The sequence below is a fragment of the Lactuca serriola genome, chromosome 8 (genome assembly GCF_051521515.1).
Source record: "Lactuca serriola cultivar US96UC23 chromosome 8, Lser_US96UC23_V15, whole genome shotgun sequence".
In the NCBI taxonomy this organism is placed as follows: Eukaryota; Viridiplantae; Streptophyta; class Magnoliopsida; order Asterales; family Asteraceae; genus Lactuca; species Lactuca serriola.
Genome location: NC_136415.1, coordinates 156,321,418 through 156,382,365, shown reverse-complemented (window position 1 = coordinate 156,382,365; position 60,948 = coordinate 156,321,418). Strand labels below are relative to the sequence as shown.

The 60,948-nt window shown below is 37.2% G+C and overlaps 1 protein-coding gene and 1 long non-coding RNA gene across 4 annotated transcripts; one reads left to right on the top strand and one right to left on the bottom strand.

The window, feature by feature from the left end:
• Positions 1-17,642: 17,642 nt before the first annotated feature.
• On the bottom strand, positions 17,643-19,771 carry LOC145070038 (uncharacterized). Its single transcript, XR_013689797.1, has 7 exons — positions 19,441-19,771; positions 19,081-19,361; positions 18,614-18,944; positions 18,475-18,538; positions 18,248-18,340; positions 18,043-18,153; positions 17,643-17,790 (listed from the first exon to the last, which is right to left on the bottom strand). It is a non-coding gene; the product is annotated as an uncharacterized LOC145070038 (long non-coding RNA).
• A 5,717-nt stretch (positions 19,772-25,488) lies between these two features.
• Positions 25,489-30,070, top strand: LOC145070618 (UPF0481 protein At3g47200-like). 3 transcript variants are annotated; one of them, XM_079017573.1, is made up of 6 exons: positions 25,489-25,696; positions 25,757-26,022; positions 26,147-26,323; positions 28,094-28,161; positions 28,279-29,678; positions 29,755-30,070. In XM_079017573.1, the coding sequence occupies exons 3-5, from the start codon at positions 26,278-26,280 to the stop codon at positions 29,644-29,646; spliced, it is 1,482 nt and encodes a 493-aa protein (XP_078873699.1). In that variant the 5' UTR covers positions 25,489-25,696; positions 25,757-26,022; positions 26,147-26,277; the 3' UTR covers positions 29,647-29,678; positions 29,755-30,070. The 3 variants fall into 3 exon arrangements, with proteins under 3 accessions (XP_078873699.1, XP_078873700.1, XP_078873701.1); XM_079017574.1 differs by having other exon boundaries at positions 25,792-26,323; XM_079017575.1 differs by lacking the exons at positions 25,489-25,696; positions 25,757-26,022; positions 26,147-26,323 and adding an exon at positions 27,258-27,966.
• Positions 30,071-60,948: the final 30,878 nt, after the last annotated feature.

Sequence of the window (60,948 nt, the reverse complement as noted above, 5' to 3'; positions counted from 1 at the left end):
CTTTACAGTCCTTAGCAAAATGATACTTTTTGTTGCACTTATGACAAATGACAACATCTTCTTTAACTTCGGTTGAGGCACCGGGGTGAGTTGGTTTAGCAGGTTGCGGCATCTGCTTGGCTTGATGAGATTTTATAGGTTGCGCAGATTGATGAGGGTGTTTTGAGTATCGAGGGTTATTGTTTTGAGGGTTGAAGTTTCGGTTAAAGGGAGGCTTAGTGAACTGCTGATTTTTGTGAAAGGAGGTTGGATGTAATCGATTGAACTGCTGACTGACAAAAGCAATAGCATTCTAGAATTCCTCTTCATCATCACACTCTGTGTCGGCTTCATAGGAATGCGGTGGGTTTTCATAGGAGAAAGAGTAGGCTTGAGGAGTTATGTTTTGTGGAGTCTAGGCCATGAGAGCAAGTGACCCTCCGAAGTCAGCATGGTCTTTGAGCACAATTGATTCTTACACTTTGAGTTCTTCGTATAGTTTGAAAAGAGAGAGTGAGTGAATCTTCCTGTCACCTTGGACTATCATTTTTGTTGTAGTCTGTTGTTTCCCTAAACCATTGAGAAATTGGAGAATGGTTTCATGGTTGCTGCAAACAGTGCCAACGTTTGACAACCTAGTAACAATGAGGATGAATCTTTTGAAAGAGTGCTCAAGGCTTTCACCCGCATTTGCTTTAAAATTATTGAATTCATTGAGTGTTGAAGTGAGCTTCTTATCTTGTGCCTAATTGAAACCTTTATAAAGGTTCTTTAGAACATCTCAGATATCTTTTGTAGATTTGCAATTGATGATAATGTCGAAGTTTTCAGGAGCAACTCCGCAGGATATTTCATAAAAGGCAATTGCATCCTTTTCCATTTTATCGAGATCATCCTTCGTGGGACGATTTAAGGCAGCTTGACCTCCTCCAAGTTTGGCTTGGGCACCGTCGGCTTGCACTGGAGTAAGAATCAGGAAATGAGGTCCTTCTCCTACAGATCTCCACACATCTCGTCCAAGTCTTCATAGATATCTCTCCATTATTTGGGACCAGTGGTGATACTCATTTGCCACCAATATTGGAGCTCTATTCGAACCTCCAACATTGTTGGAAACAGAGTGATAATGCTTGTGCCATATTTCCTTGTTTTGAAAAAGATTTTGTTGTTTTTTTAAAAGAAGTGAGCTTTAGTGGTATAGAAGGCCTTTTAAAATCAGAGTTCTTGCTCAAGGTACGGTGGATGCGGAAGAGAAGATATCTCGAAATTTATCATGTATCAAAAATATAACCATGAAGAACATATGATGATAATTCTTGAAAGATAAGAAAGAAAAGAGAGGTAAAAATTAAGAACATGACAAGAACATGGGAGAGAAGATTCTCCCTTGGTGGGGAGAGATCCCACCAATTCTCTCTTTAGGATTACATTGTAGAAAAGATGCATACATGAAAAATGACCACCTCTCCTTTTATATACGAGGGAGAGAAAATATACCAACAATACAAAATAAAGGGAGAAATACAATCTAACTATCACTCATTATTTGTAGAGCATTTCCATGCTCCAACATAAAGAGTTAGCAATTGTGATATTTGCATTCTCAAATTCGATTATGATTACGGAATCCCTCTTCATAGTTCGAATTGTGAGAAATGGAAAATAGTTTGAATATTCGGAACCTATTGTCGTAAGTGCTGAATAGTTTAGACACCCATATGAGCTTAGATAAAGGCTTATCGAGGCATCTCGTATCAGAAATCTAAACTTCGGTAAGAAAATCAATAAAGTATTGATTTCTAGAAGTCCAACTGATTTTGGATACATGTCAAAGCTAGTGGGAGCATAAATGTTATGCTAGTAACAAAATAATTTTTATGCTAGTGGGAGCATAATTGTTATGGTAAATGTTGCGAGTTAGCATTGTTAATTATAGAAAACAAAAGTTTCAATTCGCAAAGTTGCAGGGTTTGAAAATGTTGTTTTGCAATAATTAAGGGAGAGGAACTTATACTTCATTTTAATTCTAAAAGTTTAGATCGATATTTTAATAATATCTAGTCAAGGACATATATGAATGTTATGTTGAAAAGATTTGACATAAGGAAAGTATGCTTATGGAAATGTTATAGCAAGAGACTAGTAAAGTATCAGGTCTTTATATAAGACATTATAAGCCGTGTCCAATATGCTTCAGATATAGGATCGATTGCATGTGCTATAATATTCTCCTGTTGTAATTTTCCAAATGTCTGGGGCATTAAGAGGGAAAAGGACTAGAACCGGATATGACTAAAGTTATTAAACAACTGTCAAGGACGATCGAAGGCTCGCTAAGGATTGGTCACTTGTGGCCTGTTGGAAGTATAGTAATGAAAGGACCATATTGACATTATTATGAATAGATATGATTCTATTAAGAATGGATAGTCATATGGCAATTATGGAAAAGTTCCCATAATGGGAGTTGGATATCAAGAATCTATGGGTAAGTTGAAAACTTTTATACAAAAAGGATGTTCAAAGGAATGTGCTTTGAATATGAGACTTCATATATATGGAATTGTCTTGTAACAATGTGGAAAATTTTGTAATTGACAAAGTCTCTGTGACTTGTATACATAATCATTACAAAAGGATCACTGCATAAAATCTTAGAATCTAACAGTTTACAGTAAGTAGTAAGGACTTGGTATTCTTACACTTACGATAAGGATTTGGAATTGTGAAATTAGTGTCATTGTAAATATTTACAATTGATCTATTTCAAAAAGTAAGGACCATATGTAAACGTAGTGTGCATGGTTGGAGCATGGGATAACTATTATTTTGATTCAAGTGTAAAGTTGATAAATCGATACATTATATAATGAATAATGTGCAAACAATATGGTGATTAAATAAAATGTGTTTTATTTTTATTCAAAAGTTTTGAGACCATATTGGATTCGATTATTCATGTATTTCACTTTGCATGTTTTGACTTCCCGAATAATAAGATTGTTCAAACCATCCACAGTCGACCATAATTTGGAAGTATTTATTGAGGCAAGACTGTCATGAATCCGTATGTAGATTGTCTAAGTGTTTTAGACATAGCACAAGTTTGCTGCAGTATTCACGAGTACTCCTATAATAAGATTTGAGTATTGGATTAAACCCACACACATATGAATCACTTCATGGATTTTATCACGAGTGATTGTGAGACGATAATATCTTATATTCTTGAAATCAAGACATGTGAGTTGTAGTTTACAAATCGGTTGCACATTGACATATGTAAAAGCACCAATAACTTGGTGTTATAAAACATATTGGTGTGTGTGATTTGATGAGTGAGTACAAGCAAGCATTTAAGTCGAAGTTTATCCATTCCTTTTACCCAATGTGGGATAAAAGCGATATATGTGGGCCCCTCGATGATTTAGTGATGACAACCCTAAGCGCTTGGCCATGCCTGGACTGATTTGATTTGTTCAATTAGTCGGTCATCATAAATCAGAAATCGTGAAACAACACATGAACAGAGAGAATGATTATAATCCATGTCTCAGTTCATACGATATCTAGAATAGTGGAATATATGATCCCTTATCTAATGGACACATCATTGACTAGGTCAGAGTTCGACAACGGTGTTTGAGAGCTACGATTGCTAGTCGGGATTTTGGATTCGTACTTGTAATAATAGTTATTAGACTTATCCAAGTGGAAGACTTTTGGATTAGGTGTCTAAGCCCATAAGTATAAATGGTATGTACTTGACCTGAGAGTATCATGATCCATTTGGGTTGCCTTCACCAGAACAATCTGATAGGACGGTTATTTGAGAAAGAGGTTATTTATGATTTATTAATATATTATAAGTATAATATATTAATTTTGAAATCATATTATTTAACTAGTATTGTTCAAGAATTAATTTGGAATTAATTTAGTGATAAAAAAAAGACTAATTAAATTAATGGGGACCGATTATGTAAGAATTAGCCCACATGATATATGTATCATAACCTAAGTGTGTGGATTAGGGTTACCCATGACTCTTGGATTCTACTATATATATATATATATATATATATATATATATATATATATATATATATGTTATCCCTTAGCTAAAATCGATGCCCTAAGTGTTCTAGGAAGAGAGAAAACCTATTTTAGAATTTCTAACCTCTCTCTCGAAGTCCTCCTTTGTTCATGGTGTTTGCGAACCATTTGAGGCATCACACTTGGGGTGCTAAGCTTTTGAAAGGCCAAAACTACAAGCTACAATAAAGAGGTATTCATCTAATTTGATTTTATGATGAATGTACCAAAATTGTATGCTAGTTGTAGGCTTCAAGCTTTGGAAACTTTAGTGCATGTATAACTAGAGAAAACATAGATCCAAATCCATTAGGGTTGCATGTGCACCATAGAAGTGTTTTAGTTCTTAAAACCCAACAATTATGTGTGTTATTTGTTATGTATCAGTGTTTTGAGGGAAACTCACTAAACTTTGGGCTTATAGTTTTGGATTTTGTTGTAGGTACTTTGGATGATTGCGGGAAGGTGAAAGTTTGATCGTTCACCTCCTCACATTTTTTTATTTTGATTTCTGAGATACTCTGATATGAAACTATTTAGAAAACATTTTGTAATAAGTAATGGTTTTGGTATGCTTGAAAAAGTTTTAAATATTTATGAATCATATGGATGTTACAATCGGCGACGTTGGTGCCGAACTGTCGATGGTTGGTGTGTCGATTTAGGGAAAACTATGAGGATAGATTTGTTGACGTGAAGCGGGATGTGTTTTCACTGAGTTTGAACATTACAATGAAAAAATAAACTCTAACTTTTTCCTTAATATAACAAGAGAAGGGTATTTTATAGTAAATATATTTGATAAAAGTGTTTTGGTTAGTCGACAGTTTACTTCTCGTTGAAAGTCAAATGGATTCCAGCACCATGCATTGTGTACAAGCCCTCAATGCATGTGTCCATTAAACCAATCATGTGCACCAAACGTGCATATCCCATTAAGTTTAGACATGAAAATTCCATATTTATGAGCTTTCAAGGATATTTCCTTTAGATATCTACAGTTGCTAAATCCTACCCAAGTTATTTCTTGTTATGCAACAAGTACAACTTGGTAATGCACATTTATTTGGAACTGCATAAGATGTTTTGTTGCCTGATGCCTATTGCCATTTACCATCCCATTGTATTTTTGTGTATACATAATATACAACACCCAAAGCATATATTGTTTAATTCTTGTTTGAAAATTTTATATATATATATATATATATATATATATATATATATATATACCATCTTATAAAGCATACATAATCAATATCTTAATTACAAAATTTAAAGCCTAAGGTACAAATATTTTTGCATGTTATGTTAAAAATCAAGGGGATAAGATCTTGACCCTCCATTATCAATCCAATGGTCTAGGTTACATCCCCACACTCACACGGATCGACCTCACGTCTCTAACTAGGTGGGAAATTCAATTTTTTTTGAAATCTGAATGAACCCAAAAGGCGTCTCTCTGTCTCTCTTCATTGTTCTCAAGAAACTCATCTCAATGTTAGCCAAAAGCATCCCACCGTAACATCGCACATCACTCACTGCCTGATGCCTCCAACTCCATCGTCATCCTCCTCTATTTCTCCCAAAAAAACCCTCAACGCCACCATCATCTTCACCTTTAATCATCATGAAAACCTTTAAGGTTTGGAAGAAGACTTTGAAACTCTAGATGAAAGAACGCAAAGACACTTTAAATCATAAAACCTAGCTTCTCCATCGCCGAACCATCTTCTCTATCTGATTTTATTTTGTGATTTTTAATGGTATGCTATGTTTCTTCCATAAATTCCAGAGGTTCTTTGGCTTTTGATTGTTCATAGCTTTTATGATTTTCTAAGTATTTTAAGAAATTCCAACGTATGTTGTTTCTTCCTGGCACAGTTTTTGCGATTTTGAGGTGATGAGGAAATGCCTTCTTAGCTTCTGAAACCTCTTCGATTTTGTTGTAGGTTGTCTGACTAGCCTTTTTTTATGATTGTTATTACACTCACATTTGATTTGAAGCTTAGTTTTAACCATTTTTTTGGATTCGGTTCTTAGTAAATTAATTAGGTCATGAACTTGAAAGTTGTTATCTGTTGATAGAGAGAATTAGTAAATCGTCAAATCAAAGGTACTATTTACAAATTCATAATTTTTTTTTATCTATTTTACCATTCTAAATTATTTTTAGTCTTAGATTTGACCACTAAGAGTTGTGTTGATATTAATTGGGTGCAGGTATGTGACATCCCGATATTTCGATCCTATGTAATGACTTAAAAAGCCAAGTATTGTAACCACTTTTGAAAATAATGAAATTAACTTTGAAAATAAAAGTGTACAAAAGTCTCTATTTGGTTACCTACTATGTTAGATATCATTAAACCGTGATCATACGTAAAAAGAACGTCCAAATCTAACTTCGTATGAGGAGGTTATGATTTTTCCAAGTTTGGCATAGCGATAGACAGCTAAAAACTTGAAACAGAGATCGAGCGAATTTTAGCCGGAATGACCTAAATGAGAATCGAAGTTCTCGACAATGGTTTTTCAACGGTAAGAATTCTGGCAAAAACAGACATCGGATAAAGAAGTTATGAATTTCTAATGAACTTTTCTTACCCCAACCTTTTAATAAATAAATAATAAAAATAATTTCAAAATTTGCCGACGGAGTCTAAATGAAAGTTGTAGAGCGTAGTCTCACCTACGCGTGGATATAAAGAACATCGAAAACGGAGTTCGTATGAAGAAGATATGAATTTTTTGAAGTTTACTAAATAATAAAAATATAAATTTAAGTCAAATTTCGGTATCATCCGAAGGGGGAGTCACCGGGCCAATCCAAGTTACGCCCAGCGTACTCGAGGACTAGGCCTCGGATCATCCACGTCGGCCCCTATACAAGGCTATGCCACGTCCCATCCGAGCTCCAAGGCGGTCGAGGATGCGCTCACGCATGACGCACGCGTACGCCCAGCGTACCGAGGCGGTTCCCAACCCCTATAAAATGGATGCAAGGGTTCCGAGGAAAATGCTCATTTCCTCTCATCTTTCTTGCTTTTTCTCCTCGTTTTCCGTGCACGTGATATCCCGAAGCCCCGGTTTCCATACTCAAGCCCCGAAGGTCGTTTGTGCTCCCGAGATTCCCGAGAATCCCGAGAAAATTCGCTTTCTCGAGTCAAAGTTCTGCTCGGTTTTCATCTCGCCTTCTTGGATCTTTCAAGTGAGTTCATACCCCTATAAACTACGCTTTTAAACGTTTGATAAATGTTTTTTATACAATATTAGGGGGGGGGGGGAATGCAAGTAAAACACGCGGTTATTATCATGTATAACTTAACGATTCACTATATAAACCTTTTGGCTAAGTAATCATATGTGATTCATAAACTACTACACGAGTTTATATATATATATATATATATATATATATATATATATATATATATACATATATATACAAATCAAATGCTCCATTCATAAACTACTACACGAGTTTATTTATATATATATATATATATATATATATATATATATATATATACATATATATACAAATCAAATGCTCAATTTTTACATTAGGTATATGTGATCAATCAAGTCACAACACAAATCAAATGCTCCATTTTTACATTAGGTATATGTGAACAAGGTAAACTTTTAAATTATATATGTGATGGTTGTATTGCTTTCTTTACTATGTATTCAATTGTTTCGATACTACATGAAGTCATCCGCCCTCGAACGATTCCGCCGTTCTGGTTTGGGTGTGTGACAGATTGGTATCAGAGCATTGTTTATAGTGAACTAAGTATATCGAACCACATAAGATATACAAACTATAAATGCATAAGGGAGTAAAACTCTCTGACAAAACATTTTTTTGCACCTAAAACCTTGATTCATTTAATTTGGATTATTTTGGGTCGTAAAAATACAAATACATGCTTACAAAAATATATTTTCATGGTTAGAACTATACAAGAAGTATTAAGACAAGTTGGACACTACGATTAGGCCTCGACATATGTAATTGGATTTGGGATGAATATAGACTGATGAACTATATTTGTCCGAGATTGGACTAACGTGTGTCGAGGAATGGTCGTAGTGAGCAACAAGTCAAAACTTTCCAAAATAAACACTAGTATCAAACATACAGATTTAAAATACTATAAGAGTATTTGGTGCATGAAATAGTCTAATCAACATTTTTAGTTTTACATGTTTCATAATGTTATTCAATTCCTATAACCCTATTCACGTATAGACTCAATGGCTGGATCTCATCACCCCGACGACCCCTACTACCCCAACCAAGGTAACGGGGGATGGATCGAAGAAGATCCCGAAGAGGATGAAGAACCTATCGAGTTGGATGAAGGGGATAACTCTGGGACAGACTCGGAATCAGAGGTAATCAACCCACCAGCCGCTCAACCTCCTGGTGTTAGGAGAAACTTGCAGGGACCGACTCCCGTTTGGGGAAGTCACCTCCACCATTGGAGTTAGCAACAAGGGATACGTCCTCCCTACGGTATGTGTAGGGACTTCTACGATGTCCGTGACAGAGGTTCAGTCGATCGAGCACTCCCAGTCATGGTGGGCAAGCTAGCCAACCAGTCCTATCAATCCGGGGTTCAAGCTAACCGGATTCATGAAGTCAACGTGGAAGTACAGGTTCACACTTCTGACATCCACCGACTGGATAGGTTGCAGGATGACACCCACCTCCACGCCGACGCATTCCAAGCACAAATGATTGCAGCCCTCGCATAGATGAGGGAACAGCAATCCGCCTTCGATAGGCGTCTTATGGAAGCGAAGCAATCAGATGCGGAGTCAAGCTCCAAGCGCAACCTACATCGCAAGTAGTGCTTGCCAAATCCCAAATTTTGATATAGAATAGGACCATCGGCTAAAAGTCTTACCTTCTTTAAACTTCCTGTAATCGGAGACCTTTAGAAAGGTCAAAAATTTCCTAACTACGGATGTAACGCAACCATATGTTTAACATATATAGGGCATACCTCTTTGTGTGTTAATTCTGTGCGTTTCATACGAGTTCATGAGTTGTTTTATTTATTTATTTTTTAAAAAAAAAAAAAAACTCCATTGGTAAATCAAACTCAAAGCCCTGCGTTGGTCAAACCAAATTCTTGAACTATTAAAGATAGTTAACTCATTATCATTTAACTCTCAACCACCAAAAATTATAATCTTTTATTTTTATTTCTTGGCAGCGCGATGCCTCCTCGTCCAAACCTAAGACCCAGGCCGGGAACGATACCTCTACCACCACCGCCTCCAACAAACGGAAAATGACGCACTAATAGCTGATGTAACAGCTGCAGTAACGGCGACAATGGCCCAAATGAGTAACAATGGTTCTGGTGGGGGAGTGAATAGTTCTACGAATGGCCAACGCCCAGGTCGTTCATGGGATTGTACATACAAGGATTTCATGAATAGAAAACCCATTACTTTTAATGGGACCGGAGGGATAATGGCTCTATCATAGTGGATAGAGAAAACTGAAGCAATTTTCGAGATTTGTTCTTGTCCAGAAAGGAAAAAGTGAAGTTCGCTGCCTGTACTTTCTCTGAGAGAGCTCTGACATGGTGGAATGGCCATGTCAAGTCACTAAAACTAGTAGTGGCTAACTCTATGGGATGGGAGAACCTAAAACAAATCTTACTGCAGGAGTACTGTCCACGGGGCGTATTGCAAAAGCTCGAACAGGAACTTTGGAGCCTTACCATGGTAGGCTCAGATATCACGACCTATACCAACAGCTTCAGTGATTTGGCAATTCTTTGCCCAGGAATAGTTGCTCTAGAGAGCAAGAAGATCGAAACGTACATCTGGGGACTGTCACCCCAGATTCAAGGAAGTGTTCTAGCTTTCAAACCAATCACCTTCGATAGCGCCAAGCAGTTGGCACAAGCTCTCGTAGACCATGGGGTCTGCCAAAACTTTGCAACCACCGCACCGGAACAACCCAGAGGAAGCAACAACAACAACGACAATACCAACAACAACAACAAGAAGAGGTTATGTAACAAAAGGAAGAGTCAACCTTCACAGGAACCTTCCATGAAACAACAGATCATGGCAATCCATGCTGCCACTGCCCCCACGGCTGCACCAATTACCACTACACCAGCAAAGCCATATGCTGGAAACCTGCCAAAATGCAGCAAATGCAATTTCTATCACAACGGAAATTGTCGGGAGATGCATTGCAACAACTGCAACAAGAAGGGGCACACTGCCCATTCCTGTAGAGCACCAGCACAACCGATCACCCAAGTCCAAGGAGCTGGTGTAGGCCATGCATGTTATGGATGCGGTGAGGCTGGACACTATAAGAAGGACTGCCCTAAGGCAAGGAATGTTGGCCGCATAGGAAGCGTGCTGGAAATAGGGCAGAACGGAGCAATAGCTAATCCCACGGTGGTTACAGGTACGTTTTTCCTCAATAACGCTTATGCATGCATACTCTTTGATTGTGGTGCGGAGAGGAGTTTCGTGAGTCATAAATTCAAGCATATACTAAAACAGAACCCTAAAACACTCAATAAGATATTCACAGTAGAAATGACAAACGGTAGAACAGAATGCACGACTGATATGTACATAGGTTGCACACTAACTCTAAACGAACACTCATTTCAAATCGATTTAATGCTGATCACTATAAAGAGCTTTGATGTCATCATCGGTATGGATTGGTTAAGCCTACACCATGCCGATAGACTTTGTCATGAAAGGGTCGTTCACCTGAATTTGCCAAACGGTGAAACTCTTGTCATTTATGGTGACAAACCCGGTACCAGCTTACAAATCATCTCTTGCGTCAAAGCCCGGAAATACCTACGTAAGGAGTGCTATGCCTTCTTAGCCCAGTGGTAGATAAGGAAAAAGAAACGAAGAGCATCAAAGACATTCTAGATGTCTGCGATTTTCCCGATATCTTCCTTGAAGATCTCCGAGGAGTCCCACCCGAACGACAAGTCGAGTTTAGAATCGATTTAATTCCCGGAGCTACCCCAGTAGCTAAGTCGCTGTATCGTCTAGCGCCCGCTGAGATGCAAGAACTATCTAGCCAATTAAACGAACTGATCAACAAAGGGTTCATCAGTCTTATTCTCACCTTGGGGAGCACCAGTCTTATTCGTAAAGAAGAAGGATGGATCTTTCCATATATGCATCAACTACCGAGAACTTAACAAGCTCACTATCAAGAACCGATACCCACTACCACGTATCGACGACCTATTCGACCAACTCCAGGGAGCGAGTTATTTCTCAAAGATCGAATTAAGATCTGGGTACCACCAACTACGAGTCTTGGAAGGAGATGTTCCCAAAACAGCTTTCCTAACTCGTTATGGTCACTACGAGCTTGTAGTGATGCCCCTTGGATTAACAAACGCACCGGCGGTGTTCATGGACTTAATGAACCGAGTGTGTCGTTCATTCTTGGACAAATTTGTAATCGTGTTCATAGATGATATACTCATTTATTCAAAGAATAAAGAGGATCATAGTCAACACCTCCGACAAGTATTGGAAATGCTAAGAAAAGAGAAGCTATACGCAAAATCCTCCAAGTGCGAATTTTGGATTCGGAAGGTAGATTTCCTAGGTCATGTGGTTAGCAAAGACGGAATACATGTGGACCCTTCCAAAATCAAAGCGATCGAGAACTGGTCAGCTCCAAGAACCCCAACTGAAATTCGACAATTCTTGGGCCTTGCTGGCTACTACCGAAGGTTTATACAGAACTTCTCGAAGATTGTGAAACCACTTACCATCCTTACTCAAAAAGGTGTTACTTTCAATTGGGAAGAAGGACAAGACGCTGCATTCCAAACACTGAAGCAAGCACTGTGTAGCGCACCTATATTGTCTTTGCCAGAAGGAACAAAAGACTTCGTGGTCTACTGTGATGCATCTAATAAGGGTCTTGGATGTGTACTAATGCAACGAGGTAACGTCATCGCTTACACTTCCAAACAACTCAAGACGCATGAAGTCAACTACACTACCCACGATCTTGAGCTAGGAGCAGTTGTTTTCGCGCTAAAAATCTGGAGACACTATCTTTATGGCACGAAATACATGATCTTCACCGATGACAAGAGCCTTCAGCACATCCTTAACCAAAAAGAACTCAACATGAGGCAGAGACGATGGGTTGAACTACTGAATGACTACGAATGCGAGATTCGCTATCACCCAGGAAAAGTGAATGTAGTAGCTGATGCCCTTAGTCGGAAAGAATACTCAGGTCGCCGAGTGAAATCCTTAACCATGACGATCTATTCACATCTGTCCATACAAATCAAGGAAGCTCAGAGAAAAGCCTTGAAAACAGAGAATGTGGCAGGTGAAGCCTTAAAAGGAATGGATAAGAATCTTGTAGTTAAGGGTGACGGAGCCCATTACTTCATGGATCGGATCTGGACGCCGAAGTTTGGTGGATTCAGAGACGTAGTCATGAACGAGGCTCATAAGACTCGATGCTCCGTGCATCCAGGTTCGGACAAGATGTATCTGGACCTCAAGAAACTGTATTGGTGGCCGAACATGAAAGCAGAGACTGTTACCTATGTAAGCAAGTGTCTGACTTGCACTAAGGTCAAGGTAGAGTACCAGAAGCCATCAGGATTGCTGCAACAAACTGAAATCCCCGAGTGGAAGCGGGAACGGATAACGATGGACTTCATAACAAAATTACCCAGGACAGCAGGTGGACTAGACACCATCTGGGTAATCGTTGATAGGTTAACAAAATCCGCACACTTCCTGCCAGTAAGAGAAACCGACAAGATGGAAAATCTAGCTCGAACCTGCATCCGAGAGATTGTGCGACTACATGGTGTACCAATATCCATTATCTCCGACAGAGATAGTAGGTTCACCTCGCGATTCTGGCAATCGTTACAAAAATCTCTAGGAACGAGGCTCGACATGAGTACTACTTACCATCCACTAACCGACGGTCAAAGTGAGAGGACCATACAAACCTTGGTAGATATTCTAAGAGCTTCTGTAATCGATTTTGGTAAAGCGTGGGATACCCATTTACCACTAGTCAAATTTTCATATGGCAATAGCTATCACTCCAACATTATGGTTGCTCCATTTGAAGCCCTCTACAGACGGAAGTGCAGATCACCACTGTGCTGGACTAAAGTAGGTGACACACAACTATCCAAGGGACAAGTACCCGACATCACTCTCACTGGCCCGGAAATCATAAGAGAGACAACCGACAAGATTGTACAAATTCTAGAACGACTAAAAGCTTCAAGAGACAGACAAAAGAGTTATGCAGACAAAAGACAAAAACCCTTGGAATTTCAGGTAGGGGGTCAGGTGCTATTAAAGGTCTCACTCTGGAAGGGGTTAATACATTTCAGGTAACATGGGAAACTAAACCCGAGGTATATTGGACCATTCGAGATCCTTGCAAGAATCGGCCCGGTAGCCTACAAACTTCGTCTATCGCAAGAACTCAATAACGTACACCCTACATTTCATGTGTCAAACTTGAAGAAATGTTTGTCCGATGAGACCCTCGTCGTCCCTCTAGACGAGATCGAAATCAACGAGAGTCTCCACTTTATAGAAGAACCAATTGAAATCATGGATAGGGAAATTAAAAGAACAAAACAAAGTCGCATACCCATCGTGAAGGTCCGCTGGAATGCAAAGCGAGGACCTAAATACACCTGGAAACGCGAAGATCAGATGAAACAAAAGTACCCACATCTTTTTCTATAATCCACAAGTGTTTTGTTTACATTAAATTTCGGGACGAAATTCCCTCTAACGGGGGGATGATGTGACATTCCGATATTTCACTCCTATGTAATGACTTAAAAAGCCAAGTATTGTAACCACTTTTGAAAATAATGAAATTAACTTTGAAAATAAAAATGTACACAACTCTCTATTTGGTTACCTACTATGTTAGAAATCATTAAACCGTGATCGTACGTAAAAAGAACGTCCAAATCTGACTTCGTATGAGGAAGTTATGATTTTTCCAAGTTCGGCATAGCGATAGACAGCTAAAAACTCGAAACAGAGATCGAGCGACTTTTGGCCGGAATGACCTAAATGAGAATCGAAGGTCTCGACAATGGTTTTTCAACGGTAAAAGGTCTGGCAAAAACATACATCGGATAAAGAAGTTATGAATTTCTAACGAACTTTTCTTACCCCAACGTTTTAATAAATAAATAATAAAAATAATTTCAAAATTTGCCGACGGAGTCTAAACGAAAGTTGTAGAGCGTAGTCTCACCTATGCGTGGATATAAAGAACATCGAAAACGGAGTTTGTATGAAGAAGATATGAATTTTTGAAGTTTACTAAATAATAAAAATATAAATTTAAATCAAATTTCGGTATTATCCGAATGGAGAGTCACCGGGCCAATCCGAGTTACGCCCAGCGTACTCGAGGACTAGGCCTTGGATCATCCATGTTGCCCCCTATGCGAGGCTATGCCCCGTCCCATCCGAGCTCCGAGGCAGTCGAGGATGCGGTCACGCATTACGCACACGTACGCCCAGCGTAACCGCGTACGCCCATTGTACCGAGGCGGTTCCCAACCGCTATAAAAGGGATGCGAGGGTTTCGAGGAAAATGCTCATTTCCTCCCATATTTCTTGCGTTTTCGCCTCGTTTTCCGTGCACGTGATATCCCGAAGCCCCGGTTTCCATACTCAAGCCCCGAAGGTCGTTTGTGCTCCCGAGATTCCCGAGAATCCCAAGAAAATCCACTTTCTCGAGTCAAAGTTCTGCTCGGTTTTCATCTGGCCTTCTTGGATCTTTCAAGTGAGTTCATACCCCTATAAACCACGCTTTTAAATGTTTGATAAATGCTTTTTATACAATATTAGGGGGGAAATGCAAGTAAAACACGCGGTTATTATCATGTATAACTTAACGATTCACTATATAAACTTTTTGGCTAAGTAATCATATGTGATTCATAAACTACTACACGAGTTTATATATATATATATATATATATATATATATGTATATATATATATATATATACACACATATATATATATACATATATATATATGTATGTATATATATATATATGTGTATATATATATATATATATATATATATATATATATATATATATACAAATCAAATGCTCCATTTTTACATTAGGTATATGTGATCAATCAAGTCACTTTACGTGTTATACTTTATGAGTGAGCATCACACTAGGGTTTACTATACGAACAAAATACATTTTGAAAAACTATAATATGTACAGTTTACGAGGAAATCATGAACATTTACATACTAAGAACACTACATCAAAGAGATATTCTCATATACAAATTAAATAAATTCAAATGGTAGGAATACTCAAGAAAATATGCCAAGGGTATTTTGGTCTAAACTGTGTAACCCTTGGTTGCTGTCTAAAAGTGCATGCTATTGCTGCTGAGTTTGGTGAGGCATCTGGAAAAATCAACATTTTTTTTGTAATTTTATTAGTATTGTCCTACCTGGCATCTGGAAATCTTTCAGGCTAAATATGATTGTATTTGAAAGTACATTACTATTTCATGCCACCCATTTATAGCAATGTACATTGAAAGTACTATGGTTTAATACAAAAAAAAAAAAGATATATTTTATTTATGGTTGAAATGAAAGTAAGAAAAGGAAAGTGTATATTGGTTAAAAGAATAAGGTATATTTCTATTTTCTGTAGTTTGTAGTAAGTCCTTTTCTCTTTTCATGCATTCTTTGTCATGATTATATGATATTTTAGCCGAGGATGGCTGATGGGTGGAAGTCTTGATGTCCTTATTTTGTTAAATGTTGGACACTTGATGTGTGTTGTTTTCTGTACAGATAATCATAAGACCCATCTGGAAGAGTAATGGATCTCCCCTGTTGAAAAGCTTGGGACGCCCACAGTGGAAACTTTAAGCAAATATATTTCCATGAAGCTTAAACAATAGGGCGTAAGAAAGGCATTGAGATTCTGAACATGGGAATTCATGATTTTGCTTGCATTAATATCATTATATTTATTCTTTTAGAACTTTCATATTTTTATTCCTTTATTTTTAAGTTTTGTTATAATTTTACGTTTATCTAAGAAGACAAGATACAAGTTATAAGGCATTAAGTACAACTGTGAAATTTACAGACTTTTTAAATCCAAAAGGGTAGTAAATTGAAACCCAAATTCCCCAACCCTAGCAAATTTGATAGGCTAACGTGAATTAAGGAAACATACATGTATTAAAATTATAGTATAATATGAAATATGGAAACGTAGAAAACCAAATAAAAAATATGTGATCACATTATCTTTTTTATGTATTATGTATTTGACAACCGAAAAGAAACAAAATCTGTTAAAATTTTAAAGTTGTATAAAAGATTGAGATGTAGTATTGTAAACCAAAGAAAAGCTTCAATAAAAGAAAAATGAAAGATGACATGTAGCTTTGTTTTTGCTATCGGGAAAAAATGGTGAATTTGGATCATTTAATTGTTAGAAAAACATCAAAAACCATTATGTTGTCAAAGATGGAAATAAATTAATCTAAATGACTAGAATTTCCAAACTGAATGATAATGACAGTCGTAGATATTTTGATAGACATAAAAAATATCATTATACATATTTTATAACTAACTATAAAAACATAAACGACACTAAGACTATTCAGATTTGTTTTATGTTTGGTTCAATTTTGTTTTCTCCTAAAATTCTATAGTCTATAAACTAGAATTTCAATTTTCTAAATGTAATTTCATGGTCTTTCCAATAAAAAATTATAAAATTTGATTTATTTCATATTTCAAAATCGTCAAACCTAAAGTTCAAAAAAACTTAAAATCAGATATTTACCAAATTATTTAAACTATGGATGTATCATTCTTTTATAATTCACTTTCTAAGATGCGTAAATAAAAGAATTACGTTAATAAAAAGATTACTCGTAAAACAAATTCACTACTACAAAATCAAAAATAAAATACGGTTGAAAAAGCAATTAAAATACGGACATTGAAGCGTATTCTAATAGAACGTGTTTTATTTGAAGAAGCAATAAAACATGGTTATAAAACCGTAATCTATTTAGAAGATATAATACGGTAAACGATACATAGAATACGGTTGTAGAACCGTAATCTATAAGAATATATAATACGGTAATCTAAGTAATAGAATACGATTTTAGAACCGTAATATATAAGAAGATTTAGTACGCTAATCTTGGAAATAGAATACGGTTATAGAACCGTAATGTATATATCTATGAATTAAAAAAAATCAAATATAAAATAGTTTCGAAACCAGTTATACCGGTCTTCCGCTTGATACATGGATATGCGTGTTTATAAAGTTCAGAAATTTAGTCATGAAAAATTATAAAATTGACAACTACAATAAAAAGAATAAACATAAATACATTAGTTTTTACGAATGACAATATTTGGCCATTTCAAATAATAAAAATTAACTATAACAAAATAATAGTTAATAATAAAGTACTAAAACACAATCATGCAAGACTCAAATGACAAAGGAGAAGGACCATTGTTTTCATTACAAATATATGACACCTACAAAAAGTATAAAACAAAGAAAACTTCTTTTGTCTTTTTGTAGCTTTCGGAGTGGACTCCATCCAACCATCACCAATGAAAAGCTAATCAAGAACCAAGAGCAAAGATTAGTCAAGATTTTATATTTTTATGTGTAAAAACAAAGCATATGATACATGACTTTGTTTAAACCATAGAAGGTTAAAAATCAAACAAAATAATTGAGAACATAATGTAAAAATCGTAAACAAACTTATTCATCTACTATACATAGTTTAGACGCCAATTCAAGTTATTACAAAAATATTATTATCAAAATAAATCCAATAATAACGAGTGTAGAAAACAAAACTAACCATTAAACACAAGCTTCATTTCATATATTTACTTTGAAAACTAGCCATCCACACATTTACCACATCGTCCAACAACTTTTCTGGAATGAGGTTTATATCATTCCAAAGGTTCTACATGCAGAATAAACAAAAAGTGTTATTGAACAAAAGAGATGGTTTGGTGAAATAGACAAAATGGAAAAACAATATTACAAAAGTTACTTACATTCGGGAATGCATATTGTCGATACATGACAAATTCATGCATCCATTTCAACACGTAATAGCCACATTCCCAATTAGACGATTGTTGGTTGCACTAAAAAGAAAATAAATATCAGAGGTTTTCTTATGTTGTATATATATATATATATATATATATATATATATATATATATATATATATATATAGAGAGAGAGAGAGGGAGAGAGAGAGAGAGAGAGGTCAATTACATCAGCAATCGTCCATGTCATTGGATGTGATGTTTTGAAATCTTCATTAAACATTTCAACAGCCCTAAAACAAAAATAAGTAATGTTGTTATAATTTATAGAAAGAAATGTCATCCAGACATATATAAAAAAATCTTACTTTTCATCATGTTTTATGACTTTGTAAGAATCAGTCGGATTTCCTGACTTCTTGATGGAATCCAAAATGTAACCGGTGCGTTGATATGGACAAATCACAAGCAGCAACCAATGTTGACTAGAATGTTTAAAGTGCTTAGGATAAAAATCAATGAACAAAAAACATGCAACAATGAATATAGTAGAATATGGTACTTTTGCCAATATGGGGCAAGAAAAAAGTCTTTTTCTTGATGGAAATTCATTGTTTCAGCGATCTCAGTTGCAACACGATTGTTGCGTTGGTTTGTCTTTTCCTGCTCGTCATGGACACATTCTATTTCAGTGATCGACTGTGGGTTTATAAAAGCGCACCTGTTAACCCCATTTGTTGCAAGAATCGAATGTAGCACTCAAAAACAAAATAGTATAATATTATAAAAATAAAATATTTTAAAAGTTTAATATAATTAAAATTAATATACTTACACTTGATACCAAAGTATGCAACTGATGTCAAGCTCTTCACTATTCAACATCTCCAAAATCACATCATGCCTAATGTATGTTTCAATCCTCCCCGGCCCAAAGATATCGGGTTCTGACTCAACATGAAATTGTTCGACATATTTGTTGCTTGTAAAAGTACTATACCATGATTGGATGATCGATCTGCCTTGTAGTTTCTTTGGTGTCACAAAATTTTGTGTTGTCCTCTTTGCAATTGTTGGCAACCGCTTGGTTGCTTGCTTTTTTTGGTAGTGTTGGACCTACATTATTTACAGACCCTTTGATTGTTACATAAGCTTCAAGAATTTCAAGGTGCTAATACTAGTTTTTAGCAATTACCTGGTTATCCATAACAGAGGTAACTTGTTTGATGGGAGGACTTACATCTTTTCCCAAAATCTCAGGTTAAGGCACTTCATTCCATTGTTGAAGGATAGAAATCCTGGTTCTCACAGTGACTCCACAATATGTGGTGAATTCAAATCGGTTATTTCCGATAGTTTGACCTATCTCATCAAACTCAATTTGCAAATTTACTAATTTGTGTTTTGGCGTACTCTTTCCTTTCCTTTTTGGGTGGCTCATAGTGTGGTATTCCTATAGGAACAAATAAGATATCATGACTAAATAAACTCTCAATAGTTATAAAAAAATTACATCTTTTGGACCAAAAGCTTTATCAAGTAATGAAAACAGAATACCTAACAAAAATAAAAAGTTAGAGTGCATATTATATTAGTAATAAGATAAACATAATACATATCAACAATAAAAAAATTACTATTTTAATGAACTTGTTCCTCGGATAAATGTATGTATACTGAGGACCATTGTTTTTTTTTTACTTGTTTGTGGTCTTAAATTTGGGCTCCTAAATTACTAAAAAAACAAAACTTTTATAATTTTATCACAACACTATCTAAACAGTGGACACATTTTTAAATATTCATATCCTAGCATGATGGTAAAGTTTACCTTGAGTTATGTGCAAATATTAATATTCTATTATTACATATCCTATTTACACATCTAAACATTATACTGTAAGATAGAAATTAGATACTAGCTGAAAAAATTAAAATAAAATTTACGAGGATGACAACAATAGACTTTTATACTCTACCATTTTCAATGATCAGTAAGTATAGTTTAAGAAAAGACATATTTTCTCTTAAATCGAATCTTAGGTAATACATGAGAACAATTAAAACTAAGGAACATTCTTTCTCTTACCTCGAATCAACAATGGATGCTAACGACGTCGATATGGTAACTGAGGTCAAAACTGACTGCTGTGAAATTAGGGCTTAATTATACCTCTAAACATCGATATCGATTTTGAGAGGGAAAGCTTATAATTTTGGCGGGCCAGATAAAAAGGATGTGCAGTCATCACGATGCTACATGACGGTTATCACAATTGAAAACTGTATTTGTTATAAAAGAGAATCACAAGCCCTAATTAATCTTAGCTACTTACCGATTTGCCGATTAAATTTATTATAAAGATTATGACATGGCCAACAAATATATCTATAACTTTTCCCATTAATATTTTTATTAATATTATTAAATATAATAACTTAATTTCATTTATAATATTACTAGCATATATGCTTTTTTTTTTGCCGATTAATAATATTATCAGCAACTATGATTTTTTTGTATATCAAGGATGCATCTTATAATCATATTTATCAAGGAAAATGACTTATGAGGTTAATGAATTATTGATTTTTTTAACATTTAATTATTATTTTTTTGGTAAATCATATACAATCCAATTTGTTGAACTTGTTCATATTTTACCCTTGTGATCTGCTACTATTTGTAAAAGGGTAATATATGAACAGTTTAACAAGTTGAATAGGAAAAGAAAAAATAATAAATGTAAACAAAGAACATCCCCCACCACCTCCAACAACATCATCCATCACCACAACCATTGTCGCCGCCTTTACTACCACCACCACCTCTAGGTCCACCACCTCCGCCTTTGCCACTATTACCACCGCTACCACAACTGCCTCCACCTCCGCCGCTGCCACCCCCGTCTCCGCCTCCACCACCACCACCTCCGCCAACACCACCGCCTACAACAACCACAAACACCACCTCTACAATCAACACCACCACATTTACTACCACTACCACCTTTGTTACCGCTGCTACTACCACCACCACCTCTTCCACTTCCACCACTGTCACCACCTTCATCACTGCCTCCAGCACAAAGCAAGACTCGCCTCAACCCAACCCCCAACCAAACAACCATGTGCACATATAATAGATAATCACATAACAGTCTATAGACAGACAAACCGATCTAACAGATCATATAGCATAGCAACATCCTACAACCAGGATACCGACCTAACTAGTCACTAATATAACATCATCCTATATAGCAGGATACTGACCTAAACCATGTCACTTAACATAATATCATCCTAACTACCAGGATGTAGATCTAACAGATCAATAAACATATCAAACAAAACCAGTATACAATCCGAGAAAGGGTCAGCCTTGGTGCCTTAGACCCTGTTGATATAATGAGGATAACTCACCTCACAATGCTGATCCGAACTGAAGAAACGAACTCCCGAACTGCTATCTCACCGGAAATCCCGAACTATCACATAATAAATACCAAGTCATTACACAACATAACAATCTTGACTAAGGGGGGTCCACGTAGTCCATCATGTCCACATTGTCTTTTCTCCAATTTGGGTCGGGGCCCAATACCAAAACAAGACCCAACACTAGGTAGGCTTTCCAAGCCCACTAGTGGTCTACTAATGGCCCAATTTGCTAGATTGGGCCCACTCCCCTAATGGGCCTTACCCAAAGCCCAAACATCTTCTTGGTCCACATTAACTGACTTCTAATGGCCCACTAAGGCCCAAAGAACCAAAATCCCCTACATGGCCCAAACCGAGGCCCAAAATCCATAAGGCCCATAACTGATGAGTATGTTGGGCGTACTCCTGTGTACGCTAAGCGTATTAGCCAAATGGTGCGTACACTGGGTGTACCTACTTGTACGCTCAACATACTCCCCTGTTAAGCCATTTTCCCCATTAAGTGCTTAATACTCAGATCCAGGAGCTACAATCACAGATCAAAGTCCTTTCCAACGTCTTAATCCATAAAGTCACTGACTTGGTGACTTTGCATGTCCCAAACAAATCCAAACTCCAAAAATGATATTCTACTTCCATGAAAGTGGTCTTAACTCTAGCATGAACCCATCAAGACCACCAAGATGACAACTTTCTGACCTGGGGAGTCATTTAGCACTAAGGGTGGCAACCCTTAGCCTAGAAGCTGGATTTGGATTAAAAAGATTCAACTTTTGGACCAAAATGACTACAAAACTAAACCACACTAGATCTAAGCACCCTTAGATAAAGTTTATAGCTTTATACATTCAAGTGATATGAAATGGATTTACTACTTCCCCCTTGATCCACCACCTTATTATACTCTTCACTTGCTTGGAAATGGCTTCACATTCACAAAAATGCTCTTTAATGACCTCCAAAGCTCCAAGAACACTCAAAGGAGGGTTAGGGTTTCGTGGTGGTTGTATGAAGATGAGAGGGAGGCTGATAATTGGGGTGTTATGTTCTTTATATAGTAGCATGCTCTAAAAATTAGGGTTTTGGGTCTTTGAGAGTACGTTGGGCGTACCTCTCGTACGCTCCCCATACCCGCGATCATTTACTCCACTACGTTGGGCGTACCCAGCCAGACACGTGCATGCTCCCCTTGCATGCATGGGACTTGCTTGCCAAACATTTCCATTAGGGACCATTTATGCCAAATGCTTCAAAGTGCTATAACTTCTTCATTCTAAGTCTGTTTCCGACGAACTTTAAATCCACGAAAAGGCGGCGAGAAGCACTATGCTCCTGACCACACACCCAAGCCTTAAACCTTCCGAATAAAACCCGGGACCCTAAAAGACCCAATTGCTCATACCCTGGGCCTCCAAGACCGCCACAAAGTGCTTTTCAAAACGAGGTGTTATAGTGTGAAACCGTCGTCGTCGAGCTTAACACCTCGTCAGTTGTCGACCCACTTACACTTGAACAAGGGTACTATGGTAGAGGAATCATATTTCAGTTCCCAAATTTCTTGAATAACACCATAATACGAGTCTTTGGCTATAATTGACCTTCCTTCATGAATTGCACTAGAGTTATCAGTCGATATGGCTATTAAAGGTACTCCACTATTCTGTACTGTACTCTTTTTATCACGTTCTTCAGTGTAAAATGTATATCCATTAATGTCATAGCTTTGGTATGTTGACGCCATGTTTAGTGGACCATACCCCAATAGTTTCACTAATGGATCAACATTGGTTGTGCCTAAACTTTCTTTTGTTAGGTTTTATACAAACAATCCTATGTGTGCATGCATCCCTAATTTGGATCTATGTTTTTAGTATTAGACCTACAACAAATGAACACAAAAAGAAACCTTAACATGCATCTAATATTTCGAAAATCACAAACAAAAAGGATTAGAATACATACCTTTGTTGTTATATAGTAGTAACAACTAAATCTTGAAGTTCGTTTGCTCTTGAGAACAAGTACCACAAATGTAGTGCCTCTAATGGCTCACAAACATACAAGAGTGAAAGGATGAATAAGAGAGAGAGGAGAGAATGTAACTAGCTCTAGAAATTGTCTCTTACAGGGTTTCTCAAGGGGTGGGGAGAATTCTTAAGCCTAGGGGGTCTATTTATACTTGAGGTCAGCTAGGGTTTCAGGGTGGAAACCTTAATCCCTTAGCTTAGGGCCTAAGCAAGTCTATGGACCTCCTTGCATTAGGCCTTGGACGAAAACTCCTAGATCCTTTTAGGATTTTCGGCCTAGCCCTAACAAGGGTGATCCAATGGCCCAAAGCCTCAACTATCAAATAATTACAAAACAACCCCTATACTTTTAATCAGTTCCTTTAATATTAATTCCAAATTAATATATGAGTAAATACTAATTAATAATATGATTCCAAATTAATAATATATTATTCATATAATATATTAATAAATCATATTTATGCCCTAATTTATTATTCTTAATAATAAATCAGCCTCTCTCCTCAACAGTCATCCTGTCTAGTCACCAGTGTGAAGGCAACCCAAAAGGACCATGCTACTATCGGATCAAGTACATCTAATTTATAGTTATGAACTTAGACACCTAATCCAACATCTTTCACCTTTTTTTTGAACCATTGTGCAAATGTTCCCAAATGCTTGTTAGCTAACCATTTTTGTGTCCTTCTATTGTGGGTCATTCTTAATGTTTCCATGTGCTCATTTATGTATGGAGCAACAACTGTCATGTGTTGTAAGACTGTAAAATGTGCTAGATGGAATTCATTTCGATCAGGAATAACCACTTTCAAGCCAATTATACCAACCCCTTCAAGTCTACCTTCATGTCGTGATCGTGGTATTCCAATACTTAGGACGCCTTGTAGATAATTTGTACATAATTCAATAACCTCCTCTGAAGCATATCCTTCAACATCACTGGCTTCGGGTCGATGATGATTCCTTACATACCCCTTAAGAAAACCCATATATCTCTCGAATGGGTACATGTAACGTAGAGATACAAGGACACCAAATTTGACTTTCTCCTTTTTTTACTCGATGACCCTCAACAGCTTTAAGGAAATCTTTCAACCTAATTAGGTCTTCTTTGTCATGACGTTGTAATCCATACATCCAAGTATCACGATCCATCTATAATTCAAGAATTTTAGTTATTATCAAAACACATGCACGATAAATATACAACAAATGCGGTTGGAAGTTATCACTCCTAATCAGTTTTTAAATAACTTGTATCATATTTGAACATTTATTAAAAAATTAAGTATTTAAAGCTAAACCAACAATAATTCTTTAACCATCTCGAAGTAACTATACCTTATAGTCGGAGAAAATAACTTGAAGAATATCGTTCTAAAGTTTGTTGATGGGTAACTACCCTACAAGATTAAAACAAAACAAGAATAAATTATAACCAAATTCAAATAACAAAACTAAGAACATATATGCCATTTAATCTATAATAATAATTTTTTGGGACAATATTAGGTGTATTTTGTGTGATTTTTAACATAAAATATAGCACCCAAGATTTTTAATTATATTAATAATTATTATTATTTATATAATGAAATTATAATTTTAACAAATAAAATAAATAATGGTTTTACATATAAAAACTGATTCCATTCAAGAATGCTTAATTTACTAACTATCTTTTTTTTAATAAACAAAAAAAAAAGTGTGATAAGTATTAAGTATCAATTAATGCATGACGTGGAGAATATTAAAACAAATAAATGAGTTTTATTAGAGAAAACAACATTAAATATAAGAAAAAACTAATAATGATCCAGTTCTTATTATCTTTTGCTCGTGGTTTCTCAGCAATGAGTCATGTCCGATGTAGAGAAGAGAAAGGCAGCCTGATGGATTGAGAAAATTACAGAAAATAAAGAAGACATCCGTCTAGCAGAGAGGATGTCAAGAAGGCAGCGTCAACACTTACTTCTGGTGAGATTTCTTGTTTTGATCTTTACAAGAAACCATGAATTCAATCTTGATGTTTACCAGGTGATTGGGATTGAAGATCGAATGTTTGGATATAGAATATAGGCAACATCCAAGAGTCAACGTCCATGATCGACAATTGAGGATGTTCAATCGATTTGAGGGGAAATTGAAATCGCCGGTGAAACTTAGTAATTGTGGATGCAGGGAATGGATGGGGGCCAGATTCAATTGGGGGTGATTATGTTTATATTGCAACTAGCGAAGGCAAGAACAAGGAACAAGGAAGCTGAAACAAGAAAAGAGATGATGGAATTGTGATTTGGGGGGTTTGTTTTTTTTCAATTTAATGTCGTTCAAGAAAAAAATATAATCTGTTTTGATCAAATAGAACCAATCAAACTATTTAATGCATAAATTGCAAAATCATATGGTTGGAAATTGACTTAACAGATGGCAGAAAGCAAGAAGGAGGAACAGAGCATAGTTGTTAAAAAGATACCTGATACCAAGGTCGGAAGAAACCTGGACAGTTTGTCTTCAGATGAAGATCATCACTATGTATGCTTCAGAAATCGGAATGAATGCCACCGTCTCCAAAACCTCAAAGCAGAGATATGAAAAACAGAGGTCGATTTTTCATATGTTTTTTTTTTGAAAGAAAGATGAATATGGATGTGGACAAACTATAACGGTGCCTAAATTAGGTATTAGATTTTAAATCTAAGAGTATTTATCAGGTTATATATAAAATACAACTATAAATTATAAAGCATGTTCCAGCGTATTCTATTTCCCTTTTCATGCACTACACCACATAGAGTACATTTGTTTTTCTCATAAAACCGTATACTAAATCTTTTCTAAGCCATCTAATATTATAAAATACGAATTACTCTATAACCCGTATTATATATGTGCTGTAGTTTATTTTTGATTAAAAAAATAAAATACATAAAAGGATTTTTATATTTCAAGAATATATAAGATTATTAAACAAAATAACAATCACTCTCCTATGTTGCCGATTTAGCGAGTCATATAACTTTTTTGTTATTCTTGCATGTTGATCAGATTCTAATCATGTTTAAAAAAACATTTGAAAGAAAACTATTTGAAACACGTAAATATATTTGAAACACATCAAAATGAATCTAATTATACAGTCGGTAATTGAAAGAAAACTATTTGAAACAGGTCGAAAAGAATTTAATTGTTGTCACGAAACTATTCATGTAAATGAAAATAAACGTCAACTAAATACTTTCCTTTTAACCTAAACAAGAAACAAACTTATACCTTAAAGCCAAAACAACAATGGCTAGAGAAACGAAACGTTTTGAGGCATGCCAAAAAGAAAGCAATTGCCGCCTACAAACTACTTTTTAAAATGAAACAAATCGCCGCTGCCGCAGTGTGGGTCCACTACTATTATATATATATATATATATATATATATATATATATATATATATATATATATATATATATATATATATAGCGATGATTATTTTGTGGTCGGTAACTGTTTTTTTATTTTGTAATTTAATGATCATTAATTTTAGTCACTAATAGTTATGATATGAAAGAAATATGTTTTAATTTTATTCTCGGTTTAGTTACCGATTTAGTGACTACCACATAAAATTGGTCATTAAATTTATAGGATTACCAAAATTAAGTGACGACTTAATGTTTGGTGACTAAATGATGTTGTTAGTGACTAAATTTTAGTCGTCACTAAAAAATTTGGTCACTAATAATGATTTTTTTTTGTAATGTTTGTTGGTGCGGTGATATGACCTTTTAGTGTGGTTTAGGTAACCACATCATTAAATGATGGTATTTAATGGTGCTTAATTTGTTGTTGCGGGTGAATCTCGCACTAATTAGTTATTATAGCAGCATCAACAATTTGTTATGTACTAGTGATCATAATTGGCGATTTGACGCTGCTAAAGTCAATAACGACATTTGATATTATTAGCTGCGATAAGTATCACTCTATTGCTCTCTTTTCTTGTTGTGTCATGCTGTGACACTTGGCACCTAGAATTTGATGCGGGCCGGTGTGGTCATCATGCCGACCCTCACGACCTTCTACCACCCCAACACCATCTTCATGCCACAATGTTGAGGGTGCACGAAGGGATGACCACACCCATATGAGAGGGTTCACGGGGCACCATGACATCCCAACATCATGGTTGGGGGCGGGATGTTTCATGTCCTGAAACCCGTCCATCTCAGCATCGTGGCTGATGGCTGATCAGGTGTGCTTTAATGAAAGCCTGAAGGCGCGCAAGTCTATTTTTTCAGATTTATAACAAAGCCTTCTAATATTTGAATGTATTATGTATATGACTGAATGTGAACACTAATATGAAGTGTAACACTCAGGACTCGTACCATGTACTACGTCAATTATGGATATGGGGCCAAAATTTAATATTCAAGCTACCTTCAAGGTACATCTTCCGCTCAAAATTTTGCTAGCTAATTAAATATTTACCATGATAAGTTGATTATTCCTTCTTTCAAGCTTGTAATCTGTAACCTTTTTTTATCGTGATCAATTCGTGTAGCTACATCCTACAAGTCTGCAGTCATCAACAACATTCGTTATGGGAGCAGAAGCTGCCGATTATAGAAGAAACAGCGTTCACGAGTCTATCAGATTACTGATAGAAGGTGAATCAATAAGACGGGGTCAATTCGAACAAACTAATGTCACAATTTGCATGGTACCTGATACACTCAGAAATCTCAACCCAACCGCCTATACACCTCTAATAGTCTCAATTGGTCCTCTTCACAAAGAGAACCAACATCTAAGAGCTATTGAGGTGCAAAAAGTGACTTACATGTATAGACTATTTCTTCGAACTAAGGAAACCACGGGGAAGGCTATAGAGCAAATAAGTGATTATTGCGCACAAGCAGTGCTTGGGCTTCTAACACGTGCAAGAGCTTGCTATGCACCAAGTCTTACAAACTATGAAGATTTCAAGCTGGCTGAAATGATGGTTATTGATGGTTGTTTTATACTTGAACTTCTCTACACGTTCAAGTACGGAATTGGAGAGGGTGATCCAATTTTCGACAATATTCTGGTGATGCGTGACATTCAACACGACCTGCTACTTCTAGAAAATCAAATGCCTTTCTTTATCCTTGAAAAACTGTTTACGATCAATATTTTTGATTGCACTTCGTTAACTGACCTTGTCTTTTATTTCTTCAAGGATATGAATATCATAAATAATAGCCAACTTACCACAATTGATGGAACAGACACAGTAGAGCCTTGTCATATCCTTGGGCTTCTTCAACGCTGTTACAGGCCTGGAGCTACTATGCGTGGCCGATTTCCAAATATCTCTTACTCTGCAACTGAAATAGTTCGTGCGGGAGTCAAATTCAAGGCACAAACGGAAGAATATTCTCCGCTAGCAGTGAAATTTATACAACCCTCTGTTGTTCCGGGGTTGGGTACTCTATTTGTTAGAGAAACCTGTTTCAAAATTCCAGTATTGTGCATCCAAGACACCACCGCGTCGTTCTTGAGGAATCTCATTGCCTATGAACAGTGCTACCCATTCAGTCGTCATTATGTTACCTCTTTCGCCTTCCTCATGGACAGGCTCATTGACACTAAAGATGATGTTTCGTTGCTTGTGAGAGCAAAAGTCCTTCAACATAAACTGGGAGCCATCGAAGATGTCACAAATCTCTTCAACAATATTTGCAAAGGTGTTGTCCTTCGGGAATTTTATTACACTGAGGAATGGAGACAATTGGATAGATATTGCAAGCGTTTCCGGCCTAGCATATTAATTTTATTGAATCGCCTCTATAGAAGTACTACATGGAAAACGTTGTCAGTCATTGCTGCTATGATCGTTTTCACCCTAACGTTACTTCAAACTATCTATACTGTTAGAAATGTTTGAGATGTTACAGACCAATTTGAAGATTGACTAAAGTAAGTTCTCTGAACTTGTTGGGTTTTGAAAATTTCTTTTGAGCTTACATATTCCGTTTTTTGTTCTTGCTTCTAGGGATACTTTTGGTCATTTTAATCTGGTTGCTATTGAAGTTTAGCTGATAGTTGGTTCTCTTGGCGTTGCCTCCGATTGGTTGCATTACTGTTACCTTTGTAGAATGTGGTTGGGTTACGAAGGTGTTAATTATGTACTGCAGTGCTATTGGTGTTTGATTTTTCTTGTTAATTCCGTGTGTTGAAGGAGATTAGTTGTCTAATTGTATTATTTCTAGCATGGTCGTCTGTTTGGCTGGTTAGCATTTCCTCTACTAGTTTGTGTCAGGTGTTGTTTTTCTTCTACTATAAGAGGGTGTGGTGGTTGTTCTGTTTCATATTCCTTGCATCATTTCCGACATCCTGTTGCTTTTCTTGTCTTAATATATTTGTTTCCAAGCGATTCATTTTTTTTTAAATATTATCAAAATTGAAAGTTTACTATTAACGCCTTTATTAACATTTAAAGGGTAATCGAGTAACTAACCCTTATTTAACCATCTTTTTGACATAAATGACCATACTTTTTTTTTGGTAAAGTAACAATATTCTCCGGAACACGTTGCGGAGAGGTCTCTGGAATTCCGGAGTATGATTCCGCACCACGATTTCGGAATAGATTTGATTTTTTTTCATGTGTTTTGCTTTCATAAAATGTATAAATTTTGGTTTTATAAATTGTATAACTTTTGGTTTTATAAAATATAAAATACAATTAAAATGAACAAACTAATAAATACATAAACTAACTAAAGGATGTGTCTGTAGGTCATATTATAAATCCGATGTTCAAATTATATTTGTCCTTGTACCCCAAAATATTTCTATTAGCCGTTGTTTATAAATCATAGCCCATGAACGGGTGGTTTTACCTTCTATAGAAATCGATTTCTCGGTGATCAACACTTCCAAAAACCAACACAAAAACACTTCACAATCCCCTCTGTTGTCAATCAATTTTGGTACGTATGGGGACTTTCCGAGGGTCACCTTGAGGCTCACAATTGAGATTGAATCAACTGGTTCGGTAACCCAGTAGTTGACTCCCACTAGCAGTTTGTGGATGCGGGCTTTCAGACCTATAAACCAATCCTCATTTTCCGAAAAGTAGTCGCCCTTCCAATGACAATCGTATATAGTCATTTTGAATGTTTTCAAATCCAAATAACCTAAAAACCAATGAGCTTGTGGTATGTTGATTGGGATGTAAAACTACAAAAAAGGTTAGGAAACAATTAATTAGTATTTAAATACTAACATAATGTAATCCAAAAAATTTATACTGTAAACAGATCCATCAGCCATGTCATTCCAGTCATATGTATCAGTGTTGAAAGCTGGCAACACAATCGTCCACCGACTTTCATCCGCTCTACGCTCTAGCAGCAATGAGATCCACATCATGATGTGCCGCCAATTATTATTTTTTGCGGTAATGTAAGTATTATTATTAGAAGCGTAGTATGTAATAAGCAATTAATTATACTACCTACATCACATGACAACCATCCTATATGACAATCCGTGTATAACCGTGTCCAAAACTCAAGCATAGAAAAATCAGTCAAATAATTGTTAGCAAACAACAACGAACCATCTTGTTTTTTTATATATCATGTGTACGGTAGGATCTACAAGATTGTCCAACAGTGTTGGTTGTTGTAGTGCAACACCTTTCCTCTTCATGTGTATCCATCGCGACTTATATCATATGGCCATAACTTTTTGACATTTAGAATGCCTATGAGGTGCTTGTGCTAGTGTTTTGTATTCATCCAATGGAATCTCTGTTACATCCAACGAGCGAATAACCGAAGACGGTTTCTTAAGGTCGACATTCTGCGGTTGTTCAGGGCCGTCATTTAGCGGCAGTTCAGGGCTGACATTCAGCGGCTTTTCGGGGGTACTTATGTCATAACGACCATAAATGATGAAATAATTAAAAATGGATCATCATCCCCTTCGAGGTACCAACATCATCTCTGGGAGTCTTATTCATAAGTTTTAGAACCATGACCAAAGTAACCTAAAGCTCTGGTAAACGCTTCTTCTAAGACCACAACTACTTGTGACATTCATGAACCTCATTTTTTAATTGAACGAACTCATTCTGCAAGTCACTACTAATTTGGTCATTGTCAATTGATGGGTCAGCATCCAGTGGTGGTGGTGGGTGAGATATATCATCTATTCGTGCCTTCTTATGTTGTTGCTAATGGGTAGGGAAGTTTTTTGGTGATGCTGTTAGGAAATGTGCCCTTTGAACTTCAGTGTTGGGAAAATCAGGGCGATCAATCCACGCAGAGCTAAGAACTCACCATTCAGCACACATCTCAACTTCCATCGGCCTCAACTTCGATACGAGTCTAATACCTTGCTAACAAAATTATAAAATTGTAAAACAAATAAATATTTAAATAATAAGTAACCATACCTTGTCTATTTTTAAAAAATGGTAGCAGTGAATCAATTATAACAGCCTTAGTTTTTACCATGCAACAGACCCTGGAATCACATTCTGCTGTCAGGTACCAAATAAACTGCTCACCAGAAAAGTCTCAAGAATCCATATCTAAATGTTTGCAAACAAATAAATAAAAAATAGTTAGAATGTTAGCAAAAAAAAATTAATAATAATTTTTTCATTATATACTTTCCTTAAAAGCATATAAAAACCCACTTAGGGTGTAGGTCAATTTTTATGGTTCATTCTCTTTCGGTTCTTCTTGATATATAAGCTTCTTAACCTTATTGAAAAAAATACACACACACACACACACACACACACACACACATATATATATATATATATATATATATATATATATATATATTGTAACGCACGTAGATCCGGGATAGTCAATTTAGAGATAATAGGGGTCGAAAACGACTTTTCGACAAAAGATTATTTAGAATAAATAATCTTAACCTAGTTGTAGAATATGTCTCAAGGGTTCCGTATATATAAAAAACACCGAAATACGAGTTTTAACAAAGAAGTTATAGCCCGTCGAAGTTTTACGGCAAAATCAGCACAACACCGGGAGATGTAAATAGTGAATTTACGATGAAGGACTTTTTAGCCTTAGTAATCTAAACCAAAGTTGTAATATACATTAAACCGAGAACATCCATAAAAAGAACGCCCAAATCTGACTGCATATGAGGAAGTTATGATTTTTCTAAGATTCGGCTTAACAATGTACAAGTCGAAACTCGAATTTTAGATTGAGCGGCTTTTGGCTTACGCAACCTTAATGAGAGTTGAAGATCTCATTAATAGGAACTCAACGATAAAAACATAGACGAAAACGGAGTCCGTATGTAGAAGTTATGAATTTTACGCGGACATTTAAGAATATAATATCCTCCTACTGTTAAATTTAACATCGGTCGAGAATTAGCCGACGGAGTCTAAATGAGAGTTGTAGATCTTATTTTTACCTACGCGTGGATATAAAGAACGTCGAATATGTGAAAGTTATGGATTTTTGAAAATCGGCTGATTTCCACCCTGTGTGCGATGCCACGTGTCAGCACCAGGTGAAAACTTGGAGCCTACGCAACACCACGACGTGGTGAGAGGCACCACAACGTGGTGACGCCCCTGGAGGCCTATAAATAGAGGCTCGAGGCTGCCTCTTTTTCTCACACCTTTCCCCACTTCTTTCTCTGTCTATACTCTCTCTCTCTCTCTCTCTCTCTCTCTCTCTCTCTAAGCCCTAACCCCCCCCCCCCCCAAAAAAAAAACCTAGCCCCTAGCATGAGGCGGAAGCCCCGGAGCGTCTGACGGCTCCGAAAGGAAGAGCCTTTGGCTCAGAAACTCTGCTCCGGCAAAGCCCGGTTTCCAAGGAAACCGCTGTAAGTGAGCTATACCTACCTTATCTTTAGTATAGCTTATGTTTTAATATAGTAACGTTATTAGGAACTTATAATGAGTATTTGGGCTATTATTATGAGTTATATTGAGTGTTATTTAATGCTTATATAATAGTAATAATAGCTAGACTATTAAATAGCCGCGGTTAACGTTAAAAACTAAACCCTAGTGGTATTGATACTAGGTTTTGTCGAGGAAAATTGTTTTGAGATAACGAAGCACTGTCTGAGTTCGGAATCACCACCTAATCAAGTACGAGCATGGTCCCTTTCATCTTACACATAGATATGAAGTATTTATTTAAATTACGTGCTATGTGTTCATATTATCTGAGTACTTGCTGTCTATGATGGATGAGTGATTTTATACATGTTTTAAATGATTTAATATTTATTTTATATCTACAAATATGTTGGGATAAAACATGGGTAGATGAAATAGCTGGTGTGTGATGAAATAAAATGATGAGTGATAGGTGATGATAGGAAGGTGATGATAGTTAGGTGATGGATAGGTGATGATGAATCGGTGATCTAAGATGAAAGATACTATAACCTTTTCCGACAATTTGGAGATGTAGTCGTCTACTAGAGTATAGATGGCGACCACGAACTATTCTAGACAACCCGTGGAAACACCAGCAGACGTATAACCTGTAGGTGATGAATTACGAGTCCAAGTGATGTTGTGACTGTATATTCATGTGACGATACTCTAACCCTTACTATGAATTACGAGTTCAGGCGATGTTGTAACTACGTATTCATGCGATGATGCCCTAACCCTTGTTGGGCACGTATTGAGGGGAGTAATCCCTGAATCAATATTGTCTATGCGATGTAGGAGATGATCCTTAGGGAGAGTCCTTAGGAACAAACATATAAGGAAATGCGATGTAAGGAGATGAAAGGTAAATATGATGTAGGAGACGATCCTTAGGACAAATCCTTAGGGAAGGTACTTAGGAATAAAGAAGATAACGGGGATGGGTAATTGGCTTAATTGTTTGATGATTAAACATAATAATTATATTATTGTGGGTTACAAACCCTATGTACTCACCAAGTTTCCCAACCTGACCCACTCAGTTTACTTGTATCACAGGTGACGATGTGAAGTTACATTACACTGAGAGATTAAGGAGATATAGATCACTAGTGTAAATGAATGTAAGTTCTGTTTATGCTTATGCTTCTGTATTGACGATGACATCCCAAATGTTTTAAAATGAATAAAAATACATTTCTTCAGAAATGCTTTGATAATGAAATTATCATGTTTTTTTGGAAACAAATTCCGCAACGTTTTTACTAAAAGAGATACTCTGATTTTTATAAAGCATAAACAAAATCGGTCTTTTCTGGCCGTGAAAATGGTGGATGTCATATATATATATATATATATATATATATATATATATATATATATAACATCATATATTAATATTTCTAGTCGTTTTTATGTTCATTTTCAAAAAAAAGGATACTTAATCTATCATGTGATGAGTTGTAGTGGTAAAAGACATGCTGAGAGCAAAAAGGAAGTTGGGAGCTAGGAATTTGGACCAAAAGTTAAAATGAAGAAAAATACATTTACCACGTCGTGGTGACATTCCCACGATGTGGCGTTTTGGATTTCCCCGACGGATCTATAAGACTTGTTGAATACATGATAAGCATGAAGGCCACGATGTGGTGGAGTTATCGCATAATGGTGATTTGTTTTTGGGAAAATTATAAATAGAAGACATAACCCTCCAAAAAAACAACTTTTTCTAAGAGCTATTATCGTCTTTTGAAGGTCAAGAACACCCTTTGAAGTTCGAGTTAAAGAAGGTTGATCATAGCTTGGATTCGAGAGATTGGACGCAATATAACTTCCAGTTACGTTTTTCTTCTTAAATTTAATCATGAATGGTAAGCTAAATTTCGTTTTGCTATGTTTACTTTATGAAATCATGGTGTAAAAACCTATGCACCTCGTTTAGATTAGATTTCTTGACTTTTATGGTTTGATTTATGTTTAGGATTATAGGTAGGTGGTTATTTGTTACTTTAGCTAATTAATGAACCTTCTATGCTCATGAGCACTACTTTTCTGTTTATTGTTGAGTTTAATTTAGTTTACATGACTATCATTATTTATTAAAATTGAATCTTATGATATTTGTGAATTGGAAATTTGTAGGACTGGTGTTTTAACAAAAACCTAAGGTTAAATAATAAAGTGGGTAAGTAATTATAGGAGCTTATATACGATGACCAATCATATATTGAATGTAATCAATAAACCAAATTGATCAATCTATTATAAGTCTAATTTAACTCGAACTAAATTGTTAGGAAGTAAAGTGGATAACTAGCAAAACCAAAAGCACACAAGACACACTATTTATATGGTTCAATCAAGCTGACCTACATCCACGGCCAGGAGGGGAGAATTATTTATTTCAAAGCTATCAAAAAAAGGTTACAAGTACAATTCCACATAGATGTGCCTATCACTCTAGAATTCAAGATACAAATTGACCTAACATACATCCTTATTTATAGTTGAGGGATCTGACCTAAAACCCTAATGGTGCAAGCCCATTAGCCCATAGGCCTATGAAAGGTGTCAACCAATCATAATCCGCCATGCAGCATCTTCTGGAACATTCTTCCATATCATACACCCATGAGCATCAACAACACACATGATGGAGCACCTTGTTCCATAGTGGGGCAACATGATGTATAAGTGGCGCATCATGAACACTAATGGCCCAACAACCATCATGGTGGCACAACATGGTGTAATCATTCAACAATACCAACTTCAGAGCATCTTTGAACGATCTTGAGCATCATACAGGACTTCATATCATACTTGGCTCATCAATGATGAAGATGGTCCAACATGAACCATCATGGTGCAACAACAGCTAGCTCCAATGGTGCAACATCTCCAGATGGCGCAACAAGGAATATAGATGGCACAAGAGGCTTCAAGTGTGGCGCAAGAACATCATGATTTGAGTAATAGCATCACCATGGTGCAGCAAGGTCATGCATGTGATGGGTTTTGAGCATTCTAACACTCCTATGGTGTACATGCAACCCTAGAAACCTTGGATCTATGTTTTCTCTAAAATACATGCAAATTTGATTTCCAAGGTTTACAACCTAACTAGCATGTTATGGGGTACTTGTAATACAAAACCTTAAGTAGAATAACATACCTTTCTTTTGTAGTTGATTGCTTGGAGTTTTAGAGCCTAGTACCACTAGTGTGGATGCCTCAAGTGGTGTAACAAATCATCCAAAACAACTTGGAAATAATTGAGAGAATATGATGCTCAATAAAATCGCCCCACTCTTGTTTCTCACACACCCTAGTTCCAATTTTAGAACCAAGGACCTCTTTATATAGTATGGAAGATTAGGGTTAAACCCTAATATCAATGGCTCTTCAATTACCTAGAATCCATGGGTTAAAAGCTCCATAGACTATTCATGGACTTCCATATACACTTAGCCCATCCTAAATAAATCTTAGCCCAATCCATATATATGTAAGAGTCCATATTTAATTAGCCTCTTTTGATCACTAAATTAATTCTAAAATCAATTCTTGATCAACACTAATTAAATAATATGATTTCATATTAATATATTATAACATATAATATATTAATAGAACATACACATCTTATTCTTAAAAGTATATCCATACAAATTGTTAGGTGAAGTGCAACCAAAATGGACCATCCCGGGTCGGGTTAAGTTCATACTAAATATAGTTACGGACTTAGACACCTTATCCAACAGTCTCCCACTTGGATAAGTATGATAACTATAGTTTCAAGTATAACATCAGGAACCAACCAGTAATGGTTACTCTTTAAAACTCGGTTGAACTATGAAGCCCCATTTTAGATAAGTGATCATATAATCCTTTGTTTTCAAGATATCAGTCGGACAAATAAATGGAACAATGTCGTGCTTATTGTCCAGCAGTTGTTTCTCCATCTCTGATTAGTTTGACGTAAACTAAATTGAACACATCAATTAGCTTCTGACCGGGCCCGACACATAAGTCAAAACCAAATCATCAAGGGGCCCAGATATCGCTTCTATTGCTAGAAGGAATAAATAACCTTCGACTCATATGCTTGTACTAACTACTAGTTGAATTATGCACAAAAGCACATTTTATGACATCAAGTTACTGATGTCTTTTCGTACAATCAATGGATAACCAACTCATATACAACAACTCATATTTCTAGGTTTGAAGATATATATCATATTACCGTCTCATGATCAATTGAGATAATTTCCATGAAGTGATACAAGTTAGCGTGGGTTTAATCCAATACTCAGACCTTATGAGCACTTATGAATGTTGTAGCAACCATTGCCATGTCTAATGCACCTTACACAAATCTTACAAGCCAAATTCATGACAGTCTTAATTCAATACCTACTTCCAACGTATGACTGACTGTCGAGAGTTTTGAATAAAATAATTATTCTGGAAGTCACATGGAAAATTGAAACAATAGTAAATGATTAACATAAGATAGTGACAACTTACTTATAAATAAACAACAACTTTTATATAATCATCAAACATCAATTACATTTTACAAGTTTCAGAAATAGATATCTAATTGTTAAAACTAATATCATCTCTCAGCCCGATGCTCTTCGCATGCTACAAATGTCTAACCCTAGTCAGTCCCTTGGTGAGGGGATCTGTAAGGTTATCTTCTGACGATACCCTCTTTGCCATGAGGAGTCCTTCTTTTATCTTGTGTCTTATGAAGTGATATTTTCTGTCAATGCGTCTAGATCTTCCATGATCTCTTGGTTCCTTGGCTAAGGCAACTGCACTATTGCTATCACAGAAAATCTCCATAGGCTCCTGTATAACTGGTACAACTCCAAGGTCTCCAATGAAGTTCTTCAACCATATCGAATCATTTGCCGCTTCACTCGCTGCTATGTACTCTGATTCACAAGTAGAATTAGCTACTGTCTCCTGCTTGGAACTTTTCCAAGTAATTACTCCTCCATTCAGGGTAAAGACCCAGCCTGACTAAGAGCGGAAAGTATCTGTATCAGTCTGAAAACTAGCATCGCTATACCCTACTACTCTTAAGGCATCACTCCCACCGAGGGGTAAGAACCCAGTCCTTAGTCCTCCGTAGGTACTTGAAAATATTCTTTACCATAGTCCAATGAGGCTTGCCAGGGTTTCCTTGATATCTCCTGACCATGCTCAAGGCAAAGGCCACATCAGGACAAGTACAAGTCATAGAATACATGATCGAGCCAACAACGGAGGGATATGGTAATCGACTAATCTCAGCTATCTCAGCCTCTTTACTCAAAATCTGAGTCTTACTTAGTCTAGCATTGTGCTGGATCAATAAGTCTCCTTTCTTGGAATTCTCCGGGTTGAACCTCTTCAACACCTTATCCAAGTAGGTACTCTGACTATGTATAATTAGTCTTTTACTCCTATCTCTCAGTATTCTTATCCTTAGGATATAGGTAGCTTCTCCAACGTCCTTCATAGAGAAACACTTCCCAAGCCAGGACTTAACCTCCTGCAAAGTTGGGATGTCATTTCCTATGAGTAGTATGTCATCCAAATATAGTACCAAGATACTAACTGTACTCCCACTAGCCCTAACATATACACATGACTCATCCTCGCTCCTCGAAAAGCCAAACTCTTTGACTTTCTCATCGAAGAAAAGATTTCATCTGCGAGATGCTTGTTTCAATCGATAAATCGATTTCTCAAGCTTACACACTCTATTAGGGTACTTTTCATCGACAAACCATCCTCAGCCAACATTCCATTACGGAAAATAGCTTTGACATCAATTTGCCATATTTCATAATCATGAAATGCAGTTATGACAAGCAGAACCCTAATAGACTTAATATTTGCTATTGGTGAGAAGGTCTCATCATAGTCAACTCCCGAATTTTGAGTAAAGCCCTTCGCTACCAGTCGCGCCTTGTAAGTTTGCACCTTCCCATCCATGTCGATCTTCATCTTGAAGATCCATTTGCACCCATTTGTCTTACGACCTGGTACATTGTCAACCATCTTCCAAACTTGATTGTCATACATAGACTGGATCTTGCTGTCCATAGCCTCTTCCATTTAGCAGACTCGAGGCCTGCCATGGCTTCCCTATAATTATTAGGTTCATCCAAATATATCAGTGTACTGTCACTGAAAAATGTAACACCTTCAGTAGTGATATGATCACCATAATAAAAATCAGGTGTGTTCCTAACTCTAGTGGAACGCCTCAGAGATACAAACTCATATATGGGCTCAACAGGAGTTTCCTCCTCAGGTTAGTCGCTAATGTTTGAGGTTCCTTCACCGCTTGACTCTTGAAGCTCTTCAAGGTCAATTTGCCTCCCACTGTCTCCGTGGCTTATAAATTCTCTCTCAAGAAAGACTCCTCTCCTTGCCACAAAGACCACATTTTCACTGGGTCTGTAGAAGAGGTAACCAAAGGATTTATGTGGATAGCCGATGAAAATACACCTCTCACTTCGAGGTTCAAGCTTGTCATTAGACTCGCACCACACGAAAGCCTTGCAACCCCAAATCTTGATGTGGTCTAGATTGGGAACTTTCCTAGTCCACATCTCGTGAGGTGTTTTGCCAACCTTTTTGGTAGGGACTAGATTAAGGATATGGGTGATAGTCTCTAAGGAATACCCCCAGAATGAGATTGGTAACGAAGCTCGACTCATCATGGAACGAACCATGTCCAAGAAGGCTCGATTGTGCCTCTTAGGCACACCATTTAGCTGTGGTTTCCTAGGAGGTGTCAATTGTGAGACAATCCCACATTCCTTAAGATAGTAAAGGAACTCAATACTAAGATACTCTCCTCCCAGATCAGATTGGTGCATCTTGATGTTCCTGCCCAGTTGATTCTCCACTTCCTGCTTAAGCTCTTTGAACTTTTCACAGGTTTCTGACTTATGTTGGATTAATTAGATATATCCATATCTACTATAATCATAACTAAAAGTCACATAGTAGCGATTAGCATCCATAGTGGCGGTTTTGAAAGGTCCACACACAACTGTGTGTATGAGGTCCTAGAAACCTTCACCCCTCTCACAAGTACGAGTGAAGGGTGACTTTGTCATTTTTCCAAGTAAACAACACTTGCAACTATCATCTGATTTTAGGTCAAATGATTCCAAAACTCCATCCTTTTGGAGTTGGCCTATGCGCTTCTTCTTGACATGTCCAAGATGACAATGCCACAAGGATGCTTTATCCAATGTAATTGAAGAATCAATATGAAATACATTATTTCCTAAGTTGTCTATAATCGACACAGTTTCATATACACCATCATAAGGTAATGCTTTAAAATAGCACACGTCATTATAAAAAGCGTCAATAGCACCAATTTTATTATCAAATTAAAATTTGAATCCTTGCTTGTACAAACTGTGAAGGGAAATAATATTTCTTGCCATTTCTGACGAGTAACAACATTTATTCAAATCTAAAGTTAACCCATTATTAAGAAATAAAGAATAAACTCCAATCTTGGTCACAAGTGATGCTTTCTTATTGTCCATGATTAACTTTATCTTCCTGTGCTCCACTTCCTCACTACTTCTTCGACCCTACAAATCAATAGAAATGTGAATACCACAAGCTGTATCAAGCACCCAAGAATTAGCATGTAATGAGTTTTTAGACAATATGGTGTAAATACCTGCATGGGTGGGTTTAACTTTCCCGTCCTTTACATCCTGTAAGTACTTAGGGGAGCTTCACTTCCAGTGCCCCTTTTCGTGGCAGTAAAAGCATTGTGCTTCCTTTGGGTTAGAAGAAGGTGGAATGGGACCTTTCTTGGTCCCAGTTGAAGAGGAGCCATCAAGAGACTTTCCCTTGGTACCCTTTAAGGCTTCTTCCTCTTCTTCCCCTTTCCCTACCCAATTTCCAGAATAGGGGCTATTGTAGAAGTAGGAGTAGAAGTAACAACCGGTTTACCTTTAAGGCCACTTTCAGTGGTCCTTAAAAGTCCTTGATGTTTTCTAAGTGTTACTTCCTCCTTGTTCATATGATAAGTCATACGAAGCTAATCATAAGTTGGAGTTAAGGAATGGAGAATCATATCAAACGCCATGTCTTCAGGGAAGTCCACATTAAGCTTTAGCAACCGGTCCACGAAACTTTGCATTTTCTGCAAGTGACCGGTGATGGGTTCACCATCCTTCATTATGGCTGTTATCATGGAGGAGATAACTTCATACCTCTCTCGACGCGTGCTCTGATGGTACATTTCCATCAGATCCTAGTGCATCTCATAGGGGTAGAAATCTTCATAGGATTTCTAGAGTTCGGGAGTCATAGTAGCCAACATAATGAAAGACACTTTAGTAGCATCCCTCTCATGTGCAGCAAACTCCGCAATCTCCTCAGGAGTAGCAGTGGACTCATTGATAACCTTAAGCTGTCTGTCAAGGACATATTCCTTGTCTTCATAGCAGGTAATCATTTTGATGTTCCTAATCCATTTATTAAAATTAGAACCATCAAAAGTGACTTTCCCACACAAGTTCATGAGGGAAAAAGAGCCTGTAGGGTTTGAGCCAGCAGTAGTGTTGGAATACATCTTAAAGAAAAGAAAGACAAGTTTTAATTAGATAAAGAGTCTTTAATAAATCACCCAAATGAAATATTAAGGCTAGGACACTACAAACTATTTCATAACTTGGAAGAGGGATGTCGTAATACAAGTTATAAAATATTTGAAGGTAGGTAAATAACGATTTACCAATTTCCACTATTATAAACAAAATAAATTATTAAGTTTTAATTGGATATGAAACTCCTAGATCTTTTGAGATACATTGAACTTTCAGTGACATGTTTAAATCTCGATTGTGCCCTCTCAAGTTTATGACTGGGATGCGGAGGATCACAAACAAGGTGTGAATAACCATGCAAATTGACTTGGTACCCTTAATTTTATCACCCAATCGATGTGCCGGTTAACCACACACGCTCCACCGATCTATGATAAAACTTAAGTCACCCTTTGCCACTCTTACTAGTCCTTGTTAGTGTGTCGGTTAACCACACACGCTCCACTAACGACTTTGTAAGGTATAAAGTGTAATTTCATCGGTTAGCACCTATTTCACATTTTCCTAAAGTAACTACGATTGGGAATTTATAAAGGTCTAGTTACTTTGTAATTTCATTATACTTTTAATGTGGATTAAGGTCCTATCCTACCCATTCGGCTAACAACCCTCCACCATTACAGGAAGTCGTGGGTGAGAGTGGACACCCATTAAACCACTATTTAATAAGAAGTAACCTTATACCCCCCCGCCCCTTATAGACCGGCTTCGTGAATGAGACCTACTAACGGTAAGATTGACTTATTCTTATACATATATCTATATATATATATATATGTATATAATAATAATAATAATAATAATTAAACTTTTAATATTATAGAAGTATAAGGGTTAAATTTTAAACTTTTAAAATTCTAAGGTTCAAGTTGGAATTAAAGTATTAATGTGTGAGACTTTACAAATTCCAAACTTGAGGGCATGTTTTGAAACTATTCAAGACGTTTCAACTTCATAACTTATGAGTTAATGGTTTATTAAAATGAGAGACTTTTTATTTCATGTAACCTATGTGTTTTAAATGGACTTGAATAGAGTGACTTTTGGTAATCCATAAGCTGAGGAAAAATTATGGACTCCATTAAAACACATAATTGATGAAGAACTAATCGTTAAACAATTAAGCAAATAATTCTTATGATCTAACAATAACTCATAAGAACATGAACATTCATATCAAAATTTCAAGACTCATATTAACACATATAAAACATTGAATTTTGATATTAGCCATTGTAAATGGATTATCATAACCATTACACCATCTATTAAAACACCAAAACAGTTTAGGATAATGTTTCTAGTCCATTTCCAACAGCAAAAGTCAAAAAAATGCATTCAGAAAAGCCAACTTGTCGAGTGCATGAACTGACTCGGTGAGTTGGTTGAAGATAGGCATGGACTCGTCGAGTCCCCCCATGGACTTGGTGAGTCCACTAAGAAAAATGCATAAAACATGAGTTTTTTCAACTATTTGCATCAAGTATCACGAAAACAAGCCTATGCTCTAATACTATTGATGGGTTTTGAGCATTCTAACACTCCTATGGTGTACATGCAACCCTAGAAACCTTGGATCTATGTTTTCTCTAAAATACATGCAAATTTGATTTCCAAGGTTTACAACCTAACTATCATGTTATGGGATACTTTTATACAAAACTTTAAGTAGAATAACATACAATTTTTTGTAGTTGATTTCTTGGAGTTTTAGAGCCTAGCACCAATAGTGTGGATGCCTCAAGTGGTGTCAAAAATCACCGAAGACAACTTGGAAATAATTGAGAGAATATGATGCACACTAAAATCGGTCCACTCTTGTTTCTCACACACACTAGTGCAAATTCTAGAACCAAGGACCTCTTTATATAGTATGGAGGATTAGGGTTACACCCTAATACCCATGACTCTTCCTTTACCTAGGATCCGTGGGTTAAAAGCTCCATGGACTATCCATGGACTTCCATATACTCTTAGCCCATCCTAAATAAATCTTAGCCCAATCCATATATATGTAAGAGTCCATATTTAATTAGCCTCTTTTGATCACTAACTTAATTCCAAAATCAATTCTTGATCAACAGTAATTAAATAATATGATTTCATATTAATATATTATAACTTATAATATATTAATAGAACATAGACATCTTATTCTAAATAGTATATCCATACAAATTGTTAGGTGAAGTACAACCGAAATAGACCATGCCGGGTCGGGTCAAGTTGATACCAAATATAGTTACGGACTTAGACACTTTATCCAACAGCATGGTGCAATAGCGTTAGCTAATGGCACAAGAGGGAGTGCCATGTCGCAAGACTATCACTCTTAGCTCATCCCTTTATCATATGGCACAATAAGGTTCATTTGTTGCTCCATATCACGCCGAAGTGCTCTAAACCTTTTCTAGTAGCTCAAAACCCTGTTTTGTATGATCCATTCCTTTGGCACTAGATCCGTTCCATTGTCAGGAAATCCAATCCATTCTCAAATGACCCATTCCTTTGTAACATCCTCCATGAACCCTTTGTGCTCTATTGAGTTCCAAGTCCTCAAAATGCTCCACGAACATGATCCAAAAGGTTGAGTCACATTTAACAATCTCCACCTTGACTTGAGCATCCTCTGCACACCATCTTGAATAAGAACTTCCTCTCACTTCCTTTCATTCGTCCCTAAAGGGAATTACCTCCTGCGAACATCAACTAAGTCCAAGAAAAGCTTGAACTTCTCCATTGGCAACAACTTTGTCAACATATATGTTGGGATGACCTTGGTTTAGTATTGAAAAATTGTCTCCTTCCAGAATATCCCGAATGAAATTCAGCATGACATCAATGTGCTTCGTCTTCTCATGATACACAGGGTTCTATGCAAGTCTCAAAGCACTTTGACAGTCACCATTTAATACATGATTCTCCACCTTCAAACCAAGATTCTAAATAAGCCCTTTCAACCATATCTTATCCTTTATTCCTTCCTTCATGGATATATACTCGGATTCAGTTGTGGAGAAAACAATGGTATCTTGTAACGTTGACTTCCACCTAATGGTACATCCGAATAAAGTGAATATATAACACATCTGTGACCTACGCTTCAAGAAGTCACCACCATAATTAGATTCAACATATCCCACTAAGTCACTCTTCGTATTTGCTCCATACATCAAGTAGACATCTGACGTTCCCTTCAAGTATCGCAAGATCCACTTTACAACTTCCCAACGAGTCTTCCCTAGATTACTCGTAAACTTGTTAACCACACTAACCGTATGAGCCAAATCATGTATGGTATAGACCATATCATACATGAGACTTCCAACATCACTTGTGTATGGAACCCTAGTCATGTATTTCCTCTCTTCATTAGTAGTGGGCATAGCGCTTGGACCAAGTTTAAAGTGAGCCACCAAAGGAGTTCCAACTGGATTGGACTGTTCACAATTGAAGGCCTGTAGGGCTTTCTAAATATACATTTGTTGAGAATACATAACCTCCTAGATCTTCTGTCCCTTTGAATCTCCATCCCTAATATTTTCTTTGTTGCTCCTAAATCCTTCATCTCAAACTCATTCTTCAGGGTCGCCTTCAAGTCATTTATTCCAGCCACGTCTTTAGCTGCGATCAGCATATCATCAACATATAGCAACAAATATATGTAGGAATCTGATGACAATTCCTTTGAGTATACACAATTGTCAAACTGGTTCCGAGTGTAGCCATTCAAGATCATGAATGAATCAATTATGTTGTACCATTTTCTTGGAGATTGATTCAAACCATATACGGATTTCTTCAATAAACATGCATGATCCTTCTTAGAATCAAGTAACCCTTCCGGCTGGGAAATATAAATGTTTTCTTCTAAGTTCTGATGAAGAAATGCGGTTTTCACATCAAGCTGTTCACGCTCCAAATCAAGCGTACTTACCATGGCCAAAAGAACCCAAATTGTCTTGTGCTTCATGACCGATGAGAACACCTTGTGATAATCAATTCCTTCTTTCTGAGAAAACCCTTTTGCTAACAACCTTAACTTGAACCTAGTTGGTTCAACTCCCGGAATCCCTTCCTTCTTTTCAAAGATCCACTTGCATCCCACTGGCTTTGCTCCGTTTGGTAATGCGACAAGATCCCTTGTTTCATTCTTATCTAAAGATAGCATTTCTTCATTCATGGCCATTAACCAATCATTTGTTTCATTACTAGCCACAACCTCTTAATACGATTGAGGTTGCTCAGTGGCAATGTTTTCTCCATTTACTAAAGCAAAATCAATGGCTTCAAGTTCACCTAAATTCACACATCCCACATATCTATCAGTTTGTCAAATAACCCTCTTTGATCTTATATTTGCTATAGATTCAGACCCATCATCTTTCCCGGTATCAGCACAACTTGATGAACACCCCATGCGTTGCTCTTGGGTTTCATATTTTCCAGGTTGTTCACTATCGCCTTGCTCATTATCACTTATAACAACTCTTTCTAGAGTTTGAGGTGCAAAATCCACCTTCTAGCTAGAACCTTGATCTTTGTTCCCTGCTTGACTTGTATCACCATCATCATGGTTACCCATGGCAGGTTTATCAAACGTCACTTGTATTAGATCCTTCATGCTTGACTTGTTTCACCTCCTTCCTGGTTACGCCTATCGCATATTCAAGAAATATGCACTTCATTGCCCTTGGCTCGATTTTACCATCATTCACATGATAATATGCGGGGCATCCAAATATACATAAACTAGAATAGTCAGAGGGTTTCTCGGACCATACTTGTTGAGGTGTCTTCAAGTCAATAGTAGCTATTGGTGATATGTTCACTAGATAGAAAGGAATGTTAACTGCTTCCGCCAAGAATTGCTTGGATAAGTTAGCAAATATCCGCATCCACCTTTCACGTTGCACGAGTGTTTGATTCATTTGTTCTGCCATTCTATTTTATTGTGGAGTGTTTTGTAATGTGCGGTGCCTCCCTATACCTTCTGCCTTGCAGAAATTATCAAATGGAGCATTGTAGAACTCTAACCCATTGTTAGTTGTCACACCCCGAAACCGAAGGCGGAAATGTTCCGGGGCGGACGATGTCATGAAGTATCGCAACCAATGTACATAGTAAGCATAATAAACGCAAAACATTACATTACATATATTCATTACATTTTTTTGAAAGTAAAGTAATACAAATTTTGTAGATACCTAAGATTAAACAAAAGTAAGACGTAACTTCCATATGCTCCGTCTTCTGCAAAAGAACGCTGGATACCTGTCTACGGAGAACCTGAGAATACAAGCAGTTTAAAAATCAACATAAAGCTATAAGTGTTTTGTTTTCTGAAAATGAACATGTTTCCTTTAGTTTTCTGAAAAGTTGTTATCCAAGAAAATCCCATATTTTCTTATAAAGACAGTTTAGTTAAAGTTCTGAATTTCCGTTAAATACAACAGTGTATAGTTTAATACATAAAACTATATATTGAAAACCACTGGGAATACCATCCAGTACAACAATATATATTTTTAATACATAAAAATATTGATTGAAAACCATGGGAATACCATCCCGTACTAGATATAAGATAGTTTTAATACACAAAAACTATAGATTGAAAGCCATGGGATTACCGTCCCATACTAGATATAAAAACCATGGGAATACCATCCCGCACTAGATATAAGATAGTTTTAATACACAAAAACTATAGATTGAAAGCCATGGGATTACCGTCCCGTACTAGATATAAAACCATGGGAATACCATCCCGTACTAGATATAAAGACCATGGGAATACCATCCCGTACTAGATATAAATTCTATAGATCAAAGATAAATATGAAATAAAATCCGTGAATTTGTCATGTAACCATGCTAATACGACAACGAGACCTCCTTGACGTTCTTCAGGCGTCGGACGATATCGAGAATTTGTCATCCCAGGCGTGCCCGCCTAACTGTAGCTAGCAGTTTAGGTGTGGGATTGTTAGTCCCGAATAGATCTATTCACAAATTCCACGCTCTCCCTCCAGGAGACTCTGGTTACACTTCCGGGGAGGATTTACTAATGACCCGAAGGGTTTAATGAAGATAATCTCACAAGCTAGTATTAAATTATTCACGGTGTTCTCGGACGTTATCAAACATACTAATCATTTTAAAACATAATACAGTAAAAACAGTTTAGTACAATGAAATTATCTGGCATAATACTCTAAATTAAACAGAGATAAACTGAATCAGACATAGTTTATCTATTAACTTTACATAAATATGTGCTCGTAAACAAGAACTAAAGATCCCAAATTATTCCCATAATAATTTCATTGGTTTGATTGTTTCCTTTACTATAATTGAAATCTACTTAGTTATACTCAGTAAAACATCCCTTATGCTCCGCAAGATACAAAAGGGGTAATGATATCTAAAAGTTTGCCAGATATTTATAGAATTACATTAGTTTTAGGTTTCGAAATCATTTTTAGTTTTCCTGTATTCCCCCCTGAAATCATTGAAAAAAACACGGAAAATGGTGTAGGGGTATGAACTCAGCAGTCGAGAAGTGTGTCGGTTGGATGCTAATTGTCAGTTTGGGGATTGAAAACACGAGAGGTTCCTATGTAATATGAAGAGATAGATAAATTTTATCTAGTTATACGCTGATCTATTAATTAAATAAGAATAAACACTTCTAGACGCGAAAACACTTCAATTCAAGTGTTTGGAGTGACCCGGGTTGCATCTAAGTGTGTGTAGGGTTTAATTATGGAGTTTTCTCTTCAAGAGTAAACTCTTTGAGGAGTTTACGGCCTAATGACCATATCCCCATGAGTTTACGGCCGTAAACTCATGGGTGGAGTGTTCTTGGGTGCTAAATGGTCTTACAATACACAAAGGAAGGTTCTAGGGTTGATTCCATGGCTTAGGAAGTGATCGGGACTTGAATTGACCTTGGAAAAGGAGTTTACGGTCTAAGAAGATGTTCTTGGTGAGTTTACCACCTTACACACATGATTTTACGGCCGTAAACTCATGTTTGTCCGTGAATCATGTGTTTTGGTGGTTGTAGGTTAAGCATACAAAGTTCTAGGTCCAATTCTAAGCCATACAAGGTGTTAAGGGCACTTTAACACCCTTTAGAGGAGTTTATGGTATAAGAAGGGGTGTTTACGGTCCAAGAATGTTCTTGGGCTGTAAAATCAAGTGTGAACCATTTGTGTGTGTGTTTTGGTGCATCTCATGAAGGAATATAAGGTTCTATGCACTCATGGAAGCTCATGGAAGCTTTTGGAGGTGTTTAAGGGGCAATCTAACACTTTAAAAGGTGTTTAAGGTCTGTGAATGAGGGTTTACGGTCCAAGCATGTTCTTGGACCGTAAAATCATGTTTACCCCCTAAATGGTAAGATTTTGGTGCTCTAATTCCAATCTGCAAGTCCAAAGGTCACAACTAAGCACTATAAGTGGTTTGAAGGGGTTTTGGGGTTTCAAAACCCTTTTTAGAGGTGTTCACGGTCTTGGGAGGTCCCTAGACCGTAAACACATGTCTCTGGTGCATTTGGATGGTTTAAACATGAATTTGAATGAAAAACAAGCTAGGATAGATTACTTACCAATTTGAAGCATGAAAGGGGATATTTTTGGATCAAAGTCGAGTTTTAGAGAGAGAGAGAGTAGTGAGAGAAAGTTATGAGATGCGCAAAAGGCTTTAAATGAAGATCCACTGATCCTTTATATAAGGCTTGAGTTTGTGGCCCGGAGGAAATCTACCTGATACTGACATTAGACGAGGCTTTTGGTCGCACCCGATTAAGTTGTTGTAACCCGACGTGGTCGAAACTATAAATTTTCTAAATAATAATTTAGGATGTTCTCATGTGTTTCTAATGGGTTTGGATACTCACGAGGTCATAATAAAAGTCCCACTTTAATTAATTTAAATCGAAAGTTAACGAAAAAATTGAAATACGAATGGTTTTACTAACGGAAATGGAATATCGTGACGGAATAAATTTCGGGTTGTCACATTATCCCCCCGTTAGAGGGAATTTCATCCCGAAATTCAAACTTTAGATACGACTCAAGGATTTTGAAAGCGATACGAATACTTCTGTTTCATCGGGTCTTCACGCTCCCAAGTGAACTCGGGATCTCACATGACATTCCAGCGAACCTTCACTATCGGGATATGGTTTTGTTGCGTACGTTTAATCCCTCGATCTATGGTTTCGATTGGTTCTCTCATGAAGTTCAGGTTTTCGTTGATCTCGGTTTCATCAAAGGGATCACTAGAGTTTCATCGGGTAGGCACTTCTTAAGGATAGAGACATGGAATACAAGATGGATGTTGCTAAGTTCTGAAGGTAGTCGGAGTTTGTAGGCTACGGAATCGATCCTAAAAAAAGATCTCGAAAGGTCCTATGTACATCGGGTTAAGTTTTTCTGTGCTTTCAAAGCGTACGATGTCTTTCCAGGGCGAGACCTTCAACAGGACACGGTTTCCAATATAGAATTCTAAGGGTTTTCGTAGTTTATCGGCGTACACTTCTGTCTGTCTCGTGAAGCTTCTCAGTCGATCTCGGATCTGGATGATTTTCTCGACGGTTTCACGGGTGATTTTAAGTACCAGAGAAGGCACTGTCAGGGAAATGGTCTCTTGACTAGCTGCGCGTCCTCTATCTAGGTCCAACATAGAAGGGATCTTGTACTTGCGACCGTAGAGGGCTTCGAACGAGGTAGTCTTAATGCAGGTCTATGATGATTCAGTCAAGGGTAAATTGTTGGTCCATGATTTTTCCGAAATCGATGACACATGCCCTTAGTAGATATTCTAGGGTCTGGGTAATTCTCTTACTCTGTCCGTTAGTCTGAGGATGATATACCGTTCTCAAGTCCAACTTAATTTTGAGGGTTTTCTGAAGGGACTGCCAAAACCTTGAGGTAAACCGGTTATCTCATTCGGAGATAATAGATGCAGACACCCCGTGCAGTCGGACTATCTCTTGAATGTAGGTTCGCGTGAGTCTTTCCATCTTGCAGCTTGAACTCTTCTTTTCGACTCACGGTATCTGCTATCACATTGGCCTTGCCGGGATGGTAGCGGATTTCACAATCATAACACTGAGCATCTGTACCCATCGTTGTTGCCTTACGTTTAAGTCTTTTTGTGTCAGAGTAGTTAGGGGTTTGGCGATTCTAGAAAAATTATGGATGAACCTGCGATAGTAGCCAGCGAGACCCATGAATTGACAGATTTCTGTGGGTCTCTTCGGTGCTGACCAACTCTCTATCATCTTAAATTTTGGATGGGTCCACATGTATGCCTTCCTTGCTTATCACGTGACCAAGGAAAATGATTAGGTCGAAGGGTATCACTACGAACTCGTAGTGTCCATATCGAGTCCTGAATGCTGTCTTGGAAACATCATTCTCGCCAACTCGAAGCTGATAGTACCCTGATCTGAGGTCTATCTTCGAGACATAATTGGCTCATTGAAATTGGTCGAAAAGGTCATCTATTCGAGGAAGAGGATATCAGTTTTTGACGGTCAACTTGTTCAACTCGCAGTAGTCGATACACAATCGGAAGGATCCATCTTTCTTCTTCACAACAATACTGAGGCTCCCCCGGGCGAGGAACTTGGTCTGATGAATCCTTTGCTGAGTAGCTCATTAAACTGACTAGATAAATCCTGCATTACTGCTGGCGCTAATCGATACAGGAGCTAGGCTACAAGGGTAGCTCCAGGGATTAGGTCGATGCAAAACTCGACTCGACGCTCGGGAGGAATTCCTGGAAGCTCTTCGGGAAAAGACACTAGGAAAGTTGCAGACTTCAGGGATGCAACTTCCTGTTTCTAGATGGTCACATAAGCTAGGAATTTATGGCTCTCCCTTCGGGGAAGCTTTTTGAGCTTTGATGTACGAAATGATGCAAAGGCTGAAACGAAGTTTATCGCCGTAGATTTATGAGAGTCTGACCAGAGGGAAGATTTAAATGGATGGCTTTTTCGTAACAAGGAAATCTTCATGATTGTAACTCATCCAATCTATGCCAATGATAACATCAAATCTCTCTATGGAAACTGGCATTAGGTCGATGGGAAAGGAATGATCGTTCAAGGTAAGGGTATAGCCTATGAATCAATCGTTGACGTATTCTTTCTCACCGTTAGCTATCTCGACGGTAAATGGTTCAGTCACTAGACGAGGACTATGTTTAAGAAGACGTTTGAATGATAGGCTACTATGAACTTCTTAATACTAGATTTGAAAAGAATACGAGTATAAGAATTGTCAAAAAGAAACGTACCCGCGACGACGGAGGGATTGGCGACTGCCTCCTCCGGCTTTATAGCCAGAGCTATCTTAGCGTTGCTAGTTGTTGCTACTTTGGGGCAGTTTCTCTTATAATGCCCGACTTCGCCGCAACCATAGCAGGCCTGACTGATACCTGCTCCGAAAGCTTGACTGGTCGATTGGGTTGGTGTTCTGCAACTTCACGCGAGGTGACCCTCCTGGCCATAGTTTTACAAAACTTCTCTCGGCATGGGCTGGAAGCGAGATGATGATAACTACACTTAATGCACCAAGGGAGGTTACCCGCATACCTGGTGATAGGTGCTTGAGTTCTAGACACGACAACAGGATTAGTGGCAGCTTGAACTGCCACAGTTTCATGTCTCTTGGAGGATCCTTGTGAACTCTGATCCTTTCGCTTCCTTTTCCAGATAACCTTTTTACTCTCATTATGCTCAGTCTGATGCTCCTAAACATTTTCATGGTTTTTAGGACAATACTGAACTTGCTAGGGTAAAATAACGTTATTGTAGCTGTCACTATAGCAGTAACAGCTGCCTGAAAATAGACAGGGTCGAACGGAGGATAATATGGTGGCAGAGAGTTGTTGTTGCTAGAGCTGGGTCCTTTCTTTGGAGGCATAATGATCTAGAATGATTAGGAAAGAGAGGATGGTAAGTCCTCTGAATTGAATCAAGAGATATGAAACAGGGGATATCTCTTTATGACAGATATAAGGTTCCATAAGCGATAAGCAGGAACGAGTTATCAAAGCAGATAAACTATCGCTAAAGAAGGAACGAGTAGCAATACTCGGAATGAATTTCTACAATGTATCGGTTTCTGGCTAAAATACTCCCATAGTATTTTATTTTTCGCTGCGACGACGACTCGTTGTTTTGGGTATTGGGTAAGTTTTAGGCAGGCTGCATACCACAGTCACTCCCAAGCACATGTTGGCCGTGTCTCGAATGAATATAGTTGATCAAGCTATATTGGCCCTAGACACGACTACATAACTGCCCAGGTTTAACCGTAGTGTACAACACGCATTTACTTATGTTTTGTTCTACTCGGGATTACGGATTCTGGCGGTTAGGTATACTTGTATACTTTTGAAAATACTTACATTTTAAAGTATACTTTTAGTTCAGAGCACTTAGGCCCCTTAGTGTTTATAGTCTTATACCATGTAAGGTTTGGTATACTAGTTCACTATAAACAAGGCTCTGATACCAATCTGTCACACCTCGAAACCGAAGGCGGAAACGTTCCGGGGCGGAGGACGTCATGAAGTATCGCAACCAATGTACATAGTAAGCATAGTAAACGAAAAACATTACATTACATAAGTTCATTACATTTGTTTGAAAGTAAAGTAATAAAAGTTTTGTAGATACATAACATTAAACAAAAGTAAGACGTAACTTCCATATGCTCCGTCTTCTGCAAAAGAACGTTGGATACCTGTCTAAGGAGAACTTGAGAATACAAGCAGTTTAAAAATCAGCATAAAGCTGGTAAGTTCATAAGTGTTTTGTTTTCTGAAAATGATTCCTTTAGTTTTTTGAAAAGTTGTTATCCATGAAAATCCCATATTTTCTTATAAAGACATTTTAGTTAAAGTTCTGAATTTCCGTTAAATACAACAGTGTATAGTTTATACATAAAAGTATATATTGAAAACCACTGGGAATACCATCCAGTACAACAATAGATATTTTTGATACATAAACATATTGATTGAAAACCATGGGAGTACCATCCCGTACTAGATATACGATAGTTTTAATACACAAAAACTATAGATTGAAAGCCATGGGATTACCGTCCCGTACTAGATATAAAAACCATGGGAATACCAGCCCGCACTAGATATAAGATAGTTTTAATACACAAAAACTACAGATTGAAAGCCATGGGATTACCGTCCCGTACTAGATATAATACCATGGGAATACCATCCCGTACTAGATATAAAGACCATGGGAATACCATCCAGTATTAGATATAAATTCTATAGATCAAAGATAGATATGAAAATAAAATTCGTGAATAAACTTATATTAATATGTATTGTGAGTCGGGTAACCATGCTAATACGACAACGAGACCTCCTTGACGTTCTTCAGGAGTCAGATGATATCCAAAATTTGTCACCCCAGGCGTGCCCGCCTAACTGTAGCTAGCAGTTTAGGTGTGGGATTGTTAGTCTCGAATAGATCTATTCACAAATTCCACGCTCTCCCTCCAGGAGACTCTGGTTACACTTCCGGGGAGGATTTACTGATGACCCGAAGGGTTTAATGAAGATAATCTCACAAGCTAGTATTAAATTATTCACGGTGTTCTCGGACGTTATCAACCATACTAATCGTTTTGAAACATAATACAGTAAAAATAGTTTAGTACAATGAAATTATCTGGCATAATACTCTAAATTAAACAGAGATAAACTGAATCAGACATAATTTATCTATTAACTTTATATAAATCTATGCTCGTAAACAAGAACTAAAGATCTCAAATTATTCCCATAATAATTTGATTGGTTTGATTGTTTCTTTTACTGTAATTGAAATCTACTTAGTTATACTCAGTAAAAGATCCGTTATGCTCCGCAAGATACAACAGGGGTAATGATATCTAAAAGTTTGCCAGATATTTATAGAATTACATTAGTTTTAGGTTTCGAAATCATTTATAGTTTGCTTGTATTCCCCCTTGAAAACATTGAAAAAAAACACGGAAAAAGGTGTAGGGTTATGAACTCACCAGTCGAGAAGTGTGCCGTTTGGATGCTAATTGTTAGTTCGGGGATTGAAAACACGCGAGGTTCCTATGTAGTATGAAGAGATACATAAATTGTATCTAATTGGACCTTGATCTATTAATTAAATAAGAATAAACACTTCTAGTCGCGAAAACACTTCAATTCAAGTGTTTGGAGTGACCCGGGTTGCATCTAAGGGTGTGTAGGGTTTAATTATGGAGTTTGCTCTTCAAGAGTAAACTATTTAAGGAGTTTAAAGCCTAATGACCATATCCCAATGAGTTTATGGCCATAAACTCATGGTTGGAGTGTTCTTGGGTGCTAAATGGTCTTACAATATACAAAGGAAGGTTCTAGGGTTGATTCCATGGCTTAGGAAGTGATCGGGACTTGAATTGACCTTGGAAAAGGAGTTTACGGTCTAAGAAGATGTTCTTGGTGATTTTAATAACTTAAACACATGAGTTTATGGCCATAAACTCATTTTTTCCATGAATCATGTGTTTTGGTGGTTGTAGGTTAAGCATACAAAGTTCTAGGTCCAATTCTATGCCATACAAGGTCTTTGGAGGAGTTTATGGTCTAAGAAGGGGTGTTTACGGTCCAAGAATGTTCTTGGGCCATAAAATCAAGTGTGAATCATTTGTGTGTGTGTTTTGGTGCATCTCATGAAGGAATCTAAGGTTCTATGCACTCATGGAAGCTCATGGAAGCTCTTGGAGGTGTTTAAGGGGAAATCTAACACTTTAAAAGGTGTTTAAGGTCTATGAATGAGGGTTTATGGTCCAAGCATGTTCTTGGACCATAAAATCATGTTTACCCCCTAAATGGTAAGATTTTGGTGCTCTAAGTCCATTCCTGCAAGTCCGAAGGTCATAACTAAGCACTATAAGTGGTTTTAAGGGGTTTTGGGGCTTCAAAACCCTTTTTATGGGTGTTTACGGTCTTGGGAGGTCCCTAGACCGTAAACACATGTCTTTGGTGCATTTGGATGGTTTAAACACGAATTTGAACGAAAAACAAGCTTAGAAACAAGCTAGGATAAATTACTTACCAATTTGAAGCTTGAAAGGGGATGTTTTTGGATCAAAGTCGAGTTTTAGAGAGAGAGTAGTGAGAGAAAGTTATGAGATGGGCAAAAGGATTTAAATGAAGGTCCACTCATCCTTTATATAAGGCTTGAGTTTATGGCCCGGAGGAAATCTACCCGATACTGATGTTAGACGAGGCTTTTGGTCGCACCCGATTAAGTTGTTGTAACCCGACGTGGTCGAAACTATTAATTTTGCAAATAATAATTTAGGATGTTTTCATGTGTTTCTAATGGGTTTGGATACTCATGAGGTCATAATAAAAGTCCCACTTTAATTAATTTAAATTGAACGTTAACGGAAAAATTGAAATACGAACGGTTTTACTAATAGAAATGGAATATCGTGACAGAATAGATTTCGGGTTGTCACATTAGTCCTCTGAGTCTTGACCAGTTTTCTAGGCGTTTTCTCAACCATGGTCTTCCACCCCTTGAACTTCCCAAACACCTTAACTATGGTTCTTATAAAGTGTAACCACGCCTTCCTTGAATACTCATGAATGAACGTCACAAACTATGAGTATCCTTCTTGAGACTTCACTTGTGCCTGACCCCAAAGATCCAAGTGAACATACACCAATATTTCCTTGCTTCTGTGTTGACTGGTACCAAAATTCACATTTCGATGCTTTCCCTTGACACAAGCTTCACTACACTTTATCTTTCTAGTAGCCTCGCCACCAACCAGTCTTTGTTTACTTAGAACTGACATTCCCATCTCACTCATGTTCCCTAACCAACGATGCCACAACTCTGTCTTCTCATTACCTTCATTCAAGGATTCGGAGATAGCCACCATTCCCATAATTGTACTGCCTTCTAAGATATAGATCCCTCCATGATTCATCTTCCCTTTCCTTATAACCAGAGAGCCTTTGGTTACTTTGACCCAGTCACCTACACTAACGTACCTCGTACCATTATTAGCCACTACGCCTAGAGAAATTAGATTTTCCAATGTTCTGGAACATACCATCAATCTAACTTCTTGACCATGCCATCGTGCATCTTGATAGGCACCGTGCCACTAGATTTGACACTGATCACCCAATCCTCACATATCTTGACTGTGCCATCCCACTCTTTGAATGATCAAACCAGTTATGATTATACGTCATGTGATAGGATGCTCCAAAATACAAGACCGAAGCATCAACAGAACTTGATGTACTTGCAGTCAGTACATCACCATCTTCTCCTTCATCAGAACTTTCCTGAACCACAATAACGGCGTTATTGCTGCTTGATTAACTTTTGGACTTCCCACTCTTCAGTTTTGGACAATTTCACTTAAAGTTCCCCTTCTCGTTACAGTTATAATATTTCATGATCGATGAACCTTTAGACTTGGATTTTGAACATGATTTCCCTCCGCTTCCCCCTTTCCTTTGTTCTTTTCTCCCTCTCCCTGAAAAAAAACCGAAGCTAGACACCTCCTCTCGATCTGAAACTTTTCTTTTTAGTTTCTTGGATATCAGAGAGTCCTTCACGTTATTCACAGTGCTCGTTGTCCTACCATAGGGCATCATATCAATGAAATTCTCATATAAGTTAGGAAGAGAACATATCAGAATGAGTGTCTGATCTTCATCTTAAATCTTCACATAAACACCTTGTAGATCCAAGATAATGTGATTGAATTTATCCAGATGATCTTTCACTTGGGTACTTACAGACATTCTAAGAGTATACAACATTTGCTTCTAATACAATTTGTTCATCAGAGAGTTGTTCTGGTACTTGTCACAAAGTTTATCCCAAATCCCAGAAGCAGTGTTTTGATCCACGACCTCCCTCAGTACTTCATATGTCAAGCTCAATAGAATGGGACTATGTGCCTCCATTAGAATGCCCACCTTCTTATTAGCCGCCATGTCCTTTGGTATTTTTTTCCTCTCCTTCCAGTGTCACCACACATCCTTGTTGAACCAGAAAAGCTCTCATCTTCACCTTCCATAGAGTGAAGTTATTTGAAACATTGAGCGTCTCGAAATCAAACTTGTGAGTAGTCATCTTCAATCATAGGAATACAAAACGTAGCTCTGATACGACTTGTCAGGAAGTAAAGTGGATAACTAGCAAAACCAAATGCACACAAGACATAGTATTTACGTGATTCGGTCAAGGTGACCTACATCCACGGGCAAGAGGAGAGTATTTTTCTTTCAGAGCTATCAAATAAAAGTTACAAGTACAATTTCATAGATGTTAGCCTATCACTCCAGATATCAATATACAAAATGACGTAGCATGCATCCTTATTTATAGTTGAGGGATCAAACCTAAAACCCTAATGGGCCAAGCCCATTGGCACATAGGTGTATGAAAGTTGTCAACTAATCATAATCAGCTATGCAACATTTTCTGTAACATTCTTCCATGTCATATACCCATGAGCATATGCAACACACCTGATGGAGCACCTTATGCCATAGTGGAGCAATATGATGTATAAGTGGTGTATCATGAACACTATTGTCCCAACAACCATCATGGTGGCATAACATGGTGTAATCCTTTAGAAATACCAACTACAGAGCATCCTTGAGCGATCTTGAGCATCATAGAGGACTTCATAGCATACTTGGCTCGTCAAGGAGCAAGATGGTCCAACATGTACCATCATGGTGAAACAGCATCTACAATGGAGCAACAACATCTCCAGATGGCGAAAAAAGGAATATGGATGGTGCAAGAGGGTTCAAGTGTTGTGAAAAAACATCAAGATTTGAGCAATAGCATCACCATGGCGAAACACTGAACAAAACCCAAGAGGAGCTAACATCCAAGCCATAAAAACTAGAAGTGGGAAAATTGTTACCCATCTGACTCCTATCAGTAGCAACATCCCGGATGATGAGCAGGAAGGGCGAGAAGCAAGTCAAAAAAAGATACTGAATAGTCACCACGATGTGGTAAACATCTTAAAAAAACTACTAAACTCGTTAAGCCATACCATCGACCGCTGCCCTTTCCCAGTAGAGCAAGACAAGATACAAATGTTGAAGAATACCAAAAGTTGCTAGAGCACATCTGTGACACTTGTACCCAAGTATATACCTTATGTCTCTTTTGTTTTTAGAAATGCGAATTTTAGTCCCTGGAGTAGTACGCAGGGCGTACCACTTGGTACGTTTAGCGTACTAGTTCAAAAGCCAGTATGCGGGGCGTACCACTTTGTATGCTTAGCATACTGAGTTAATGGTGAGTCAGGACCCCATTCATGTATGAGCGGCGTATGTATACGTATGATGGGCGTACATGGACTTTAGTGAAACCCTGCTTAGGGGTTTTGAACCCTATATAAATAACCTTATTCATTAGGGTTGGCCTCATTACCAGCCACTAAAGCCCTAAAACCCTAGAAATGAGTCTTTGCCTCCATTGTTGAGTGTTTGAGCCCTTGTAGAGAATTTGGTGTTTATTTTGTGCATTTTGACGGAGTTAGAGAAGTTTGAAGTTCATTAGCTTGGTGAGAAAGTCTTGGATCTAGAATCACCACTCTTTTGCAAAGCTTTTGAGGTATCGGTTTCTCATATTAACTTCTAGTTGCTTAGATCTCTTTTTGGACTGAATTTTCATGCTTTTGCCCTTTGTTAGGTGGATTGTTGAGTTAGGACATCTTAAGTACTTATCCATTCAAATCTAGGTTTATTGTGGGCTCCGTAAGCATAAAGGTGCCAAATTTATGGAGTATAGGGCCTCATATATGCATTAAGCCAACTATTAAGTCCTTATTTATCTTAAGATCTTTGTTTAGCCATGCATGGATGTAAATTTAGGAACTTTACGTGGTAATCCAACTCAAGAAAGTCAGATCTATATTCTGGAGTGAAGTCTTAATGGGTTAAGAGCAAAAATTAGAAGGTCGCAAAAACTGGAAGAGTGCACTGGGCGTACAAGCCTATATACACAGCGTACAAGCAATTGATCTTATACGCTTAGCGTACAAGCTGAGTACGGCCCGTGTACGCAGTCACGAGGCTTTTCGATTTTAGGCTTTGAGTTTCGGCCATGTTTTGGACTTAGAAGGTTGGGATTAATCGAGCCATCTGAATTTGGGAGTTTTGGGCCAGGAACATTATTGAGCCTTGGGTTAAGCCCCATGAGAAGGGATTGGGCCCAGTTCGAAAATTGAACCATAATTGCGCCTTGGTGGATTATTTGACTTTTGGGCCTATTAGATTGGGAGATTGGGCTTTAGTCTTGTACCAAGTTAGGTTAGGGGTAAAATGTTCTTTTTACCCCAAGTATGGATTTGTGGTTATGATTTGGAACCCAAATGTTAATTGGATTTTATTTGATATTGATAGCTCGGGGATTTGGTGGATCAGCAGCCAGGTATTATCCGTTTAATTCTGCATTGCGAGGTGAGTTTCCTCACTATGTTTAGCAGGTCAAAGGCACCAAGGTCGGCCCATGATTATGCTATGATAGTATGCTAGTTATTTCCTCACTACCGGGTAGGGA

What these genes read in the sequence shown, in the direction of transcription:
- LOC145070618 (XM_079017574.1), top strand. Translation starts at nt 26,278, where the DNA reads ATGCCACCGTCTCCAAAACCTCAAAGCAGAGATATGAAAAACAGAG. An exon ending in CAGAGATATGAAAAACAGAG is followed by an intron (nt 26,324 to 28,093) that starts GTCGATTTTTCA and finishes TGTAACACTCAG; the next exon opens with GACTCGTACCATGTACTACG. An exon ending in ATATTCAAGCTACCTTCAAG is followed by an intron (nt 28,162 to 28,278) that starts GTACATCTTCCG and finishes CAATTCGTGTAG; the next exon opens with CTACATCCTACAAGTCTGCA.